The sequence below is a fragment of the Raphanus sativus genome, chromosome 2 (assembly GCF_000801105.2).
Source record: "Raphanus sativus cultivar WK10039 chromosome 2, ASM80110v3, whole genome shotgun sequence".
Taxonomy (NCBI): Eukaryota; Viridiplantae; Streptophyta; class Magnoliopsida; order Brassicales; family Brassicaceae; genus Raphanus; species Raphanus sativus.
This window is the reverse complement of record NC_079512.1, coordinates 22,984,955-23,052,882: the sequence shown is the minus strand read 5'-3', so window position 1 is coordinate 23,052,882 and position 67,928 is coordinate 22,984,955. Positions and strand designations below refer to the sequence as shown.

Genomic DNA, 67,928 nt, shown 5'->3' with positions numbered 1-67,928 from the left:
TCATTTCAACGTCCGCAGATGCTGTGTCTCATGTTGCACCCTCAGAGAAGGTAGCTGAGAAACCTGCTGCCAAGCCTTCTCCTCCTGCTGAGGCGCCCAAAGTTGCGGAGAAGCCCAAGGCACCATCAACCCCACCGCCGACTAAACAGTCAGCGAAAGAGCCGCAGCTTCCTCCTAAGGATAGGGAAAGAAGGGTATATAAACTTGCGTCATTTAGTCTCTGCTTCTATAATATGTCTGTGACAGAAAAGCTATTTACATTCACATGGTTTGATGATTTGGCATCGTAACAACATTGCAGGTTCCTATGACAAGACTACGCAAGCGTGTGGCGACTAGGTTGAAAGACTCTCAAAACACTTTTGCGTTGCTTACAACTTTCAATGAAGTTGACATGTAAGTTACAGCTAAAACCTTCATGTTGATATATCTTATGATTATTCAATTACTACCCCAAGTTTTAAAGTTCACCAACATTCTCGTAGGACTAATCTGATGAAGCTCCGATCTCAATACAAGGACGCTTTTTTTGAAAAGCACGGAGTGAAGTTGGGGCTTATGTCTGGTTTCATTAAAGTACGGTTTTAAATACTTTAAAGGTTTACTTAACTAATTAACATATCATAACTCTACCTATAATTTAATCCTCTTTAACCGTTTGTTTCAGGCTGCTGTTAGTGCCCTCCAGCACCAACCAGTGGTAAATGCAGTGATCGATGGAGATGATATCATTTACAGAGACTACGTAGATATCAGTATTGCTGTTGGTACCTCTAAGGTTTGTTTCTTCAGTTCTCTTCATATGCACCCAAACTTTGCATGATGATGCCATCATAGGGTTTTGAGGTAGTAGTGAATAGTGATTGATCTTTATTTTTTTCTGTGTCAAGGGTCTTGTGGTTCCAGTCATCAGAGGTGCTGACCAGATGAACTTTGCGGACATAGAGAAAACAATAAACTCTCTTGCTAAGAAGGCTAATGAAGGAACCATATCAATCGACGAGATGGCTGGAGGATCATTCACAGTATCTAATGGTGGTGTCTATGGAAGTCTCATAAGCACTCCTATCATCAACCCTCCTCAGGTTCGGTTTGACTCCTCAAGATACTAAAAACTGTACAAAGGAATGGTTCTTTTTGTTTTGTTCCCTTGCTAACGCAAAACAAATCTTTCATGTGTAGTCTGCTATTCTTGGAATGCATTCAATCGTGCAACGTCCAATGGTTGTGGGTGGAAGCGTAGTACCAAGGCCAATGATGTACGTCGCACTGACCTATGATCATAGGCTAATTGATGGAAGAGAGGCTGTGTATTTCTTGCGCCGTATCAAGGATGTTGTGGAAGATCCCCAGAGGCTTCTTCTGGACATATGAATAAAGATCTGAGACCAGAAGAGATGGCAAGTCTCTTTGTCTTTTTTTTTTTACCAGTTTCGGTTCAGGTAACCATGCAATCTGTGAAAGATACTTCGAAGAAAAAAAACAAACTTTTCTTTTTTTGGAGTTTCTTAATAGTTCCAAGAGATTTTACCGGGCAGGGAAAGCATCGGTGTATTGAGTTTTATTATTCATATATATACAGTTTAAACTAAATGTTTCTTTGAATAATGCCACTGGTTTTTATTGGGTCAAACATTTTCATTTCCATTTTTACTGTGATTCTAAGAAATTTAGGTTAAACACCAGTCTTTTTCTTTGCTGATGGCTCGAGATACCATGATCTCTGGCTACCAATGCTGTTTAAAGGACATGAACTGTCTTCCCTTAGGATCGCGTAGGATTGTAGGAGACACCTGAGATAGTATCGGTGCTTAAGAGCTTGACGGTTTGGAGGAAATGTCAAGAATATGGTGTTTGGAAGATGTCTTCCATATATTGAAACCACTTCTGCAACGGACCAGAATCGGAATCTGGGACTCCGATAATGGAGTATAGGATCCATACTGGAGGGTAAGGAGAGGCGAATAAGAGCCGAAGAGAATTCGAAGAGTTAGAATCCTCTAGAAGTGATTGTGAAGGGGGTTGCATCTTCTTTCTTGAAGATGAGAGCACTTGTCGGAGAGTTTGCTCTATTTCTCATTCTCCTACTTCTTCCTTTTTTGTTCTTTTTATTATTTTAGTGGTATAGCTTTTTTGAGAGACCATGCAATGAGGATGCCTTTAGCCCTAAGATCTACAATGGTGATGTGAATATCGTAGTGAAAAGAAAACTGACTCATACAAATATAACAATACGTTAACAAAATTCCATTCACTTGTAGCTTGCTCAACCAATCAAAATTAGCAATTGCGATATCAGTTGGTCGAATAATGGTATATGTACATGTTTTATTTATTGTTATGATAATTAACGGTTGTCACCAAGCCTTTTTATCATTACAAAAGGTTGACATGTTTTGACTTTTTCTCCCATATGTAAAATATGTATCTGACTTTGATGCATGAGGTCATTTTGACATCGACGTAGAGTCATCCTTTCATTACCGATTCACCATCAACCTTTTGGACATTAAGTGGAACACTTCGACCTACTTTTCTTTAGATAGTTATTTGCTTGTACGTTGTTTGATTAAGATAGTTAGGCATCAAATGTGTGATTACGTTCCCGTTATATCTTTTGATTTAAAAAGAAACAAGATAGCAAAAATGTTTTATGCCCGAATTTATCTTGAATTTTCAAAATAGACTTACATATAGGTACGGATCGTTTTTATAATATGAGAGTTATTTGAGCTCTTAACATTCGATTAATGTTTTTAGGGTTAGTGTTGCAATGGAGTAGTCCATTTAACAGATTCTCTAATTTACCTAAAATGTGATATCATTTAAAATGGTCAAAATAATTAAATAATACATTTGAGAGAATAGATTCATAGTCTATACCTATAGGACAACTCCTTTTCAAATGGGAACCATTAGACCATCACCACTTGGTATAAATATCAACACTTAAAGAAAACATGATATTAAATCGGATTAACAAGTTTGAGTTGGAAGTTTTATAATTTGAGAAGATTGGTTTAAGAATTATATATACTTGTTTAACTAAAAGACAAGTTATAAAACACCAAACTACCTTTTCCGAAATGCATAAATAATAAAATAAGAAAAAGCTAACTTGGGACGACTTCTGTATTTGAGATATTAAATCATCGTGAAGAAGTTGGTCAAGTAATACCAACTTTTGCGTAGTGTGCAGAAAGTAAACGCCAACTTTGGTTATAGTCTTATAGACCCCAAGAAAAGTCTCATGCTTTCATATTTGAATGACCTTTGTGGTTTTGGTAGAGACTTTTCTTAGACCAAACTAAAATAAGTGAAAAATAAAATAATGAGTGGACTTTGTATAAAGTCAATCTCATTGTGTAGAGTGGTTTCCGTACTTAACTTCCTTACCAGAAAGGCATATCAACCGACCACGACTTTCACCAAATATCCTTCCAATGTAACAATTAACCACACAAACATACTTGTCGAATAGTACAACGGACTTTAAAAGGTGTTAAGCAGCCAAAGTTCAAAATTTATCAAACTCATATTTATCCGTTTATGTAGCCAAATGATAGATATTTTATTATCATTGTAAACAACCGGAAATGTCTCTAAACAGATGTTAGAAAATTAGTCTGTTGGGACTTGATCCACCAGACACCCAAATTATCAAAAAGAAAATGTTTAACTATCTCAAGTTTACAAGTAAATGATCATATGATACTTTCTACAAACCTTTAGTTACAAACTTACAAGTAGTGCGAGCTTACAAATTGTTAATGACTAACTATAAATTGTAATTTTAGTAGTCTGAAATGATCATCTAGCTAACACTGATTTAAATAGAATCTAACTTGACCAATGACCATGTAAGGAGAGCTCAATATGTTGGAACCAAATTATGCAACAAATAATCGATAAGCGATGATAACAAGTCATAAGTGCGACATAATCACCTATTATTGTTATCGTCAACCCTTGGATACATAACAATTTTCCCTTAATGTCAACAAAACTCAAAACGGTATCGATTGTGATAAAGAAACAAGAACTTGTAGAATTGTAACGTGACGTGACAAAAGAGATGATTCTTATTATTAATATCAAGAACTTGTACAAAACTATCTTCAAGATGCTCATCATAATATAGAATTAAATCATCCTCTTCAAAGAGGTTACCAAAGTAAAAATAAAAAATGTTGTTCTCATCAGTGGAAGAATATTCCAAGAACAAGATGTCCTGTTGATCCAAGATCCAATTCCAAGATCCTTCAACTTCCTCTTCCTCCAATGACGTTGCTTCGACGCAACTCACATCGTCTTCGTCACGTTTCTCCATCTCTGTGTCACCTCTAACTTCAATCCAACCATCCTCCACCGCAATCCACTCCGGCTCGCCGGAAAAATTCTCATCTCCGACGAGTTTCTTGATTCGATCAGCCGGTGAAGACGTGTCTTCGTGATCCTCTTGGATTAACCGACTTCTCGAGGTTTCGCATGAATCCCAGAAACCTTGATCCAACACAGTACTGGGGGAAGTAGTATTCAGACAGTTACTAGATTGAGTTTGAGTTTGGTCTTCTTCCTCAAGAAACGGGTGTCGGAGCAATTCTTCAACAGCCCACCTCTGTTTCGGGTCTCTCCTCAGACAATTCCTCAAAAAGTCTTTACCTTTCTCCGACAAACACCCCGGAATCTCCGGCGACTCGCCGGCGAAACCAATCTTATAAACCGCAGCGACGACGTCGTTTACCTCCGGCCAAGGACTTAACCCCGTAGCCATCTCTATCACCATACACCCCAGAGCCCACACATCAGCCGGAAAACTCTGCTCTTCACCACGCGCCACCTCCGGCGACATAAACGCCGGTGTACCGGAAAACTCCAAACTCCCGTTTCCCGCCATTTTAGCGCAGCCCAAATCGGCGATCTTCGCGGTTTCTTCTCCGATCATGACATTCCGGCTCTTCAAATCGCAATGAACAACCCCTCGTTCGTGAAGATACATCAAACCTTTCAGTATCTGACGCGTGTAGGTTCTTATCGCCGGCTCCTGCAACTTCCCGCCGGAGTTCTTGATCAAATCGTGAATACTCCCGCCGGGAACATACTCCATGAGGAGATTATAAGTCAGTGTGTCGTTCTCCGTCGTTGTGTTGAAGCCAATGTACTTGACTACGTATGGAGAGCTCAGACTCGACAGAATCGATTCTTCTCTCTGCAGAAACGCCGATGAAGAAAACTCGGCGGATTTGACGGCGAAGAACTCGCCGGAGTTTGTGATTGCTAGTGAGACAGTGGCGGTTGAGCCTCGGCCTATGATTGGTCCTCTTGTCCAGTTTTGTTCCTCCATTGGAACAGAGCAAGCAAAAACAGAGGAGATAGATAGAGAAAGTAAACTTGTAGAGAGAGAGAGGTTTTAAATGTTTAAGCAAAGAGTTATGATGTGATTGTTTATATATATACACACACATGACACAACACAAGTCTTTTATGTGTGTGATGTAAATGACTTTGGCATGGGGTTATGGTGTGTCTTAATTCAAAGTTATGACACATTCTTTAAAACTTTTATTCGTATCCTCCAATTATTAAGCACAAAAACTTTACCTTATCTTTCACTTTTAATTTTAGATTTATTTTGTTATCTTTAGATCTGATACAGCCGTTTAGGTTCGAATTCAAAGATGCCATTCGTTAAAAAGGGAATAAAATATGACTTGATCATTGGTTAAGTTATTCCATTAAGGAACCATCACGACTTAATCATGTTCTTGGATGTTATTAGCAGACGTTTTATAATAAAGATCCAAATCACATTACAGTTACGTCGGCACATAATTCAAGCACAAAGGTAAAAAAAAAATGAAATGGATAATTGCCCATCAATTTTCAGTCGGTTATCTATCAGGTATACCATTAAATACATATTTAATCTTGTAAAGTTTGTGATAAGAAACTATGATTGATAAGTTTGGTAAATATATGGTATTGTGAAAAGTAACAAAAGGGTAACAATAACCTTAAGAGATGTGATGGGCATAGTTTGTATGTACTCTAATTTCAAGTGATTTGTGACATTTGTTTGCATAATAGACTATGCTTTGTATTTTTAGGAACTAATTTTTAATATATTTAAACAATATTCATCCATTAAAAACTCTTTATGGCAGATTCATGATATATCTTTTAATATATTTAAACAATATTCATCTCATTAAAATACTCTTTATGGTAGATTCATGATATATATAGATGACCCTTTTCATTAAAAACAATATTCATTTCATTAAAATACTATTTATGGTAGGTTATTATTATTTAGATAATCTCTTTCGGTTATGCTGTACTTAATAAAGAATAGAAAAGCATGCTCTGGCTGTTTGATATAAAGATATCTGAAATATACATGCCTGTCATTTTTTATACATGTTGATATCTCTTTTTTTTTAATGAATTACATGTTGATATCTCTTCGTACATTATAATATCTTTTAGTCTCATTATTCATCTGGTTATTTGATTTCTAAAAGAATACCCTGCTGATAGAAATTCCAGTAAATCCCTATAGTGTACTCTATAACTTCTATTATCACTAATGTTGACATTATAAAAAATGGGTGGATTGAACGGGCCTTGTGGTCAAGTGGCAGTGGACGGGCATGGGACGCCAACACGTTTCAGGTTCGATCATCCTGCTATGCGAAACTAAGTCACATTGTTCTGTTCACCTAACGCGGATATGAGTCTATGTTTTAGGACCCATTTGAATGCCCAGGAGAAGGAGTCCATCCGCGGGCTTGCGACTCCCCCGGGAATTAGGTCTGGTTCTAATAGTGATCCGGGTTTAACCCTTTTAGTTAAAAAAAAATGGGTGGAGCTCTTACTTTTTGTTGCTCTTTTATTTTTATTTGTTTCTCAAACATTTTGTGTGGCAGAGCCAATTGGGCGAAAGGGGATGCTTATTATGTGAATATAACAGGTTGCGAGAGTTGATTGGATGATGACAGCTCTGATGGCACGATGTCAGAGTGGCCAGCGCCGTAACTTTGATCCACCAATAAGGCGAAAATTAAAACAATTTTCTTTTGTTTAGAAAACAAGAAGTTGTGGTTCAAAAAGGAAAAAAAGGTCCCAAGTAGGGCTGGGATTTCGGGTATTCGGGTCGGTTCCGGGTAGGATCCGTTCGGGTCCGGGTATTCGGTTATAAGAAAATTGTATCCAATGGTTACTTTGAAGACTTTCGATTCGGTTTCGGATCGGTTCCCACCGGTTCCGGGTCGGTTCGATTATTTGATGAAAGTAACCATATTTTATCCGAAATAATTGGGTACCTAATTTTCGGTTTAAAAAAGTACCGAAATCAGACCCGAACCAATTGGGTCCTAACCGGTTCGGATAAAATGTATCCGAAATAAGATTTGTAACCAAAAGAAAACCGAAATTTAAACCGAACTCATCAAATGTCAAAGCACAATAACAAGAAACAAAAAGTAAAAACTGCAACAAAGCAAAACACACCAGAAACAAAACACACCAGAAACATAAGTACTTCCAAGTCAAACAAGAACAACAACTCAAAAACAGAAACATAAGTAGTAGTAGTACTCGAGTCTCGACTCTGACTCGTCACTCAACATAGGCCTGCAACTCTGACGAGTCTCCACACTTCCAGAATCCACTCTTTATTCGATATTGCATCCGGCTTCAAACTCTATGAAAACAAAACCATAATCCTATAAATGTTTTTCAAACATCAAGATCATACTGTAAAGAGATGAAAAGACGTGAATGATACCTCTCATAAGATCATCTTGTTGCTCCACATCTGAAAGTAGCTGCTCTATTGTATGAATGCCTTTCTCATTGATATGAATCTCAGATTTCAACCACTGTTCTGTGCACACCAACACCTCCACCATAAAGTGTGTCAAGCAGCTCCTATATGCGTCTAAGACTCGCCCACTAGTGCTAAATGCACTTTCTGATGCTACAGAAGATGCTTGAACCGCGAGAACATCAGCAGCTATCTGAGACAAGACCGGGAACTTCACACTGTTTCTTCTCCACCATGATAAAACATCAAACTCTGTTCCAAGTCCACTAACACCCTTTGAAACCTCTACTTTCTCTCTCAAATAAACTTCTAACTCATTACTAGAATCTTGTGTACTTGTTTCTTGTAGAAGCTCAGCGTATAGATTATCCATTCTCTCATATCCGATACCACTGCCTATAACTTGACTCTGTAAAACTGCACCTGATCCGCCACTGTCTTGAGTTTGAGTTTGAGAAGATGATCCTCCCTGAGACTGTGAACCACCTGATCCTCCACTACTAGTTCTGTATCGAAGACAGTACTCTTCATATAGGCGCCTCAGGATGTCCATAATTGATTCAGAAAGCAGAGTATACTCGATGCTTTCTTTTCCATAAAGCTTCTCAAAGCAGAGGTTAGCAAAGTGCATCTTATTAGATGGATCAAAAACAGTAGCAACGATCAAAAGCTTGTTCATCTTACAGCTCTTTGACTTACTGCTCTCAGTCTCAGTTCCTTCCCAAAGCGGATTCCAGTACTTCCTTAGCTTCCCCATCATCGCCAAAGCTTTGAGTCGCAATGTTTCATCAGGACCTGGTGCAGAGCTTAGCTTACTGACATTCCTTGTGATGGTGACAATCTCTGTGTAGATCTTGTGCGACGTAATGCTCTTTGTAGCCGAAAGCATCAAAGTTGAATTGTAGAAGATCACTAAAAAATGTACCAACCTCTCAGCTTCTTCCCAATCTTTTCTAGTCGCTGGTCCAAGCCTTTTTTTTCCATTTTCAAGCTCCAAGAAGTAGTCATTGTACGGTTTGTCTTCAGCCTCCATCTTCTCGAATGCTGCCCTGAATTTGATTGCTTGGTCTAGCATGAGATACGTCGAGTTCCATCTTGTCTTTACATCTAAGGGAAGGCTTCCTCTGCTCATCTTTCCTGTATCAACCCGAAACTCGAAAGACTTGAGTCTATTGGTTGAAGACCTCACATACTGAATCCCATTCCGAATGGCAGTCAAGCTATCATCCACCTCATTTAACCCTTCCTTCACAATCAGGTTCAGAATATGCGTTGCACACCTAACGTGCAAGAACTCACCATTCAAAACCAGTGCATCTTCACCATGGTTCATGAACTCTTCCTTGAACTTCGTCATGGCTGATGTGTTAGCTGTGGCATTGTCAACTGTGATGCAGAACACTCTTTTTATCTCCCACTCTGCTAAACAATCAACAAGCACTCTTGCAATGGTAGACCCTCTATGATCGTCAACGTTCTTGAATCCTATTATCATCTTTCTAAGCTTCCAACTTGAGTCAATAAAGTGAGCAGTAATTACCATATAGCTAACCGCAGTGTAGGGAGCAGTCCAGATATCAGTTGTGAGAGAGAGTCTTTGGTTGTTCTGTCCAAGAACTTTCTTCATCTCTGCCTTCCTCGCCTTATACATTGCCACAATCTCCTTTGTGCATGTCTTCCTACATACAGGCGGATCTAACTGGACTTTCTTGCAGAAGTGCTTCCACGCTACGCTTTCCACAAATGCTAATGGTAACTCGGCTAAGACGATCATCTCATTCGTAGCATCTTTGAAGACTTGGTCAGACACCTTAAACAAACACATGTTGCCTTCTTCATCGGGAGATATCTTTGACTGGTTCTTGGATTTATTTGCAGCCTTCCACGCAAAGTATGCCCTACAACCATTTTTGTGCTTCCTGAGATTAGAGGTTCCAGACTTCGTTGGACAGCTGAACTCCTTCTTACAGTAGCGGCATCTGCATCTGTCATAGTTGTCTGGTAGCCTGTTGAAATGGTCCCAGACATCAGACCTCGTCTTTTTCCTTGACCCTTCACCAGAACCAACATCTTCATCTCTTCCGTTCCTTTTTCCTGAACCCGGTGTTTCTACATCTTCATCTGAAGAAAGATCTTCATTCATTGGTTGATGATTGGCTTCGTCTTGTTGATGAGTTGGAGAAGAATCCATCTACATAGTCATAGATAGTAAAAATCAATATAGCTTAAGGCCTTAAGCGATAACATAAATAATTGAAATCAAAGTATCAAACTTTCATAATCAAACAATCAAAATCGATGCTCGCAGCTCACCTCTGAATGAATTCTGGAAGATGCAGACGATGGAGATAGAAGAGAATCGACTAATGGCTCCAGCTTGAATGTTTTTGATAACACTAGTTGCTCTATTTGTATTGAGAGTCAGAGACCTTCACACTTCTCGATTGCTATATGGAGAAGATGAATCGAAAAGGTAGGGTTCATAACTTCGAATTTTGGGAATTGGGGATTGTCTCGATTCTGGTTACACGCGTGTAACGGCTATGTCGGGGAGACTTAACTTCGGATGATATCGGGTATCCGATTTGGCTCGGGTAAAACCCGGATCCGACCCGTTACCCGTGGTTTTTAATATTATTATCCATCGGTTAAATTTGACTGTACCGAAGGTAAACCGAACCGGTCAAAATCGGATCGGATCCGGTTCGGATACTCGGTTCCGGTTAAAAGTCGCAGCCCTAGTCCCAAGAAAAAAACAAGATGTTAAAATTAGAGCATGCGTCACGTGCCGGGATCTCAAGCTAATTACGGGACTAGCGTAAGAGTTTAGCCTAGGGAGAATTGGTAAAATAACCAAAATACATTAAAATTATCTTTTAGAGAGAATAAAGAGAGATAGAATATAAATAGAAAATTCTTAATTTGGACTTTTTTGGTTAGGGTGCAATTTCTCTTTAGTTTATTGTTGTGGGAAATTAAAACTTTTTAGTTAATCCATGTCTCAATTTTTCTTTTTAAAAACTAATAACAAAGGCGAAACTGGAAAACAAAGTTTAAAAGTCTCATAGTAATTTTTTTTTCAATTATACATAAATACATTCTTCACATATGAAATAGATTATGTGCCGCTTCATTATGTGAACTTTCTTTAATTGGAATGCAAGCTGGGGCTATGCAAGAAGATTTATAATGAAAGAAAGAAAGAAAGAAGGTGTTGCATGAATTGATTCGCATCTCTACTTTGCTTAGAGAATACTGAATACAGTTGGATTCAGATCAGTTTTTATTTAAATTCGTATACTAAGATTAAATATTTGAATTCTAGCTAAGAGATCTTTATTAATCATTGCAACTTTTTTTTTGTTTTTGTGGGTAATGGACGGCTATAACAAAGTAACGCGGCTTCATACATGTGACTGAGAGCGTGAGGAAAAATAAAAGCTTTTCTGAAAACGTGAAGGTGAAAAATGAAGAAGTAAAATCACGCTATGCTTTAAATTGCATTATTAGCAAGTGTTTCTTGTTCATGAATACACGTTCGATTGTTTGTGTTATCTTACATATTCTGTTAATCTCAACTTCTATTTGTAGTTTGGTGCGCATGCTTTTTCCGTTGCAATGTTTTTGGAAACGTAAAAAAGGGTCAAAGTATTACTAATTTCGTATATCTAACACTAACGTTAACTGAAACTTCACAATTTCACGTTATAATGGCGCTGTAAGCTTGTAAAGAGTTTGGTTATGTTCTAAACAAACGATTATTGCATTTCTATCAGAAACAAACAAAATTAATTTACGTTAGCTTTCAAACGAATGGGTATACTTAGTATCATGCACTTAAGAAAGTGACAAATTTTGTATATACTATATATAGCAGTTTATATAGGGACGATTATTTGTGACATTTTAGCAAAAGTGAACTATGTTGGGAGTATCATGTGTTTACAGCCATATAATTACAAATTAATCACGGAAAATATGAGAACAAACTTGTTTAATAATGGAAAAATGAGTATTATTTCCCACCAAACATCAACTCTAATTAGCGCCACGAATCTGAATATACTTGATGTAATGACTGTTTTCTAAACTATTTATTTCTAGTTTACACTCGATTTTACTTCACAAAAAAAAATCCACCGATTCTTTAGCATTCATGAGAAGTACACTGATATTTTCGGTAGATAAATACAAAAAGCAGAAAACATAACTGTTAACAATTGAAAGAATACCTTCAACAAAGCACCAACCAATGAAATTTAACAAGATTTTTCTAAAAAGAGAGATTCGAACCCCAAGAAAGGAGGCTTTCCCTAATATTTTGCCTTTTCAATAGAGAATAGGGGCCATGAAAGATTCATCCAATAAGGGTAAGCTTCAAGTAATGAATACACTATCACATTGACAACAGTCACAAATATTTTATAAAACTTTCGTTGCAGAGTTTCTTTCCTACGTCAACAAAAGTGAGAAACTCACTCTTGACTTCATCCCTACTTCCAAGCATCTAAGAGATTGGCTTTTACACCAAGGCATCGCTTTTATGACCTTTATGCTTCTAGATAGATGCTCACTGACCATTTCACCTGGAACCAGTCCAAGCCCCGATTATCGATCAGACCCTATTGACATTGTCATCCTAGTAGTAACAAAAAGTCTTATATGACGGTCAACGAACTTACAAGGTATCAGCTAACATGGCACGTATTTTGGCTCTTAGCTCATCTGAAACTTGAGTTGGTTCGTTTTGTGGGTGCATGATTTTATCATCTTCAAGAGAAGCTTTTCGATCAGGCTGATCTGACTTTGAAGCACTCTCCTCCTTTTCCACTCTTTTCTCATCCTTCTTTATACGTTTACTAGACTTCTGTCGATGACCATGCTCACCGTCTGAAGAGTCCTCGTGCTTGCGCCTACTGGATCTGTGTCGGTGGTGTCTGTGATGCTCATCATCAGATGAATCAATATGCTTATCATGATGCTTCCTGGATTTGTGACGATGGCTACGCTTGTCCTTAGAATAATCAGCATCTTTGTTATGCTTACTAGATCTGTGTCGGTGCTCACGATCAGTGTCGGACGAATCATATAGCTCATGCCTGTCTGAAGATTTGCGGTGTGCGTGCCTATGACGGGAACGGCTGTGATACTCATCATCCGATGAACTCTCATGCTTGTGCTTGTCCCGTGAATGTCTGTCCTTGGAAGAGTGTCGTGTCTTATGCTTATACCTATCATGTCGTTTTCTACTTGAATGTTTCTTCCCAGTCTTGGTATCTTCAGTGACTTCCTCCATGCTGCTCTCCTTATCGTCTTCTTCTATTTCATCATTTTCATCTTTCTGTGATCTGGAGCGGTAATTTCTCTTTGATCGTCTTTCACTGTTACCATCATCTGCTTGTTTCGTCTCAGCTTCTGATAGACGTGGGCTACTTTCTTTGGCAGCATCAGAACCTGATCCAAGACCCAACGGTTCGACTGATACGCTTCGCGATGGTTCAGCTTGTTGCGATGCCTGGGCACCGGGCTTTAACATGGCCACAAAAATTTTTGCACGTTTCAATCTTTCTGCCTTCAACTTCTGCTCCTTCGTCAAGCCTGCTTCAGAAGAATCAGCTTCACTAGCAGCTGCCGAGCCAGAATTCAGTTGACCCATAGATTTGGCCAAATCAGGGGGCTTAGATGAAGTATTACTTCCATCATTTCCGAGGCTCTGAGAAGTCTCATCCAAGGGTTTACCTGATAGGATCCCTAACTGGGGATTCCTTATGCCTCTTCTGGCAGCTTCGAGAATAGCAGCAGCAGTGTTCACATCTACATTGACCCTCATCTGCCGTTCGACGGGCTTGAATGGTTCCTTCTGTAACTCAGTCTTTGGTTTGTCACTAACCATTTTTTGTTTCTCTCTCTTTGCAGAATCATCCTGTATGACACTCCCCACAGCAAGTTTGTCACCTTTTACCGCACTGTCCATCTTCTCTTGCTTCATGTCTTCCTTGGTAAAATCGCCTTTGTTACATGATCTTAACTGCAAAAGAAATCAGCCGTTGTGTATATTATTAGTGAAAGTTATAAGCAAAAGGTTTCAAAGCACATGAAGACACATAAAATCTGCAGCAGGAACTTGAAATAGAAGTGTACCTCTTCAGCCTCTTGGAGAACCTTCCGATAATATGCATGGTATAAGCTAGCTGGACGTAAGAATGGAAACATCCCGTATTTAACATCCTGTGCAGCAAGAGTAGCCTCAAGTTCTTTCCCATTCTTTTGGATGAAGTCAACTATCTTATCAATCGCTCTTTTCATCTCAATAGGCGGCTCCACAATTTGCTGTTCAATCTTGGGTTGTGCCAGCATTGTCGAAGATTTCAACTTTTCAGAAGCCAAAGGTTTTTCTGTAAAATCATCTTCTGCATTTATCTGCTTCCTCTCAACAACATTAACTGCGCTGACAGAAGGGTTTCTTTTTATAAAAGGTGCTTGATCATTGGACGGAAGAGAATGCTTAGAGGCTACACCTCTCACTGTGGCAATCTTTGCAGCTTCTTTTGACCCTTCCGGTCCACTGGAATCAGCTTCAGCAGATTCGTTTGTGTCACAGTCCCTTGTTGACTCTTCTTTGGTATCTTCATCTTCTACAGTCCCATAAACCGAACCAAGCAAAGACAAAGCTCCACCATCCTTCCCACCTTCAATATTCTTATCTTCTACGGTAGATTTTCCTGTCAAAAGCTCTTGATGTTCAACAAGAAACCTAAAGTAAGGGTGAAGATGATGATCTGGCATCAAGAACCCAAATGTTGGGTTGCCTCCTTGTTTGACTCTCAAGACAATTTCAGATTGCCCACCATGGTTGCTTACAAAACTCGAAGTTCTTGCCATGATCTGATGTAATTTCTCAGTTGGGGGCTGAAAAGAGAGAAAAATGTACAGGAACAAACAGTTAGTAATGTGAAATCTCATGATGCTTGGTTTCGAAGGAATGAACCTTTGACAACACACATGTATATACATATTGAAATCTCACTTAAGCATGGAGAACCACAAATTGCAAATATCAGAACTGTATAGAGATGCATCATCTGATGTGCACTCATTTTTAGGTTATTGGTAAGTCATGAATTTCTATCATCTTAACCCCACCTGCACTGCCCCTTGTCATGGCAGCGAAAGGAAAAAAGGTGACTGTGAATGACAACCTTAGACAACTCCATCTCTCCTCCGAGAATCTGAAACTTAGACATTTTAGAATAACATATGCACCTTTCAGATGTCTACATGGCCATACCATATCAGTTTAGTACCAAATAAGTGACCAAAGCCCGCATATTTCTAAAGGGAACAATCTGCCAAAACAGTAACTTACCAGGTGTTGAAGTAAATAATCAGGCACTGGGAAAGGCGGGTTAAACCCAGATTCCATATCTGCAGTTTTCTGGTCACCGAAATCACTGGAGCTTCCATATGAATAGGGGACAGCACGAAAACCATCGGCATTTGCACTTGCGGAACCATCATTGATATCTGTGGTGCAAAAGTAAGAAAAAAAATGATCAATTCTGCATACCAACTGCAGTAGAGAGAAGAAAAGGGAATAAAAAGATAAACTAAAAGTACTATTGGAGAAAAAATATTCCCTAAAACAGAGTCTTTTAGTTTCATGTTATATGTAGTAATCAGAAGAACTAGCAAACATCAATGTGCAACCTAGGACTTACTTACACACTCACCGAACTAAGATGCCGACTTAGTTAGGGAAACCAAGCCAGCATTGAACTCTAAGAAATTAGTAAACCACAGTGCTTAGTATCAGCGATGGAGTACAAAGATAAGCATATAAAATGATGTCCAAATACCTCTCTAACATAACGTACAAGATTCTGATGGGATGTGAAACAGTAGCTTCAGAAGCCATATTCTGATGCACAAAAGAGGGATCTAACTAACGCAGTTACCTAACACAAAACAAACTACTGGTGCATAACCAGATACGTAGACGTAGCAACGTGTAAATCTCTTATACCCACACTCGACACGACTAGGTTACTCAATCTTTCAATATACAGGCTAATCAAAATCCAATCCTGAAAAGGCAAAACAAATCAAGTAACCAGCTGATACTAATCGTTATCATCCTCTAGAACGTTTACCACCATCTATAACATAGCACCTCGACCTCGAGTTTCAACTAAATCAACTATAGATAAAACGGAGAGATTCCTGCGAAAGTTCGCAATCCTTACCACTCTCATCGTGCGACGGAGGCGGAGAATCCGCCGGTAAATCAAGATAGCGCTCGTGATCGAGATCAGCATCCAAATCAGGATCGTCAGAGATCGGACGGCGGCGCTTGGGACGCGGAGGAGGGAGGGAAGAGAGGAGGTGGCGAACATCGTAGCGGTCAATGAAAAGGCTGTTCCAGTCAACGAGCGCCGTCGAGGAGTTGACGAAGGTTGCCATCGAATCATCGTCGAAGAAGAGAGCGTGACGGCCAACGATCTCCAGATCCATTGATGATGATTGATGATTTTGAGAAGAGCTTAGGGCAGACTATTATTGTTTGATTGACCCAAAAGAGGATTGGATTAAATTCGTGATGACTTGAAAAGAGAAACTGCTCATTGAATGACGTCGTTTTATCGACTTTTTGATTGCCGTTTGAGAAGTAGGAAAACGTTTGGTTCAAGATAACGACGTGCATTCTTATGAATATGGAAAATCAAAACGGCTCGCATCTAATATATTAATTTAGAGTTCTATTTTGTATCTACCATTCAAAAGTCTATGGTAGACCATTTATTAGAAACTTAACTAAACATCCTATATTTACTCATAATATGATATTTTCTAATAAAAATAATATACTTTTAAACAATAACATTCCTAAGAAAGGCAAATATATTTTCATTAAGAAATTGTTATTTAATTGATTATCATGTTTAATCTAGGATTTGATAGGACTTATTGTGGAAAGTAAATCGCTTTTCTCTAAAGCGTAGCATTTTTTAGTTTACACTAAAATTCTATAGCACTAAGTGATATCAAATGAAAGTTCAGTCTCACCTTATATAGAGTTCAGTTTATTATGAGTTAATATTTGTATATTAATATACTAATGAGCAATGAACATGCTATTCAATATTTTAAAAACAATTGATTGGGTTATTTGTGATTAACGTACATTAAAACATCTCGGTATTCAAATTATAAATCAAAAGGGGTATGACTCATTTAATCCTACTTTTTATCTATCATACAAAGTCCATGATTAGATCATTCATTAGAAACATAACTAAACATCTTAGATTTACTCATATATGATATTTTCCCAACAAATACAATATACATCTAAACAATAAATATTCTAAGAAAGGACAAATATATTTTTTTTTAAACTAAGGACAAATATATTTCCACTAGGCAACTACTGTTTAGTTGTTTATCATATTTAATCTAGACCATATTTTATATATATATATATATATATCAGTAATTAATTTTGAAATTAAATAGTATAGCTCAATTCTTTATAAAATTATCAAATTAAATTCTTATATAAAACAGAATAAATAATATTTTATTGGTTGTAACATTTTATGTTTAATATTTTGTAGTAAAAATAAAAAATAGACTGAAATGAAATATATTAAATAGAATATTATTTTAGAGTATGATACAATAATTTAATTTAGACACATACAAACATTCCAAGAATAAAAATTAGTTAGAGTTTAAAATTAAACTACTAATATGATGTCACATAAAACTAATATTTAAAATTAAATTATTAATATGATGTTGCATATTTAAATAAATAAACAAGAATACTACATTAATATACAATTTTACAGTTTCAACAAAAACAAATTTCAACAAATATAAAATTTTCAAAATAATATTATATACATAAAAATTGATATTAAATATATATTTTTATAACTCATTTTATATTTTAAATCTTATAAAATATAAATATGTCCGCACAGACGTGCGGGTTTCAAATCTAGTTCGACCTTATAACTAGCTAAGTGTTATATTTTGCCCATAATCTTTAACTTCTGTCTCCCTCTCCGTTGCATAGACAACAATCTATCTGGTTCTAATCTTTTTTATGTATATTGTCAAACTTGAACGGGTCGTAGTTATAGATTCACCTATCAAATTAATACATGCAAAGAAACAGTTTTGAATGTGACACAAGCGAAAACGATTATGGATCATCTCATCATCATCATCATCCAATTTTGATGAAGAAAGAAGAAAGTGTCAGTTGTATTTTAAGGATGCAACTGAAAACACGTTGTAGCCTTACCAATAAACACGGACGTTTGGTCAGCTGCAATAAAATTTGTTGGATAAAATAATACTAGAAGGGTAGTCTATAATAAAATGACCCCTTTGTGTAAAGTGATAATGCAAGTAGCTAGTAATATGAAATCTCTTGTTTAAAACAGCTAATATGAAATCTCTTGTTTAAAACAGCATCACACCATTGTTTCACGAGTTTCAATAACGAATACTACAGCTAAATTTTTATGTATTTTTTTCTCTCTTTTTGGAGAAAAAGTTTGCGCGTGCCTTAAAACATAATGCAACAGAAAGATATCGTAGATAAACAGTAGAGTATCGTATTTATCAAAAAACAGTAGAGTATCGTATAGGTCAGGAAATAACCAATAGGCAACAAGGGAATGCTGTTGACCTTAATTTGTGACTTTTTTAATTTGTGACTTAACAAATAACGTTGACATATCTCCACGGCTTTCTTACCGATAAACAAACACTAAATCTAATATTTGCAGACGTCTTTGACCATTTAATATATTCAAGAATTTTCTTTTGAAGTACGATGTATTCACACAATTCACAAGTTCGCTTTATACAATGACCAAATAATTGTTTCGAAGTCTATATCGTAATATTGCATATTTATAACAAACTAAGTTTGTTACAAAAAGAAAAGGTTCTATAATTTTTTAGCAACAAAAAAATATAGTTATATATATTAATAATTTAAATGGTTAATATCAAGACCGAGCCTGAGTAATTCAGTTTATAATTTTTTTTCCATTAACTATTAGTTATTAGAAAAAAAATCAAAACTGTGTACGTACGTATTTAAACTCATAATCTTAAACATGCATACATAAAATTACCAATAAATTATTGATGTTTTTATACTAACTATTTAGCCACTTAAAATGTTAAACCAATTTTGAACATGTTTGACTAGCTTCTAGTCATGCTCAACCCTGGTTAGTGGACATACGTTTGATTATTGCACATTCTGGGTTATTTCCAAGTGCTAAGTTTTAGCCTATTAAATATGTTTTTTTGAACTTTTTGACTTAACAACATGTAACATATTAGTTTCTGTAACGTTTCAGGTTCGATCTCCTTAATATATTTACATTTCACTTAACATAAATATATGTTTATACTTTATAACTTATTTAAATGTCCTAGAAAACCAGTCCATCTGCGGGCTTTGCAACTCCCCTAGATTCATCTAAAGTTAAAATAATTTAATCAAGAGAAAACAGTAAATCAAAATTTACATGACAAATCTGACTGATATGGACAGAAGGCTGGTAGTGATGAAGAAAGGCACTTAACCTTCCTAAATTCGCTCTCATATTTCTCAAATTGAAAACTAATTTTTTGTCATTAACTATTAAGTGTTTTCTAAGTTTTCGACTTTCATAATTCATAATAATTATTCCTACAAATTACAATGTAAAAATGGCCTTCAATTGTATTAAAAATATATTGTCGTGGTTGATTGGGCGTATGAAGGTCGACTTGTAATATTCAAGTTAACGCAAGTGTCTATTAGAGGATGTATAGCTTCAATTTGCTTAATTTAGAAATATAAACCAGTGGCTCGTGGTTTTCACGACAAATGAAATAAAAAAACTTAAAAATCAATTAGCAAATAAACTAAAATGGACGCCTTTGCTTCTCCTTGCATCTCGCCCGAATCGTCTCAGACCGGCACATGAGGCGAAGCGATGGAAGTCATATAGTTCGTCGCGCATATAAACGTAAAGTGTCTTTCTTTACCCATCAATTTTTTTTTTTTTTTTGCAAAGCTTCTAGACTATTTTTCTCCTTATACTGTAAGCTGACACTATATTGTATATATTTATTTATTTTATTTTTTGACTAAAATAATTATTTTTGTAACTTTATTAAATCAGAAAGCCAATATAGGTAGAGAACAAATCATCAATACAATGAATTACAAAACTATAACATCTAAGACCAAATAATTTAAGCCAAATCAACAATATTCCAATGACTGTTCTTTCTCTTTTTATTAACATGCATTCAGTTTTAAACAAGAGAAATAAGAAATGATTATACACAACAAGTCCATCAGAATTATAGCAACATTGTACAAGTGCTGCATTTTACTACGTTATTATTAGCACGAGACCATGCCTTTGATTAATTCACATATTACACATTAGTTTTTACTCCAAGTAACCCCTCCTAATTTCAGTTAATATAAACGCGTATGTGTACCTCAACGTACGCATGTGCATGTACATGTCCATAAGAGAAAAAACGAAGATATGATAATCAAATGATCGCTTAAACCTTTCTTTACCTTTTTCACCACATTTTACGCGTCAACTCCTCTAGATCACAACTATAAACCCTAAGTCCAACTTCTTCCCAATTTCTCACAACAAAATTTCTCCCTCTCCGGCCCTCTAAATCTCTTCTCTCTCTACATTTCACATAAACAGTAAAAATAAGAAGAACTATCTCTCGAGCCTAATAAAATTCACCGAACACACTTACATCAAGAGGAAATGGCACAATTCATGAAGCTTCTCGTAACAATTGCATTAACAATGGCAATCACAGTCGCCATCATCAGCACCACGACCACCAGCACTAATACCGTGACGACCGCAAAATTTGCTCTCGAAGATCCTCTTAAGGACCATACACCACCAGGAGCGGTTAAGGTAAGAACGAGTCGGTTCTTGGCAGAAAAAGTCGACAACGGTCAAGGACCTAAAGCCCGTAACCCAAATGCAGCTGACCATTGCAACAAGGAGCCAGAGATCTGCAGCAGCAGCTATTACAGCACGGGAGCAAACTCTACAATGGTTTGTTGCAACAACAAGTGTATGGATTTATCAACCGACGACAAAAACTGCGGTGCGTGTAAGAACAAATGCAAGTTCGGGCAAACATGTTGTCGCGGTCAGTGCGTTTACGTGGCTTACGATAAACGCCACTGTGGTGAGTGTAACCATCGTTGCGAACTAGGCGAGCTCTGCGTCTACGGTCTTTGTAACTACGCGTGATGATTCAATCATTCATTCGCGTCACGCTCACGTAAAAAACTGATTGAAGTATAAAATTATACGGATACGATTTATTTACATGGACGCTGATTAAAAAGGTCGGTCCAGTTAATTATTTACTTAATAATTAATAAAGTGTTTGTGTGTATTTTTGGATTCCCATAATGTTTTGAGGGTATATAAAAAGATCATTTCCCTACTTTAATGTCGACGAATAAATTAAAATGGAACATCCTCGTTTCCAGTCCTGCTGCTGTTTTTATTAAGTTTTATATAAGAGTGTGTATTAATTATAATACATCAAATATGAATAAAGTTTTATACATATAAATATATAAATACAAATTAATAAAGTCTCTTTTACCATCCCGAGACCTACATGCATATACAAATAACCGTTTATGATTTAGAGCATATGTAAAGGAAAACTTATGACCTCAAATATAAAGTTTTATATGCTTCAAAGACAATTTCAAAATATTAAATGTTAAGGTTTAAGCAATAGAATCTCAGATACCAAGTTCCACTGTTAAAAAAAAATATTTAAGATTTAATTTTTTTTATTCTTACAGTTATATATCTTCCAAATATTATAGTTATCTATCATCTTTTACATTTTATATTTCATAAATATTATACATATATCTTTTTCTGTTTCAAAAAGATGAAAATTTTAAAAGAAAAAATATTTTTAAAATATATATGCTTGATATTTTCTATGCAATTTTGTCCATAACAATAATACATTTTGAACTCTAAAAAATTGATTGTACCTTTTAAAATACTATTGGTTTAAAAGCATAGAAAATAGTTAATCGCAAACATATATAATCAAATTTCAATATGTTTTAACATGTAAATTTAAGATATTACAGCAATACTAATATTCAAATAAATATGATCTTAAGGTTTTAAAATCACCAAAACTTTGTACATAATTTTCATGTTTATATTGGCATTCATGAATGACGTTATCAATGATGTTTTATTACCTATTTCGTATTTTGTAAAAACAGTTTGTCATTTTAGTTTATTTTATCAGTTGTAAAGAGTACAATTGTAAAATAGAAAATATTTAAGGTTTGATACAAAGATGTGCTTTTGGAGAGTTACACCTCCCAACCTTAAATTTGAAACTTTGTCAAGCTTTAAAATAAAACTTTTTATAGATATTCATATAAAGTTAAAAACAAATACGTCACAATAATTTTTTTAAATATAATTTGGCTGAGAAATTTAAAAGGTACTGTATTTAGGTAGGCTGAATAGTCAAATAGATGACACATAATTGTAAAAGTCAATAAATTGACTAACTTTTGAACCGACTCCAGAAACGGCGGCTCTGGTAGATACAGATACGGGTCAACCCGGAAAGCGACAGTCGGGTCAGAGTACCCCAAGGCCAAAAGTTGAGGAAAGTGAGAGGGAGATCTAAAAGCCCGTGGACACTAAACCCCACATGTCCCAATCAATCACAACACAAAACATTTGATTCTCGGTTCTCATGTCTGGTTCGTTCACTCATCTACCATCTTCGTTGATAAAACCCACATCGAAAAATCCATCCTTTTTGTGAAATTTGTTTTCTTTTCCGGCGAAACTCCGGGAGGAAATCAATTAAAATTCATCACGGGGTATATACGGGATAAAGTCACGGCCTTTGAGCTCTCATGTCCAACGGAAGTGTTGTTTAATCATAGCCATTCCTTCCGATCTCCTCTTCCTTGCCGGAGGTGGCTCCACTGTCACCATTCACCTCCTTTCCCCCTCGTTAGTTAGGTTTTTTTAGTTAGTTAAATCTCGGGAGGGCTTTGTCTTTTTTTTTTTCTTTTTTCTTTTTGATTGAGAATGCTGTTGAAGATCAAAAGGGTTCCAACACTTGTGTCGAATCACCAGAAAGAATAGACGGCAGAAGAAGAAGAAGAAGATGTGGTCGGAGTTGTCTTAGCAAGTGTTGTATCAATGGTAACTACTACATTGTTAAGTGCTGAAAGTTTGAACTTTTGTTTAGACAAATCTCTTAGCTTTGTTTGGTTTCAGGTGCAAGGCTTCCTTTGTATACCATGCAAACATGTGGAGAAGCCCCGTGGAAGAGAATGTAACGCTCCTCGAAATCTTTACTTCTGTGGGAGGTAATGTTGTTATTGCAGAAACCTCAACTTGATGTTTTCTAGTGGGAAGATCGGTTTCAAAGAGTAGGACTATTTCGTTACGATGTTACAGCCTGTGAAATCAAAGGTATAACTATCTCTTTACTTCATGATTCATTCACTGAGCTGAAGATTGTCTTCACATTGTTCATTTGCTGAGCTGAATGATAGGTTATACCGGAAAGCACGGTTTCATTGCGCAGCGAAACGAAAGGCGTCATCTCAAGAAAAGGCCAAGAGAGTTCCTTGTTGATCAAGTTCTTCAACCGTTCGATGGAAACAAATTCAACTTCTCTTTTTTTCAAAAAAAAAAAAAAAAAAACAAATTCAACTTCACTAAAGTTTGTCAAGAAGAGTTGCTTTTCCAGTTTGAAGCTACCGATGACTAAGCTGATGACTCTCCAAGCGTCGTTGCAATCAATATAAGAGACTTTTGCTTTGAGGGGGGGTCTCTTTTCTTTTCTTGCTAGCTAGTTATCTAAACATTGAACTCACAATAAATCAAGAAGTTAGCTCGAAGCTTACACAAGTGAATCCAGCGGTGTTGTGGGAGATGAGTGGTCAGTCACATGGTATTAAAGAGGAAAGAAGATTACGAAGGAGCTTGGGAGGAGAAGGCATGGAGTCTTCTAAGCTGAAGTCTCTTTATCAGAGGAGAGGTTCAAAGAAGAAGTTCACACCATAATCTTTCAAGCAATCGTGTTGTTGTGGTGGAAAAGAAGGGCAGAGTTCGATTGATGGTAGTGGAATTGTTTCCAAGAAGAAGAGGCTGTATGAATGAAACTGAGAGCTTCTTCTAGAAATAAGCAATCACTAAACTAATCTTGCACGTTTACTGTTCTGTCCGTTACTGATGTTTTTTTTTGTTTACTTTCTTCCATTATTGGCTTCTTATTTGGTCGTGTGATGAATATATATATGCGTTGGTGATATTTTGTTGTTCTTTTTTCTGGTTTTGTTTATGCATTTAGCTTCACACTGAATTTTGTTAATGCACATCTTCACCCCCTCTCTCTCTCTGTTTAAACATTTCATAGTCCGTTGACCTAGAAGCTCACTTTCGTGACACTCTAGGTGAATAAGAAGGTTTCAGATCCTTTGTTTGTTTGTTTGTTTTTTTTTTTTAATTTTTATTTGGAGGATCTACGCAGAGAGGCAAGTAAGAGCAGTTTCCTCGTCCGCAACTCCATAACTCTCTAAGCTGCTTACCTTTACTACCGTAAGTGATTCTACTCCCCTCTCTCTCTGTTTATACAATTCATAATCTATAGGAAGAATGTGACATGATAAGTCACAGACCTCTTTACCGTCATCTTTAGTTTTCCTTTTCTATTTAGAATTTCATCTTTCCTTTTTCTACGATAGTTTACACCGTCTTTGATTTACTATATATGTAGCCTTAGGGCAATGCTTTAAACATACAATATCAATAAACGTCTTCTTAAAACATGTTACTTCATTCTCAAGCAACTAAAGTTCTCTCAAGAGCTTTACATCTGAATTCAGTCTTTCGAGTTGATCTTTCTAAACTTGTGATCATCTCCTACGCTTGTCTTTACTCGTTCTTCGAATCCATAGTAGGATTCCTAACTTGGGATTTATCTATCCGGGTTTTCCGTCTCAGTGATATCAGAGCATAAACTCCTCCGGACCAAGCTATGGATACTAGGTCAACCACCGCACTAAAAACGACATGTGCAAACAAATTGATGACTTACGTTCATCACAAACGCAACAAACAGAGGAACTAGGAGGTAAAATTCCAGCACTCAAGGCACTAATCGAGAAGCACTTCTCTTACATCAGCAGAGCTCTGGGTCCTCGTCACCACAACTTATCGATTTATGGAAAAGAATTACTTGCAGTCGTCGACGCTATGCAAACATGGAATGCATATCTTGCTCACGCAAAATTCATTATCCGCACCGACCAAAAAAGTTTAAAGTTCTTATTAGAACAGAAGATCACAACACCCTTTCAACATATGTGGCTATCAAAATTAATGGGATACACTTTCGAGGTACTAGTACAAGCAGGACAAAGAAAACATCACAGTTGATGCTCTCCAGAGTAACAGGTTCAGAAATTCTTCACCTTGCTCTATCTCAGATTCACAATGGATTCTATGATAAACTCAAACAATTATGGAACACGGATCCGAATCTTCTCCAAATAATACAAGACCTGCAATCCCAGACTTCGAAACACTCAGCCTATTCATTCATCAATGGTGAACTACGGAGAAAAGGTAAACTTGTGGTTAGAGACGATGCTGATACTAAACTTCATATTTTTCGTTGGTTACACGACTCTGCAATTGGCGGCCATTCTGGCAAGGGATTCTACATTGCAAAGGATCAAATTTTTATTCTTTTGGCCAAAGATGAGTTTGGAGACGCAGAACTATGTTCGGAATTGTTCCACTTGCCAGTGAAACAAGTATGATTTGGCGGCAAAACCGGGTTTGCTTCAACCCCTACCAGTCCCTGCAGGATTTTGGGAATTAGTTAGTCTCGACTTCATTGAAGGCTTACCACCATCTTCTGGGAAGCACTGTATATTGGTTGTCATCGATAGACTTAGCAAAAACGCTCACTTCTTAGCTTTATCACATCCTTATACCGCTATGAACGTTGCAAAACTCTACCTCGACCAGGTCTTTCGCCTCCACGGTATGCCCAAAGATATAACAAGTGATAGAGATCCGACGTTTTTAAGTGAAGTGTGGGGCGAATTGTTTCGTGTTCATGGTGTCGACCTCAACTTCTCTACGGCTTATCATCCCAAACTGACGGCCAAACTGAAGTCACTAATAAGACTCTTGAGACATACCTTCGCTGCATGACCTCCAACTCACCTCGTTCATGGAGTTCATGGCTTCCTTTAGCCGAATGGTGGTATAATACCACTTATCTCCCCGCCATACACAACACTCCATACGAGATCATTTACGGACAACCACCTCCGGTTCACATGCCATATTTACCAGGCGAGAGTTCATCTAGTACCGTCGACCGCACTCTACAAAAACGTGAAGCAGTCATTGACCTTATGAAGTTTCACCTCCTTTGCGCCCAGAATAGAATGAAACAGTATGATGATTCCCGTCGCTCATATCGAGAATTCAAAGTAGGCGATCACGTTTACCTGAAACTCCAACCTTACAGACAACACTCACTCAAAGGCCGTAACATTCCGCATAAACTTTCACCAAGATTCTACGGTCCTTTCTTAATTATTGATCGGGTGGGATCTCGTGCATACAAGCTCGACTTACCTCCAACGGCTGCAATACACAACATATTCCACGTGAGCCAGCTCAAAATGTGTCCTAACCCTACGGACTCTCTTCCAACGCTACCACAATACCTCAACGACGTCGGCACTAGCAAAGAGCCATAGCGTATCATTGAAACAAAAATGGTGAATCGTCAAAACAAAGCTGTCACAAAAGTCTTGATCCAATGGAAGGGGTTTACTCCAGAACAAGCAACTTGGGAGTATTATCAAGATTTCATTGCTCGGTTTCCAGATTTTCATCCTTGAGGCCAAGAATGTTCTCAAGAGGGGAGTATTGTGACAGGATAAGTCACAGACCTCTTCACCGTCATCTTTAGTTTTCCTTTTCTATTTAGAATTTCATCTTTCCTTTTTCTACGATAGTTTACACCGTCTTTGATTTACTATATATGTAGCCTTAGGGCAATGCTTTAAACATACAATATCAATAAACGTCTTCTTAAAACCTGTTACTTCATTCTCAAGCAACTAAAGTTCTCTCAAGAACTTTACATCTGAATTCAGTCTTTCGAGTTGATCTTTCTAAACTTGTGATCATCTCCTACGCCTGTCTTTACCCGTTCTTCGAATCCCAGTAAGATTCCTAGCTTGGGATTTATCTATCCGGGTTTCCCGTCTCAAAGAAAGACTATGATTCTGTTTTGAAGTCATCTAATTTAAAGTCGTTGAGAATGTTTGGCTATTTTACGAACACACGATGAAGGTGTTCGATAAAATGCCACTATGGAGATCTTTATTGAAAAAAAATATTGAGTTTTTTGTTTGTTTGATCGGATCCTTGTTAAAATAATATCTGCACTAGTAGATCATGATTTAGATGAATAACTACTTACCTAATTACATCTCTGTAATCTCTTACATATGGGAATTGCTTGGTGTTCATGTATCTTTGATGAGCCTTTTAACAATGATCATATTAAATACTTTGTTCATTTGGAGATTCATCGAATGCTTTAAGGTCTAGATGTCTGCATCTAAAACGCAAAGTGAAAAAGCATTGATTTTTGTAGATGAAGAAATGAATACACCCACAAATGCAATGTATCTCTTATGTGACACAGAGCGGTAGATTGATGCACGTCATGATGACTAGAATCCACCATGTTGGCAAAGTCTATCACTTTGGTGCTAAGCGTCAGCTGGCTCAAAGCATTGGTCAGATTGCCAAGTTCAAGCGCAGGTTTAACGAGCAAGGCCAAGAATCCACCACAACACATGAGAACAACATTCAGAACCAGAACAAGTGAGAACTGTAATCCTTCAACTCTTTGTTATACTCTCTCTTTCCTCAAAAAAACCCAAGGTTTTAAACATCTTATTTACACAAGGCAACTATGTAACCTTGCTACTCATGATTGATTTTCACAGTTCTTGAATCTCTCTGTTTCAATCAATAATAAATCTTATCTTCTTTCTTTCTTGGCCGTCTGTGTTCTTTGAAAAATGGAACGTGTTTGTTATTATCTATGGTCCATAGACTATGGAGATTGAATCATTCACTACTCTTTTCTTTTTCATATGTCGATTCAAACTACCAATGTATTTAATAATATCTAAAACTCAGCACTGTAACAACATAGGTCTGATAAGAAAGTGACAATGTAATTCAGACAGGGTTAACATGACATAACTAATGTGGTCCATGTATCTAGTAAGTAGGGAAGTTTGGTGAGGTAAATTGAGTAGGGAAGCATCTTGTCTCGTTATTCTTCTCCTCCTCTTCAGCTTCCGTCGCTTTCTTCTCCTCCTCTTCACCATCATTTTTTTTGCTGAGAACATCAACAAGAAACCTCTATATAAATTCATAGAACACCGAATAATCATCAGATAAAAAATACATACATATCTTTTCAGATATATGAGTACATCTAGGAGGAAGCATTGAGTTTTGCTTTTCTTCTGATTATAGACATTATTATGCACAATAATTGGACTTTGAAAATAATTGGACTTTGAAAAGTACTCTGAAATTTAAAATCAAATAATCTCAAGTACTCTGAAATTTAAGAAAAAATCACACCCAAATCTTTTTTCTTTTATTTTTAACGCTAAATTTTCCCATAAAATATTATCATTTTGACAATTGAGTAAGATAAAAAAAACTGAAAAATTAAAATTCTCATCATCATCGTTCATTACATTAAGAAAGAAATAACCTTAAAATATGCTGAAGCTAAACTCCCCATGTGAATGGACACATCTCCTCCATCACTTGCTCCACCTTTCTCTACTTCTTCTCCTCCTCCTTGTCGTACCGTAGATTTTTTTCTTCTCCTCCTCTTGAGCTTCCTCCTCTTCAGCTTCCGTCGCTTTCTTCTCCTCTTCACCATCATTTTTTTTGCTGAGAACATCAACAAGAAACCTTTATATAAATTCATAGAACACTGAATAATCATCAGGTAAAAATACATACATATCTTTTCAGATATATGAGTACATCTAGGAGGAAGCATTGATTTTTGCTTTTCTTCTGATTGTAGACATTATTATGCACAATTTTAACAAAAAATTTTACATGATACTTTTATTTATTAAAGAACAACTTTATTCTACTCTTACCTCTATATCACAAGTCAAATAAATACAACTGTTACGCATCTACATTAAAAGCTTCTCCTATCTCTAAACACATCATATATTATTTTACATACACCTTTTAAATAATAAAATTGATTTATAAACAATTACATAATTAAAATTATGTGTTCCAAATAAATTTTTTAAAAAGAAACTCTCCCACACTTTGGAATCGCGGATCAAAATCCAGTTTGCATTTAAAAGAGAAAGAAAGAAAAAAGAAGCAAAACATAAGCAAATAAATGATAATTGATTTCTAATGAAAGTTCATTTTTTAAAAAATCACACATGAATTGAGATTGTGACTTTTGTTTTAATATATAAGATTATTATTATAAAATAGACGAAAATAAGATAATTTTTTTTATTTTTCATTATAAATGATAACTGAATATATATTAACATATAATAATAGATCATTGCTAATTAATAAATTAGTTGAAATATTTACATAAACTTTTTGAAAATTATGATATGTCTAAAATATTTTTCAACATATTTTTAAATTAAATATTTATATTTAAAATGAAAAGATATCATGATTAAAATATTTTATAATACTAGCTTTAATGAAATATATGTTAATTTGTATATATGTATTATATAGTTTGCTAATGTTAATCTATTTACCAATGTATTATATTTTGAACATAAATATTTAAGAAAATAAAATATAAAAATTTAACAATTTAATATATTTTATCATATTTTTTTTTCTTATAATGATTGATTATGATTATATAATAGATAAAATAGGATTAAATTTATATTTTAATTTAATAAAATATATTTATGTATAATAATAATTCATAACTAATTTCTAAATTACTAAAAATATTTACGTATAATGTGTGAAAATCAAGGTCTTGTTAAAATCTTTTAAAAGGATTTGTTAAAATATTTTAAATATTTACATATAATGTTTGAAAATTAAGATCTTGTTAAAATCTTTTAAAAGGATTTGTTAGAATTTTTAAAATATATATATTTATATTTAAAATGAAAAGATATCAAAAGATATTATGATTAAAGTAGTTAAAAGATTGTATATATTATTAGTCATAAAAAATACATTTAATAAAGACACAAAATAAAAAAATCTACTTTTATAAAAAATAGTAATATTAACAAAAAAAGAAAATAAAATATTTATTCTTTGCTATTCTGAATAAATAAGACAAAAAACTATACAATAATTTTAAATATTTTAATCAATTAATTTCAAAATCTTATATAAAACTTTTCAAATTTTATATATATTGAAACAAAAAAAAATTCTAGAACACCGTACAAAAAGAAATGAGATGAATATTTACTGGCAATATTTATGCGGTATGGTACAAAACTTGTCAACCGTATAAACACGTAACACGCACGTGGCGTCATAATCATAACTCCGTTGATGAGACACCATAATCATAGATTCATAGTGTAAGATTCGTACATCAGCTGGCAACTGAGGAATAGGTAAGAGAGTCCAGAAACCTCCCAACTCTCATAAGTGATCTGAAAAAGTCTTTCTAATGGTTTGATCTAATCTATAGCCACAGTTCAAAAGTGAAAGACCCTCTCTAAAGAAAAGAAAATGTTGAGAAATTATTTGAACCAGAGATTAATCTCCAAGCCTAATATAAGATCATCATGTCTTTACTCTCTTTATCTTAAGGTATGTTCTTAATTCTCCTATATATGTTTTGATGAAATAAATTATAAGTAATTAAATTATGGGGGTTTCCTCTAATATATGTAGAGAGGAAACGCGAGTGGAGGAAGGGAAGAAGGAAGAGATCCTCTCTCCACGGTGGAGGAGATCGAGAGACAAGGTATTGCAAGCCAGACGTCAGAGAAGGCTTACGACGGAGCAGCGGAGGCGGTCAACGTGCCTAGTGATTCTGAAGCGGATAAGGAGAAAGTGAAAAAGGAGTTTGAAAAGAGGGAAGAGGGTAGAGACTATCGCAAGAGGGGTGATGATGATGGTTTGCCTATCAACACAGCTAAAGGAGTATGATGATAAATGATAATATAGTCATGTACCTCCTCAGTGTTACAAAAAAAAAAAAAAGTCATGTACCTCTTTTGGGTACATCTCTCGAGTCATGAGTCGAACAATCATAGAACCAACTGTGTGGTTTTTGTTGTTGTTGTTATTGTTGTGTTATCAGTTTAGACAGCTACTATGAAATACCTCTGTGATCTATCATTAGCAGATTATTACTAATCAAGCCCAATGTTTTTGTTGTTGTTGTGTTGTGTTATCAGCTTAGACAGCTACTATGAAATACCTCTGTAGTCTATCATTAGTAGATTATTAGTTATTACTAATCAAGCCCAATATTTAGAATTAAACTGAGCTTTGCTGCTTTTTACATATGGTTTTAGATATGTTTTTTGGAACATTTATAAGTTATGTTTTTTATTGCAGAAAAATAGAAATGAAAATAGGTTTACCGATTAAAAAAAAAAGAAATCACTGACAAAACCTAATGAAACTCGACTTTTGAAAAACAAATATATATGGTCAATCTTTCAAGATTAATGAAGTACCACATACGAAAGAGGAAATCTAGTTTAATTTCATCGGTTAGGGCCGGTATGACAGATATTGTTAGCTAATGGGCCTAAATAAAGCCCAAAATTTATAGCTTGAGCTATTGTGAAACTCATTTCACGACTGTCGTGCTGCTAAAACCCTTGGCCAAAAGCGAAAGCTCAACGATTGTTCCGAGCTCTGTTCGCCGTCGAACGATCTGTTTCACCGGACTTCTCCCATCCATTTCTTCCAGGTATCCATCCATCTCTCTGTTAGCGATTCAAACCTGATTGCCTCTTATCCTATTTCATTTGATGCAACTCTTGTTATCGCTTTTGATGTAATCGATCTAATGAGGTTTCAATTCGTGATTCCGTCTATGCTTTGAAATTGAAGCTGCTTGCTTGATTTATATATATATGTTACTAAACGGTTATGTATTGTGGTTATTTTCTCATGGTTACAGAAAGTAAGGATGAGTGGTTTTAGAGCATTCAAAGCGCAAGTTCCCATTGAATGGAGCCAGAGCTTGTACATAACCTTAGTGAGAGGTCTCCCTGGAACGAGGAAGCTTCACAGGCGTACACTCGAGGCCATGGGACTCCGGAGATGCCACCGCACTGTTTTGCACTCCAACACTTCTTCCATTAGAGGAATGATTCAACAGGTTTTTTTTTTCTCATTTCTCACTGCCTCCCCCCCCCCCCAAGCATGATATTGTTTATTTAGTGATATACCAATCTTCTTCTTTTGCAGGTTAAAAGGATGGTTGTTGTTGAAACGGAGGAGATGTACACAGCTCGCAAGGAAGCGGAAGCTAACCATAAAGCTCTGCGTCCGCCACTTGTTGTCAGTCATTCAAGCCCTGCAACAGGCTCCTCCAACATGTCTTGAGGTTTTTTCAAGAAGATGGGTAAAGGCTATTCAAATTGTCACTTTGCTTAAGATCCACTTGTAATCTCTCCTTACTTTAAGATTCCGACAAGGTGTGAGGGAAGTCATAAGTAGTAGTCTAGACACAATAACTAACAAGTGTTGGTATTAGTGAATTGGTGCCTCTTAATGTTTCTGGTGTACACTGGATCCTTTATGTATGTTTGCTCTCATTTTATCAAATCTCAAACCCATAAGTTTGGTTACTTTCTTTTCTCTGTGTTTTCGAGAAATGTGGTTCTATTTTAGTCCTAGATCGGTTAGTAAGAATGTTAACTAGGCCGACAATTTTTGTTTTCTTTCTAGTATTACGATTAGGATAAAATAGTTTTCTACAAATTGATTTGCTCGTGGATTGGTTGCCGTCAGTAAATAAAATCTTCAAAGCTATATTTCAATTTGAATAATTGAGTATACACATTGAGAAAAGCTTCTTGATAGTTATGAAAAAGCTGCAGAGAACTTGTATTTTTGTTACAAATCTAATGTACAATCAAGAATCAAAACTGGAAGAAAGATACAAAACCTTTACTACGTAATAAAGAAAACTATAAACCCCAAAATGCGTCAGTCTATCTTTGAAGAACATCTGCAGGTGTCACCCAGAACATAAGACTACAATATCTTGACTGGTGAAGAAGCTTCTTGACTTGCTTACTCTCCCATTCAAAAACGCTCAGATTCAATGGCCCAAGACTTGGACTCCCATCGATGAAGTAAATGGAATCGTCTTTGACGAACCCTCCAGTTCCGGCTTCACCTGCTAAAACCGCTACACATCTACCTTGAGGGCTCAAGAACAATGCTTTTCCTCTCAGGCTTCTCACCGTAGTCCACTCTTTCGTCTCTGAGTTAAACTCGTAAATCTCGAAATACGTTGTGAAATCAAAATCTTCGCTAACGTCTAGCTTCTGTAGAACCACCCACAGTTTGCCGTTGTCCGACTCTGCAAAGTATTTCTTGCAAGGATCGTACCGAAACGGCGAGGCCGTGCATAAAGGGACAGCCTTTGGATCGTTAGGGTTAAGTTCACACTGATATATCACTCCAGTTCTGTCCATGGCTAAGAAGACACCATTACAGAACACAATGTCATCGATGTGATCAGCAGACTCTAACCCCGTCCATTGTTTATCTCCCCGTCTGCAGAACCCTAGTTTTCCTCCATCGGTGCTGTAGATTATGAGCACAACCCAGTCAGAGTCTAATAAACTTTTAGAAGCGACTGCCTTCTTTACAAACTCCTTTATTAGGGTTAGGGCTCCAGAGTGCGGAGAGATGGCTTGGAACTGAAGCAACCGCTGAACATCCTCAAAAGATATCAACGGTGGCAGAGAAACAACGGTGTTAGTAAATGGGTTGTGTAAACTTACCTCGAAGTGGAAAGAAACATTGAGGGTTAACAAGCACCCTCCTGTGCTTCCGCAAATCCATCTCTGATCGTTACCTGAAAAAACTAAATTATCCAGAGACAAAACCCTAAAGTGATCAGAGAATTGAGTTTCTTTATCGGCAGCAGAAGAGGGATGGGAAACAAAGAGTAAAGGGACAAACTTGCTACTGTACACGGCTGAAGAAGAATATCTCCAAGAAGAACAGACGGTGGCACAGCTAAGGATGTCTCTGGCATCGTTTAGGCTGTGGAACACAGTGTCCATAAGCTCTGGGAGTAGGTCCGACCAGGACGAAGAGGAGGAATAAGAAGAAGATAGAGCCATTATTATTTGATTTTGTCACGGTAGAAGCTTGAAAAAAAAGAAAAAGCTAGGTTTTTATGAAGTTAAGAGAAACTTGGGGGTCAAGCAAACGTACCAAACACGGTTAAAAGTAGCTTTTATAGGTAAAGCTACCGCCTCATTAAACAAAGCCCATCAGATATTTAGTGATCCAATAATAACATCACACCGTCTTATTGAAAACTGTTCATAAATATATATGACACGCTCTTATCTTATTGAAACTTAAGGCCACTAAACCCAGACCACAGACATGCCACTAGCATTAGTAACACCACCGGTTTGATGGAGCATTGCATCGATCTCATCTCCCTCTTCCATATCAAGCTGTAATAAAGGAGATTTTTTTAAGTTTTTAGGAAATGAAACAACTCGAAAAGGGGGAAAAGCTAGAGAGAGTGATCTGACCTCATCAGGAGTCTGTTCAGCACGGAGACGACGGCCATCAAACAAGAAAGCAATTGAGTTGAAATCCACAGACTGACGGTCACAGTAAGCGGTCATCAGCTTCTTCAGCTGAGTGGCCCTCTTGATCCTAAAGAAGACTTCATTTCCATCCTAAGTATCACCAATCCAGAGAGAAAGATTAATGATTGTCACTTCAAATCGTTACCAGTCAGTTACTATCTTAGAAAATCGTATGCTATAAACCAACATAAGGCTTTTTCATGACTATAATTTGCATAAACACAACATTCCAATGGATTCATGAACATATATAATCACAATCTCCACATCCAGACAAGAGTTTGGTATGTGTACAAATCACAAACAAGTTATTGATTGCTCCAATTAATAACAAGTCTCAGAGAACTCATACACAAAGCCACGCTTACAGCAGAATCTCTGCTACTGTAAAGAACTCACACACAAGCTTACATACTGTTTTAAGAAACTTTGTAGACAGACATATATGCCTGTTAAAATTCTCAATATGTTACTGATATAGAGCCCGATTCCAGTTCTACAACACTAAATTTCCTGATAAACTCAAAACCCTAGAAAACAAACCGAAGTTAACAGAGTGAGTGAACCTGGCCCTTGACTTTGAGATTGATGTGAGCCGATGGTCCTTGGTCTCCGGGCTTCTTGTCCTCTTCCTGAAAAGCAGACATCTTCCCTTTATCAGATTCTCCGGCCGGGGCGAGACGGTACAAAAAACAAACTCTGATCTGAGAGAAGAAAGAAGTTCTGAGAGAGATTCGGGAGAGAATAATAGAAAGAAAAAAAGGACTGAAACCCCACTTCTTTGGTCGCATCGGATTCTTGTTTCTCTATCGAACCGTTGATTAATATTGGTCGCCTTGACATCCGACGGCTGGCAGAACGTCGTGTCTGTAATTAAAATGTTGTCGTTTCGATCCAGAGAATTTGTAGTTGGGCTAAGTTACGCTTATGGGCTTACATGTGGCTTAGTTACTCTTCTAGTCAAAAAACGTGAAACAACTTGCCTTGAATCATAAATTTGTAAAAAAGCCACCAGGCCTGTTTATTTTGTTTTGCTAGGAAGCCCTGTTTATTTTGCTATGCAACTGCAATCTAACAACATGCGACTTTAATCACCATCATTTATCATAACACATTACAGTAGACAAACGAACGAACAACATTTAATTGTATAACGATTACAAGTTGTATTGACATATAAACAAACACTGGCATGTAGATGTTTATTCCGGTTAAAACATGCTTTCATTAAATACAATTATCAAAATTCATGTTCAAAAAGATTATCTTATCAATTTTACAAAATGTTGAAGAAAGTTTTAACCAAGTGTTCGTAGCTTGGTGGTAAAGGAGGTACAGCTGTACTGTCCGCCACCTGGGTTCGAGTCTTGGCCACAACGGATTTAACATCCATTCCGTTGGAGCGTTGGACTCTCTTCGGAGGATAGTTGGGAATGTGACTGCCCAGACACCAGAATTATCAAAAAAAAAAAAAAGTTTGGACAACAATAAACAAACTTCATGAAAACAGTGATATAACAACATTCCTAACTAGTGTATCTGCACATTACTCATTAGTTACAAAATTTGTTTCTATGTTGCTTTCTTATGCTTAACACTGTTTATGTAATATTATTGAAGCTTAAGAGTTAGAATTTTGAGTTTCATTATTGAGTATATTGTGTTAAAGATTGTATTTTCTCCTTCGAATACAGTATCATAAAGACCCAGCATAAATTGAAGCATGATATTTAAACAGTTTTACAAAATTATGTAAACCGTAGTATGTGAATGGTTATTTAGTCTATGTTTCGTGACGACTACCAACTGCAACCAGACACTACTATAATAGACATCTATATTTATTTTATTATATAGTAACATTTTTTTTTTGTCCTAGCGTAGACATCAAGGACAAGCAGCTAACATTCCTATCTAAAACTCAACTTGGTGGACAGACATCATACAAGTGACCTAACACATTGAATTCCATTTCTTGGCTGATAAGAAAAAATGATTATCTATATGTGCATATTTGTATTCATATTAGACTTTTATTACGTTCATATTTGGAGTATGGAGGTAATAGGTAGAAACAAGTCAATATGAAAGTGACATCTCTCTGTATAACATAATGTTTTTTTCATGTACATTGTGTTTCAATTTTCGTTTCCGTGTGAACCAGAGCTTACCGACTTCGAGCCTGGGCGAAAGATAACGTACGCTGGATGTCGATACACCCCACAAACATATATAGAATGGTAAAGTTAACTTTCATAATCCAAAATATTATATTTGTTATCTGTGTGTGTGTGTGTGTATATATCGGTGTATCTAGACCATCCTAATTTCGAATTGTAATAGCAACCATATGTACATTGGTATGGAGCATATGTGCATAGAATTGAACCAGCCTCTGGACTACGATCCCTTCGAATTGTTAAATTAATTTTATACAGTGACATGCAAATCATTCATGGTAAAATAAATAAATTAAAATCGAATGAACTATTGGCAGTTTGTCACTAACAGGTTAATACAATTTCGTATGAAGATTATTCAAAAACGTAAATGCATATTTCACGTCGGTATAGCTAAGTTATTTATTTTTCAATTAGTAATTACATCAAAAATTAATAGATAGCAGTAGTGTTCAACTTGTGTAGTACAACTAAACTACAAATATCGGTTTTTTCCTTGGACGGACACCAAATATATGGACCATTTAGCTTGATTCATTATTATCCAGTTTTTTTTTTTTTGAGAAAAAGCCTGAGGTGTTTGATTAGCTAACCTACATGGTTCATAATTTTTGCCACATATGACACATCTAAACGCGTTCATTATAGGCCAAGTTGCTTTTTTTTTTTTTTTTTTGATCAATATAGGCCAAGTTGCTAAATCTGATTTACTAGTTAGAAGTTGAATTTGAAAAAGACAAAATGTTACACGTTATTCTTATATCAAACTTGTAAATAAACAAATGAACTACTAGGCATTTATATATGTCATTTAAATTCTAAGAACAGTACCCTTCGATCACCGGATTTCATCTAAACCATTTATCGATATAATACATCCAAATGGGAGAAAGTGCAGAATAATTGGGAATTTTCTAAAAAGAGACGTTAGAAATCAGAGCTACAACGTTCAAATTTAGGAGATAGAACAATGTCACCATGTCCATGGCCCCCATTGTAATAGATTCTTCATTTCTCGATGAGAAAGTGTTCTTTAACACCATGAAGTGATTATATACTAGTAAAGGTCGATATTCCAACAACAAACGATAAATTTTACCAAGCTATTATAGCAGGTTAATGATAAGTTAATGCGTCACGTCATCCATTATTTATTTACTCATCCGACCAGTTTCGTCGCCTATATGAATTTTTAACTTTAACGGATATATTATAGCTGTTTTCAACAAGTTATTAATACTATCAAAAATGAAGGTATGGTTAATTTGCCTCGGTGACCAAATATTTAGTGAACATATTGACTGAATTACGTATAGCTCAACGGTTGTAATAATTTTTCTTTAACGCCAATGCAGTCATATCATTATTAAATTCAAATCAATTTTATAAAGATACAAATAAACTAGTGATCATTGGTTTAGTGTGGTTTGGTTTGGTTTTATCAGACTATGTAATCTAACGTGATTAAAGAAAGATTACAATCCATTTCTATAATCATACATAACGTTTTAAGTATAAAAAGCTGCATGATAATTTTTTTATTAAAAAAAACAGTAAAATTCTAATGCTAATTTGGCACGTACCCACCATCTGACTGCATTTGAAACAGCTCCCATTGAAACGGTCTCGCAATTTACTTCCACACGTCATTGAGTGCACGAGTTGAAAATAGTACAAAAAATCGCAATTTTTAACAGTTAGTAAAAAAACAAAAAGACCGTCCCCACTATTTCACGTGGGGTCCAGTGGCGGACCCAGTACAAAATTTTACCTGGGTCATATTTTTTTCTAAATATACTTTAGATCCAATTTACACAAGAGAAATTCAAAACTTAAAGAAAAACAGATATTTAAGGGTGCAAGGAGAGGTTTCGAAACATGGAAAGGGGGGATAATAGGCAAAGTATGTAACCAACTGAGCTATTAATTATTACACAAACAAGCTTAAAGATTAAAATCTTATATTTAACCTGTTGCAGATGCACCCCCTAACTCCTATATAGATCCGCCTCTGGTGGGGTCCCACCCACTCCCTCTCATAATCCACTATATAAACAGCAGCTCTAGCTCATCCGAAAACCAACATTTCCCAATCTCTGCAACAATATGTCTCTCTGCGTTCTATCTCTGCTCATGCTCTCATCATTCTCAGTCATTCCCTTCACACTTGCAGGTATATATTTTCATCGTCTCTCCTTACGAATGTATGAATCTGTTGAATTTATAATCCCCATCTTCGTTTTTGTCGTTTATTTACAGATTCTGGAATGATCGGAGTAAACTACGGCCGGATCGCGAACAATCTCCCGCCCCCGGAGAAGGTCGTCGAGCTTCTCAAATCCCAAGGGATCAACCGCGTCAAGCTTTACGACACCGACTCATCCGTCCTCGCCGCGCTCGCGAACTCCGGCATCAAAGTCGTCGTCTCCCTCCCCAACGAGCACCTCTCCGCCGCCGCCAAGGATCAGAGCTACACCGACGCCTGGGTCCAGGACAACGTCAAGAAACACACGCCGGCGACCGATATCGAAGCGATCGCCGTCGGGAACGAAGTGTTCGTCGATCCCGGGAACACGACGGCTTACCTAGTTCCCGCGATGAAGAACGTCCGGAGCTCGCTCGCTAAGTTCAACCTCGACGAGTCGATCAAGATCTCGTCGCCGCTCGCTCTGAGCGCGCTGGCGAATTCGTATCCTCCTTCGGCCGGTTCTTTTAAACCGGATTTAATCGAACCGGTGATTAAACCGATGTTAAATTTTCTCCGCGAAACGTCGTCGCATCTGATGGTGAATGCTTACCCCTTCTTCGCCTACGCTGCGAACGCCGATAAGATCTCGCTGGAGTACGCGCTGTTCAAAGAGAACGCCGGGAATGTGGATTCCGGCAACGGTTTGAAGTACGAGAATCTCTTGGACGCGCAGATCGACGCCGTTTTCGCGGCTATGTCCGCCGTGGGATTCAACGACGTTAAAGTCGTGGTGACGGAGACGGGATGGCCTTCCGCCGGAGACGAGAACGAGATCGGCGCCGGTTCGGCTAACGCGGCTGCTTATAACGGCGGTTTAGTGAAGAGAGTGTTGACGGGAAACGGCACGCCGTTAAAGCCTAAGGAGCCGCTCGACGTCTATCTGTTCGCTCTGTTCAACGAGAACCAGAAAACGGGGCCCACGTCCGAGAGAAACTACGGGCTGTTTTACCCGAACGAGAACAAAGTGTATGACGTTCCGTTCTCCGCTAAGTCAGCGCCGGTTGACGATAGCAAAGAGAATGTTCCGGTTAAGTCACCGTCGTCGACGCACGTGGGACAGACGTGGTGTGTGGCGAACGGGAAAACGTCGAAGGAGAAGCTACAGGAAGGTCTGGACTACGCTTGCGGCGAAGGAGGCGCTGATTGCCGTCCGATTCAAAAGGGTGCCACGTGTTACGATCCGGAATCGTTAGAGGCACACGCTTCTTATGCGTTCAACAGTTACTATCAGAAGAACGCACGTGGTGCTGGCACGTGCGATTTTGGTGGTGCAGCGTACGTGGTCTCGCAACCTCCTAGTACGTACTCTATCCTTTTCTCTAGAAAATTATCATTTCAATTAATAATTAATTTTCTCGTAATTAGTACTTAGGTTTTACGTGTATATTATTTCACACTTTTGCTCTTATCCGATTTTTTTTTGTATATTTTCCTGAAATTCTTGAAGGGATGGGTAAGGTAGTTGGATGATGGTTAGTTAGATGATCAAACTATGGAAGTTGGGATAGTTCAACAACATATGCTGTTTTTGATAAATTTTCCGCTATTAGATTTTACGTATATATACGCGAATAAAATTACATTGTGACGTCCAGACAGAAATATAAAAATTAAATTAGTTTGTTTTGTTCTTGCTTTTCGTGTTTGTAGAGTACGGGAAATGCGAGTTTCCAACAGGGCACTGAAATGGAAATTGAGGATCCGGAGGATTAATTTAGTTGCAGTTTCTCGTTATTTATTTTATATATTGTTTAGTCACTCGAGATTATATGATTATTTATTTTCGTAGATTTCTTATCATTTTATTGTATATTTGGTTGGTTTCGTCGGTATAACAATAGTCTCAGTATTTTATTTTTTTGTGTTAAATCTTTACGACGTTTATACATGACATCAAATTTCACGGAGTTGCGTGCCATTTAATTAATCGCGATAAAAAAAGACAATTAGCATTAAACTAATTCTTTTTTTTTTTTGAAACCTTTTTTCTATTAAAATGCATGAGAAGGAAAAGAAAACAGGTCTAGCCAAGACCTTAGTTATGGGCTTTCGCCCTTACATAATTTAAGCCCTTCTATAATATAAAGCCCGTAATAACACACAGCAAATGAAAACCCAAGCCCAGTAATCAAAAAGCCCTTGAGTAGTTGGAAGATGAATCAGTTTGTCGATGGTATCGAAGTAATGAGGAGCGATGAAGAGGAAGCGGTTCAGTTTGCAGATTGCATCCAGAACTGCATCATGAGGGAGCAAACCGCAGGGTTGGTTTCTCTAAAGCACTGAATTCGGTTTCTGATAGTTCTGTCCATAGTAGAAGCGATCTGGGAGTACGATTTGAGGACTTGGTTGTGCAAACGCGAGTTCCGTTCCAGCCAGAGAGAGTAGAGGGTTAACTGCCAGACTATGAGAGTGAGCTTCTTTTGCCAACACGAGCCCCCTAGTGCCTGCATGTCCGACAGAGTAGACGCCCATGAGTGAGAGGGAGCGATGCCAAGACGCCTCGCAAAGATGTCCCATAAGCCAAAAGCAAAAGAACATTCAAAGAACAAGTGATCACGCGACTCCACAAGCAGTGGAGAAGCACAGAGAAGACACTGCGGAGAGACCTGGAGGCCCCACGAGAGGAGACGATCCTTAGTTGGCAAGCGATCCAGTGTAATGAGCCATGTGAGGAAGCTATGCTTCGGAATACCTCCCCTATTCCAAACCACACTCTTCCACGGTACCAAATTCCCATGCTGTTTTAGTAGTTTATAAATTGCTCCCGTATTGTACTTTTTCCATTCGCTCCCATTAACTACCCAAACAGTCTTATCAGGAAGGTCAGATAGCTGAAGGGAGGAGAGATAAACCTGAAGTTGAACCTGTCTCTCTGATCTTGACGGGCGAATACTCCAGGATCCATCCGAGTAGAGGTCACGTAGCAAGGAGTTTAAGGGAACACCCATTGAGTTATGGCGTTGAGGCGCAAGGAAATCAGAGAGGCTACCAAATGGAGACCAGTTGTCAGTCCAGAATCGCACCGAGGTACCAGAGCCAACCTGAATCTTAATCCATTCGTAAGCAATATGCTTCAGCTTCAAAAGCCTATTAGTGAACCACGCGTAACGTTGCTTAGGTGTTGTAATCCAGTAGTTAGCAACATCTCCTTTTAGTATCTCTTGCACAAACCAAGCAACCCATATAGAACCTGCATTTGTGAATAAGAGCCATATGAGTTTTATAGAACAAGCAGTATTCCAAGCGACCAAATCCCTGCAGCCTAGACCTCCTTCCTCCTTTGATAGTGTAACTGTATCCCAAGCTACCCTAGCAGAGTGAGTGCCCTCCGTAGAACCATGCCATAGGAAGGTACTGCAGAGAGAGTTAATCTTCTTTATACACGCTTTCGGGAGCACAAAGGTTGATGACCAGAAATTTGTGATACCCGCAATAACTGTATTTAGCATCACTAAACGCCCTGCAAATGATAGTGCTCTAGAGCTCCAAGAGTTAATTTTTCCTTTTATATGCTGCAGAAGGGGAGAGCATAGCTGGAGGGAGAGCTTTTGAGAAGTGAGAGGGACGCCAAGATACCGTACAGGAAGGGAGCCCGAAGTAAGTCCTGTGGTTGAGGCAATAGCATCCACTTGATCCTGAGTCAGACCCGAAGAGACAAATGACGTTTTCTGAACGCTTACAGCCAGACCTGAGTGGAGAGAGAAGTCATGGAGGATCTGCAGGATGGCTTGAACCGAGGCTAGTGAACCGTCCGTGAAGATCAGTAGATCGTCCGCAAAACACAAGTGAGTGAGCTTGGAGGAGTGACATTTAGCATGGTACCCAAATCTACCCTCAGCTGCGCCTTTATTTAGGAGGTGAGAGAGGCAGTTCATAGCTATCACGAAGAGGTAGGGAGAGAGTGGATCACCTTGGCGAAGACCCCGCTTCCCTTTGAAGTGGCCCTGGATTGTGCCATTGTAACCAATAGTGAATGAGGGTGTACACACACAAGCACGCAACCAGTTCAAGTAGATAGAGGGAACTTCAAGGGCGCTGAGGCAGATGAATAAGAAGTCCCAGTTCAAGGTGTCAAATGCCTTAGCAATATCGACCTTGAGAGTAATGCGAGGCGGGCCCTTATTTTTGTGATAACCATCAACAAGATCAGTGGCAAGGATTGTGTTCTCCACCAACAATCTCCCTTGAATGAAAGCAGTCTGGTTGGGTAGGATAAGGTCCGAGAGAATAGGCTTCAGCTTGGCAACCAGTATTTTTGATATGGTCTTGTAAAGGGTAGTGCAGCAGGAGATGGGTCTGTAGTCAGCAACCGAGGAGGCACCTGGGTGTTTGGGAACCAGCGAGAGAATAGTGGAGTTGACAGTAGCAGGAAGGAACCCAGTAGTGAAGAAAGCAGTGATTGAAGCTGTTACTTCAGGACCTAGCACAGACCAGGAGGCTTTGAAAAACCCAGAGGTCAGCCCATCAGGCCCCGGCGCCTTATTAGGATTGAGCTTGAACAAGGTGGTGGTTATAGTGTCTGTTGAGGGAAGAATTGAGAGCCAGGTGCAGTGATCAGCAGAGCAACGAAAGCTGAGGAGCGATTGAAACCATGCAATGGAGGAGATAGTGGGTGGGGTAACATCAGGCGCCAAGATGGATTTGAAGTGGTTGATCGCTAAGTAGCCCATTTGCACTGGATCAAAGATAAGAACACCATTCGAGAGCATGAAAGAGCGAATAGAGTTGACTGCCGTGCGGACTTTCCAGATCCTGTGAAAATAAGAGGTATTGAGATCTCCTTCTCTGAGCCAGTTGATGCGAGACTTCTGACGAAAGTAAGCTTCCTCTATAGTACGCAGGAATTCCCACTTAGCCATTAGCTCTCGTTCCTTTTGAAACAGGGCTGGTGTGGGGTCTTGTAAAGCCTGTCCCTGCACAATTTTAAGCAAACTGTTAGCAATAGCAACTCTCTCTTGGATTTTGGAAAAATTCTCACGATTAATCTTTTTGAGCACTCTTTTTATCTGTTTTAGGTTCCAACATAGTTCTCCAAGAGTCAAGGCAGTGCCACCGGTCTGAGTCCAGAAGTCCATCACAATGGCGAGGAATTTAGGGTGTTTGGTAAGGTAGTTGAAAAATTTGAAAGGTTTAGTGCCAGATATAGGGAGAGGGACATCAAGGTCTAGAACGCATGGAGAATGGTCAGAGAAGTTTGGGGACAGGAAGGTAGCTGAACTATGGGGGAGTAAGGATATCCAAGATTGATTAACAAGGAGGCGGTCTAGTTTTTTGGCTATGGGAGCTGTTGGGGTTTTGTTGGTCCAGGTATTGAGCTCCCCATGAAATCTGAGGTCAAAAAGACCCGCTTGAGTGAGACAGTCTGCAAAGTCTATCATAGGGGGCGTAAGAGAGGCGATATGAGGAGAGGAGTGCTCTGAATGATGGAGTATTTGATTAAAATCACCCCCTACTGTCCAAGGTAGATCATCAGTAGAAAGAGACTGCTGTAAGTTAAGGAGGTCCACCCAAAGATCAGACCTCTCAGCGACAGTGTTACAGGCATAGACTGCAGTGAAGAGGATCTTTTGCGAGGGAGAGGTAGTTAGCTCACAAGTAAGGGACTGCTTTGTCTGAGATAACAGCCGAACCGAGATAGTGTGGCTCCAGATAATTACGATACGACCATCTTCATCAGAGTTGTGATTTGAGGCAAAATTCCAACCAGGGCAAAGTTTAGACATAACTACGGGGAGGTTTTGCTCCTTGATGTGCGTTTCCAAAAGGGCACCAAAAACAGGGCGATAAGAACTTAACCATTGGCTAAATGGTAAGTGTTTATCCGGATCGTTAATGCCACGGACGTTCCAAAAAAATAACTTTGTACTCATTGAGAAAGGGGAGGAGGCGCTCCACTTATGTGGGAGCTCCCAGGGACAGAAGTAGGTGGAGGAAGGTCAGGAGGGTTTGAGAGGTCAGGGTTAGTGGTGGCAATAAAAGAGGGTGAGTTTTTGTCCATGAAAGCCTCAGGGAGGGTGATGATGGGGGAGTTATGGTAAGCGGCATGTTTTCTGGATATGTAGGAGGAGGAAGAAATAGGGTCAGAGCGGGCAGGAAGGCTAACAACAGTGGTTGCAAGAGAGGCTAATCTGGTGAAAATTAAGGGAGGGGAGGCACTTTGTGGGGATGAGGGATGGCTAGGTGAGGGATGGCTAGGAGAGGAAGGGTGGAAAAAGGGAGGGGAGGGAGGAAGAGGGGGAGTAATAATAGGGAACTCAAAATCAACAGCAGAGAGATCAGTGTCTTCCTGAGGAACAGTAGGAGAGACCTCATGCCTATGAGAAACATCTTGATCAGGAAGATCAGGAATAGTATCTTGATCAAGGTCTGCAGGAGGATCCAGGGGCGGAGTAGGAACACCTGCATTCACTTCAATCTCCATACTTACATGAGGCGAGTAGCCTTGAAGATGAACAGAGGGAGTAGACGGTGGCGTAGTGTCTGTTGCTACCACTTCTTGAGGAGGAGCAGGCTGGTAGATACAGTTTTTCTCTATGTGACCAATGCGATTGCAATGGGTGCAGTGTGGAGGTGTCCAAGGGTAGTCAATCTCAACATCAATAATGTCACCATTTTGACGCACCAGTTCTCCACACGAAGGCAGTGGCTTTTGAAGATTGGCTTCCACCTTTACATGAGCAATATTGAGACTAGATATATTTTTTGTGTAATCATCTGTCTCAATAGGCTCTCCAACAAGCCCTGCAGCCAAGCTTAGACCCTCCTTGGTGCGAAGATCAAATGGAACACCACGGAGGTGCGCCCACAGTGGTATCGAAGTGATTTCAGGGTAGGATTCTTCTGGATTAGAGCCCCATTGCGATACGTAGAACATGGAGGTATCCACATACCACAACTTTTTCTCAAGCACTTTGGTTCTGATAAACTCATTTGGGACTCTAACGAGCATTGAATGCTTCAATGGCAGCAAATGGATCTCAAGCTTGGATCCCTTACCCCACATATAGTTGAGAACACTCTGAATGGGACCATAATCAGGCATCTTGCCAAGAAACGAGCCCACTACATACTCTTTATGAAGAGCTGCACCTCTCTCAAAGACAGCATCCGGAATATGCACTTGAGGTTTACCTGAAGCAGAGAGGGTAGTGGGAGCAAGTCTAGAGAGGGACCGGTCAGAGGGGAGTTTAACCTTTGAGGCATATGAAACAGGGGGATGAGGAAGTTTAGGCTTCGGGGATTTCTGGGAAGAGGCTTTTTGTGAGGGATTTACAGGAGGGGGATTAGAATTGGGAACAGAGGGAGGGGTGGATTTTGGAAGAGAGGGTTGAGGGAGAGTGGATTCTGATGGTTTTGAAGAGGAGGCAGAAGCTTTATTTGTAAGAATGGGGGAGTTTTTCTGAGGGAGAGTAGTAAGGCCAGGTTCAGAGTTTAAAGTAGCAGTGGAGTCTCCAGTTTGGGTAAGAGGAGTAGTTGTGGTTTCTTCCACAGGTTCACTCATGGCAACATCTATCACCACTGGAGAAGCAGGGGGAGAAGTAGTGGAAGATTTCTTCAAATTTTCAGTTGAAAATTCGAAAATAATTTTAGGGTCTACTGTAGTGGGAATAGTGCTATTTGGGGGAGAAGATGAAGTGGAGGGAGATAGTGGGGGGAATTCAGACGAAGATGGAGGAGGCTGGGGGAGGGATGGGTCAGGGGGGTCAGGAGGTTTGGGGGGAAGCCCACCAGAGGCGGACAACGACGGACTCAGAACGGAGGCGAGACGACTCGGAGAGAACCAGGGATTCTCGGGAGAAGACATTCCTTTTTTTTTTTTTTTTTTTTTTTTTTTTTTTTAAACTAATTCTTTAACGCTCGAGACTCGAATATGTGTTCGTTGGATCGATGTATATGGTTCATCTTACGTATTGTTTATTCAATCTACTAGACTACTACTACCTACATTTCTTAATGTAATCTTCAACCTGTAATTCTGTATAAGTGGTATATACAATGACATCACATCCACGAATAAAGAAAGATACACCAGCTAAAAAACATTGCAATATCAATCATTTGAGTACGGATTTTAAGTTTTTGGTGTAAATATCTACACCGCCTAAGATCTTTTTGGTCAAAGTACTGTTTAATTTTGTTATTCTCAGTTTCTAATTGTGTGTCCGTTAATTGTAAAATTTCTCGCAAATTGCATGCAAATTGAAATTTGTAGTTAATGAGTGTGCAAGGGAAGAAAGATGATACTATAGCTCATGATAGTTGTGAACGCGTAAGATTAATTAGACCGTTTTGAAAGAAAGAAAAGAAGAAGAAGACCATTTTAGCGGGATCAACCGGAACTCTAGGATGAACTTCTCAAACAGTGTTCATGATAGATGTCTTGCTGAGAATATGAGTTCATATATACATTAACAAACACATATGAGTTGAAGATCAAACTAATAATCAAAAAGAAATTGTGTAGATGTTGATTAATATAATATCAGTATGTGATTCTTATGTAATCTTTATCTCAAAACTGAACGAAGGAGAAATGTTTACATCCGAGTAGGAGGCAAATGTTTTAATTTCCAGTCTTCATGCATGCACTTTACGTAAACCACGGAGATCATGTTGGTTCTTGCACTTAGGAGAAATCTGACAAAGAGAGGACTAATAATAATCCGAGCCACGATATATATTAGGTCACTAGTTAAACTTGAAACTAAAACAAAATTGAAAATTTAAAACCCTAGCCTAAGAAAACTCAACTCTTTGGACAGCACCAAAAAGACAGAAGTTTTAGTAGCATAGCTGGTTTAACATTAAATTTTATTTTCTAACATTTTACCAGAAAAAACCAAAAGATTAAAATAAAGCTTTGGACATGGTCTCGAGAACTAAGAGTTTTAAACATTGAAATAAAAAAACATGCTCAAGAAACTAACTAGAAGAGTCCATTTCCATTTTTTTGGAATATAAAGAACATAATAAAAAAACTAAAATTACTGGTTTAGTTTAAAATGTTATAAAATCCGCAAGTTTTTGATGGAAAAAAATCCATAAATTTGGAAAAAACTGTACACCTTATCAGAAATACTAGGACAACGTATCAAGCAGAAATGCATTGATGTAAATTCGTAGATGACAAGGTGACTTTCTCTTCAAAACCAACTTCTTCACCGAAAAAAATAAACTCTTCAATCAAAAAAACAAATCAAATTTTCATACAAAATTTTGAATTTCTGATATATACATAAAAGTATTTTTTCATATAATTGTCTAAAACCTTTATCTATAAATAAAGGACAGTTTCGTTATGTCAAAATAAAATAAATTCATAAGTAGAAAACAATCTTGTTATGTCAAAATAAAATAAAACAAAATTCATGCTTTATTTTGCTCCTCACACTTTGAGTACTTTACAGTCTCCCGCGGGGGAGTGGCTATTGGATTGGGAAGATAATTTGGGCCTGGATCGTGGCCTCGTGGGTGATGATCCAGTTCTTGATAACCGGCTTCGAGAACCGGCTTCGAGAGCATTTGCGTCAATAATCCTAAGCGTGCCATAACTCTCACAACACTGTTCAAAAACCCTCTCTCTCTCTCATAAACTCTTGGACTCGCTTCTTCTCGATCTCCGCAGCTTCGGTTTCGTCAATGGTACGTACCTCTATCGCTTTCCTCTACAGATCCTAATCTGATCTTAAGTCTCGCGTGATCTGTTGGTTTTTAATCATCGGTTTATACTTAATTAATTCTCAGGCTTTACCGAACCAGCAAACCGTCGATTACCCTAGCTTCAAGCTCGTCATCGTTGGTGATGGAGGCACAGGTATCATCATCATCATCATCATCATCCTAGCTTTCAAAAAGTTACAGATAATTAGGTCAATTTCAGTAACGCGCGATTCCTAGAGCTCTTGATGAGTCTCCGCTTCGATAGCTTTCGGTGTTATCTTAGTCTTGATATTTAGAGACTGCTAGTATATCTCTTAGAGCTTTCATTTTGTTACTTAGCTCAGTATATGTTATTGATGCATCCATTAAGATTATTCAGAAACGGGATTTCTAGAGTCTCTGCTTCGATTAGTAGTGTTGATCTCGCCAGCTCAAACTCTGATTTTAGAGCGTGCTACTTACTTGTACGTAGTTCGTCTTTTCCTGGAGCTTGATTTTGTTACTTTAGCTAGGCGCTTAATGCATGTTTGTGATGCGTCCATGTGTTTCATTTATGAGAGATTGTTTACTATATAGTAGGAATGGCATCTTGCTATATTGTTAACTCTGAGGTTATTTGCACAGGAAAAACCACGTTTGTCAAGAGACATCTCACCGGAGAGTTTGAGAAGAAATATGAACGTAAGTACTTCTTGCACGGACGTTGAGTTGCTCTATTTGTGGGAGACGTTGTAACCGGTTCTGATTCTTTCTTGTTTTTTATGCGATTGCAGCCACTATTGGTGTTGAGGTTCACCCTTTAGATTTCTTCACTAACTGTGGCAAGATCCGGTTCTACTGTTGGGATACTGCTGGACAAGAGAAATTTGGTGGGTTAAGGGATGGATACTAGTAAGTCAATTTCTTAATCCCTTCTGATATGTGTATCAATAGTCGAGAATCTTCTAGTGTTGGTAGCTTGATTGTATACATTTTATCGGCTTGATTGTGAATATAAAAATGAGAAGTTATTATGATAATACTACTTTATTTAGTTATTCTGTTGCAATTGGTTTGTTTGCTACCTCATCATATTAGACTCTGCATTGGCCGTGATACAATGATGTGGTGTTTTTTTCTTGTTGCAGCATCCATGGTCAATGTGCCGTCATCATGTTTGATGTTACAGCACGTCTGACATACAAGAATGTTCCAACATGGCACCGTGATCTTTGCAGGTATGAACACACAGAAGCTAGACTTTTAATGTAACAAATTTCTAAACGGAGATGTGATGTTTCGATTTTATTTGGGTACAGGGTCTGTGAAAACATCCCGATTGTACTCTGTGGAAACAAAGTTGATGTGAAGAACAGGCAAGTGAAGGCGAAGCAGGTGACATTCCACAGGAAGAAGAATCTCCAGTACTACGAGATATCTGCCAAGAGCAACTACAACTTCGAGAAGCCATTCTTGTACCTTGCTAGGAAACTCGCTGGGTAAATAACAGTTTTTGACCCTGACTTGTACTTTCATGGGATATAAACTAAAAAGATGGATAAAGAGTTGAGTTTTAAATGTTTCAGGGACCCTAACCTTCACTTTGTGGAATCACCTGCCCTTGCTCCCCCAGAAGTACAGATTGACTTGGCTGCTCAGCAACAGTAAGCTTTCTAAACCTCACTTTTATTTTATTACATTGCTGAGTTTTTGCTGCTAGTTTTCTTGTTCACTAAGAGACTTCTATATAATTGAATTGTAGGCACGAGGCGGAGCTCGCAGCCGCAGCAAGTCAGCCACTCCCTGATGACGATGATGACACGTTCGAGTAGAGAGAGAGAGAGAGAGAGACACTATTATCATTTCTTGTTTTTTTTTTTCTCTAGTGGAGCTATTTCTATTTGTGTTTGTATTCTTCAAGATATGAAGTTTGAATATCTGAGGTTTGCGATGGCACTAGTCATTTTTCCATTCGGAGTCTTTCTGATACTAGTTGAAGCAAAAGCCAAGCTTTCTTATAAAAAAACACCTTTTTTGGTAACCCTTTTTCTTATTAAGAACACTAAGTTATTACTTGCTCTATTAACTCTACCAAACTTTGCCATTACACCAACAGAGGAAAGCAAACTACCAGATACATATTTAAACAAAATTTCATTTTGTCTTGTATCATTCTGTGATACCCACTGTCTGGTTTGTTCAGCTTAGTGCTAATATAACTCATCAATTAAGTTCTTCCATTCACTCATAAACGTCACATGTTTATATCTTAATCTTTTCACTTGCTAGACAGCCATGTTTGTTGCTTCCACCTCTAGTGAAGAATTCGTCGGTTTGATCATTGAGGATCCTCGAATTTGTTGGATACCTTTTTTTTTTCTGAAGGGACCATCCTATTTGTTTGATTTTTGGTTCATATATTTAAAATGTTGCATTTAAGAAGAAAAAATACATGCATTAGTTAGAAAAAAGCAGTGAACCTTATGTTTACTTAATAAATTTCTTATATATGTTGCATTTATGCGCACATACACGTACAATTACAATAAAGGAAAAGTATATTGAACTTACAAACTACACTGTAAAAACTAGTTTTAATTTATTATGTTGTTTTGATCAAAAAAAAAAATTATTATGTTGCATGTAGTTGAGATGTCCATTTGTTGGTATAACGTAACTCTGTAAAAAAAATTAATATAACGTTGGTGACCCGTTGAACATTTAAGATATACCAACTCTCTCTCTCTCTCTCTCAAATATATGAGCAGCAAGATTTTGAGACAAATGTTTGCCAAGTACTAAAAGGCATTTAGTAGGGAACACCAGACCAGTGATCCTTTAATGGAGAAAATGATCCAGCAAATAAACTTTTAAATATGGAAGAAGATATGGTGTATAACATATAAATACATATTTTAATAGATTAAATGCATGCAATAAAAAAAAATTGAAAGTTAAATATATGCTATTTAAATGGAAGCAAACGTCACAAATCCGACATTACAAACAACAATACGTAAAACTAAAAATAGATATAAACAAATATAAGAATGAAAGTTAACACATAACATAAAAAATAATTTATAATTGAACAGAAAATAAGTAAATATTGAGCAAAAAATAAGCAAATAAAATAAACTTACAAATCAAAATAAATTGAAAACTACACTTGTATTGTATAGACCACCAAAATGATGTATCACATTAATCTCTTTTTTTTTTGAAGAACGAAACAATTTCTCCGTTGCCGGGACTCGAACCCGGGTCTCTCGGGTGAGAGCCGAGTATCCTGACCAGCTAGACTACAACGGATTTCACATTAATCTCAATCTTCATCTTTTTGATAAAAAGATAACAATGACTAGTTTATGATGTTTATGAAAATGCCTTTGATAATGTGTATTTCCATGATTCTTATTGGCCAATGCTCCATAATAAGTTTTCCTTAGATTATTCACAATACTCTTAACATTCAGTACCTTAATTATTATCTTTAAATGAAACATCATCTCCTCCTAATTCATTTCACACATTCGAATTTTATAATTTATTATGATTTTTAAAAAACTTCAATAATATATCTCACTATTTTATTTTATATACTTGATTTCCTTTATGTTTTATTCTTATGGTTATATATTATTAAAAGAGCTATGGTGATTTATTTCAAAAAATATTGAAAACCATGTTTATATATCTAAAGTATGTAAATTAATCTCTATCTATAGTGTATAAAATGATATGTTTGTATATATAAAATTTAAAATTAAATTAAATTTACTATAGAAAAATAGTTTTAAATAATAAAGGTGAAAAAATCTAAAACTTTGAACAACCAATAATAACATAACATATGGTATTGGTGGTTCCAATTTTGTTTATTCAACATGTGGAAAGATTTTAACTATGTTTAATTTATCTAATTATATACATTTTTCAATGCTTTTATTGTAATGCTTTAATTACTGTTTATTCAAAAAATGTATCAATTACTGATTTTTTATTAAACAAATTCACTGTAGGTAGTTTTTTTTTTCAAAATCGAGACCATATATTTAGACCATTCTAATTTATTTAAATATTTTTTCTATATTGTAGTGTCTTCCCGAACTCATGCTCCCTTTCCATATCCCCTCTTTGTTTAGCTTCTTCTGCCGCTTCAAGGTACTGCTTTTTCTTCTCGGCTACCTCCGCACGCATGCTAGTCACCCTTGCGAAGTTGCTGTAGTTCAGATTGTCCTGGTAGTTGCTTACTTTCACTCCAAAGTTGTGAGCACTAGCTGTTCGACCATACTTGAACAGTTTGGTGAAATCTGGGCGGACTGGAGATTGCCTCTTAAACATCGGTATGTCCGGACGTGGATTACCAGCTAGAATTGCCTTCTGGTACTTGGCCAACAAAGAGGCGAATGTGGTACGACTCCACCATCAGCTTGTTTATTCAGAGACACCAGCCCAAATATGATATTATTGGTTAGGAAGACTTGCGCAAGTTACATGAGAAGCCAGAGGTGATACAAATGCAGAGGAAGCTACTCATCTAGTGTTTATTGCATAACAATAGTAATTTTTTATACTTTTCACCTAACTCTCGAAAATAAAATATAGATTACGGATATTTTAAGTTATAGTGTACAATAATTGTACGTTTGTGCTCTTTTATAAAGAATTAATTTATCTTTGGTTCGTCAAATTTAACGCCAATATACTTTTTTAATAACCATCTGGTTGAATTCACTTTTTAATTAATTGTTGATTATGTTGTAAAGCTGATTATTGAATTGCATTGTGGAATTGGCTTTATATAGTTAAATATATAGCCTGATATTAATCTAATTTGTGCAGTTCACAAATATTATATATGTGTATTTTCTCCATCTGTAATTTTTTCATATTCATTTTATATATGTTTAATTTTTTAGTTTGGTTGTATAATTAGCATTAGCTGTTAGTAAAATCATACTAATTGGAACACAATTTCGCCATGCCATTCTATGCATTGTATTGTTATGAATAGTTGGATATCTTGGAAAAAGTTGATGAATATGTTAGAGTTTGTAATTTGGTTAATGCTAAAGTTTTTGTAGGAAAAAAATGATGTATCGCATTAGTCTCAATCTTCATCATTTTTGATAAAAAAAGATAACAATGACTAGTTTATGATGTTTATGAAAGTGCCTTCTGATGATGTGTATTTACAAGATTCTAACAAATGTTCCATAATAAGTTTTCCTTAAATTATCCACAATACTCTTAATATTCAGTACCTTAATTTTTATCTTTAAATGGTAAATCATCTCCTCTTCTATCTCACAAACATTCAAATTTTATAATTTATCATGATTTTCTCACTATTTGTATTTTATATACTTGTTTTCCTTTATGTTTTATTTTTATGGTTATATATTATTAAAATAGCTATTTTTATTTATTTCAAGAAAATATTGGAAAACATTTTTATATGTAAAGTATGTAAGTTAATCTCTATATATAGTGTATAAATGATATATTTGTATATATAGATTTTAAAACTAATTTACTATAGAAAAATATTTTTAAATAATAAAGGTGAAAAAGAAATCTAAAATTTTGGACAACCAATAATAATATAACATGTGGTATTGATTGGTCCCAGTTTTGTTTATTCAACATGTTTAAAGATTTAACTATGTCTAATCTATCTAATTGTATAATTTATTCAATGCTTATATTATAATTATTCAATTACTGTTTATTCAAAAAAATGCAATTACTGATTTTTTATTAAACAAATTCACTGTAAGTAGTCTTTTTTTTTTCAAAATCAAGACCATATATTTAGACCATTCTAATTTATTTAAATATTCTTTCTATATTGTAGTGGAATTTATTGTAGGGTTTTTCTTTAAATTTTAAATTTCCTTAAATATTGAATATAAATAGAGTAAGGCTATTTCATTTCCTAAGCATAAAAGAAAATATTAATATCTATTTTGAAGAAAATATAGACGGAACTGAAGTATAATTACCTCGAGATACTATTATAAAAACATAAATGAATTGAAAATATTCTTAGACCTATCATAAAAAATGATCTTGAGTTGGTTCATAAACTACTTATTCACTTCAAAAGTTTTATAATATATGCAATTTTATTTTTCTCTGAATTAGTGTATATTGAGGTTTGACTCGTTTTTAATATACTCTTTATTTTGAATTCTTAAAAAATTTAAATAACTTTGTTTTTCTCTTTGTTAAAAATTTCCTCTTATATTCTTTATTTAGTACGACGAGGTTGCATATATTTATATTAATTTCAATGGGTAGATATATTTAGAGTATTTCTAACCCAAAACTTCATTTTAAGGGGAACAAAACCTCAAATAAGAATTTGAAGGTTGATTGTTCCAGCCATGAATCCTTAAAATTTTTTAAAAATTTATCTATTTGCATTATACTCCTTGATATTAACAAAAAATATTAATAATGATAAATTATGTATAAGATACCAAATTACTCAAGTAAGATATATAATATTTAAATGTTTATGTAATTTGTTTTTTTAATTTATGTTAAGTTTGTTTAATGTATTTTTATTTTGTGTGAGATTTATTTAATGTATTTTCTATTTGTGTAAGTTTTATTTTAATGTTATGTAATATTTATTCTATTTTATTTTATTTGGATGTACTTAAGTTATTTTAAATAAAGTTAGTAATTGTATTTGTGAAAGAAAATAAATATAAGGAATAAAAAAGATGAATAGTAGTTTTGAAATTTTGAATAGTGATAAAGTTGAGGATTTAAGGTTGGATTAGAATAGAATGACAAAAATCTGGTAATCTGAGGATATGAGGTTCGGTCGAAAATGTTATTATACCAAATTGGCTGCGGATAAAACTCAGCGTTTCAAAGTGGCCTATGTTAAAAGGATAAAAATGTAAATTAAAGCAGCTTTATCTTCAAGAAGTAAGTGGCGCTTCAAAAAGCTCAGTCACTCGCTCGCTCTTTCCTTCTTCAATCTCTAAGAAAGAGAGTCAGCGAGAATGGAGCTTTGCGTTATCAGCTCGACGACGACGATTAATCCTTTTCATTCTTGTCGTCTTGGTTCTTCTCGTCGTCCCTTCCAATCCGATAGCTTGCTCCTCTCTCGTGATGGTTGCTCATTCAACGGCAGGCTTCTGAAGAAACCAATCAAGAAGCCCTTGGAGCTATCCTGCGCCGCCAAGAAAATTGGCGGCGGTGGAGTAGCCCGGCGAGAAGCGGCTTCAACCAAGGCGCCTCCGGCGGTTGAACCAAGCGTAAAGGACGACAAGCTCCCCGCTGAACTTCAGGTTACTGAGACTAAAGCCCCCAATTCAAGTGTAAGAGACAGACTTCGAGTTTTATGTTTTTATGTATGTCATTGAGTTTTGTCTGAGTTTTTTTTGGGATGTAATGTTTCAATTTTGTAGGTGAAACTGAGTGTGGAAGTTCCAGCTATTGTCTGTGAAGATTGTTACCAGAGAGTCCTGACCGAGTTCATGAAAATGGCAAAGGTAAAATGTCTGAATCAAGACTAGAACTAAAGCCAGTTCCATGTAATGATATGATTGTTGTTATGAATGAAACTAAGGTTCCTGGGTTCCGTCCTGGAAAGAGAGTTCCAGAGAATATCATTGTTGGTTTCGTTGGGAGGCCATACGTTTTGAGAGCTACTGTTGAATCTATTCTGAAAAGAACACTTCCTCACGCCATGGAGTCGGTAAGTAACTCTTTTATTTATTTACTTCTCGATTTATGTTTAGTTTCCTTAGGTGTTTTGATGTTTGGCTTTGTATTAGGTGACTGGAAAGGCTTTAAAAGACTCTATACAGATAGTAAGCACCTTTCCGGAGATGGAGAAGGCTTATTCTCAGCTCAAGACTCTTAGGTTATGCAAAGAATCTGATACCCACAGTGTAAGCATTAATGTTTGGTATGCTAACTAAACTCTACATGTTTTGTCTCTTGTTCCTCTCAGTTACGAGGTGGTTGTTGATGTGGTGCCTGAGCTGAAATGGAGTACTGAGAATGGGTATAAAGATATGAAGGTCGTTGTTGAACTAGGAGATGAGATAGACGCAAAGAAAGCTTCCGAAAGACAACTAAGACAGAAGTACAAGTCCCTTGGTGCTTTGAAGATTGTCACTGACCGAGGTCTACAGGTGTAACTGAATGCATAAATTCACATGTCCTTATATTACTACTTGTTTATGAATCTTGTTTCCTTTAGTTCATGGTTAACACTGCAAGTATATGATATGGTTGCTACAAAATCTCACTCATTGCGTGCAGGTGGGAGATCTTGCAGTCATTGATATATCTGCTACAACCATAGACGAGGAAGGGACAACTGGTGAATCCATTCCAGATGCTGAAAGCAAAGGTTCAACAGAGCCATATCTCTTACTCCATTGAGACCTGTCTTTACCGTTTTTGCAAATGAATGCTGAGAGGTGTGGTGATGTTGTGCACAGGTTTTCATTTTGACACAGAAGAAGGGAACAGATTGCTTCCTGGATTCCTTGATTCTATCTTAGGAATCCGAGCTGGCGAGTCAAAGTCATTCTCGCTTGTGTTTCCTGAATCATGGAAGCAAGAAAGTCTCCGTGGTCAGCGTGCTCAGTTCACTGTGAGTTCTTCTTCATATATACAAGACATGGAAGATATCATACGTGGATAAGCTAAACCTTTGTCTGTTTTCTTCAGGTGGACTGTAAGGAACTATTCTACAGAGATTTACCAACTTTAGATGATTCACTTGCTGATAAATTGCTACCTGGATGCACCACTTTGAAAGAGGTAATGAAACAGGAGGAGTTAAGTTTCAACAAGTTTTCCACAAAAAAATAATGGTCGTCTTCTCTCACTGTAACTCTCTAATGAAACAGGTTGAAGAAACTCTGACTAAAAGATGCCAAGAGATGGAGGAGGAAGCCAAGGAGCAAGCAACAGACAACGCCATCCTTGAACAAATACGAAATGTCATTCATTTCCTTCCATAAAGCTTTTTTGAAGCAGTAACATTGTTGATCTGTGTGATTGAAAACATTGTCCTTTGCTTCTTGTTTTTTAGATGGTTGAAGTAGAGATTCCTCAATCTTTATTTGAGGAACAAGGAAGACAGTTTTATGGAGCTAGGCTTCTAGAGATTCAGGCAAGCGTTTCTCATGACTCTTGTTTGATTTCTATCTCTTTACTCTGTTATTGCTGTCACTCAGATTCTTAAGTGTTCAATGACATGGTGCTATAGGGAAACATGAAGCTCACAGAAGAACAATTGGCTTCTCTTTCAAGTCAAAAATCAGTAAATGAGTTTCTAGAAACTCAAAGAGAGAGCATTACTAACATTATCAAGCAGAATCTGGCTGTTGGAGATATCTTCAAGCGCGAAAACTTAGAGGTACTTTTTGTATATGCTTATTGTCTTGTTCGCTCACTAAGAGGGAGGAACACATCAAAGGTTAATAACAAAACATTATTGACAAAAAAACTTGAATGCAGTTCTCAACAGATGAACTAGTTAAAGAAGTGGAGAACTCGGTCACAGAATTCAAGAAACATAAACAAGAGTACGATGAGGAACGTGTGAAAGATCAGGTTAATGCTCTCTTGAATAAGTATTTATCATTTCCTTTGAACTATATAAGATAACTGAAAGAGAGAGAGTGTTCTGGTTGAATTGGTGGTTTAGGTACAAGAGATTTTGGAAGGAGCAAAAGTGCTGGAGTGGTTGAAAGAACGAGCTGAAATTCAATACATTACTACTAGTTGATTAGCACAGCTATTTTATGTATGATCGGCATGTTCTGTTTGTTTTTTCACGAGCATTTTTCTTTGGAATCCTCCTAAATGAGAGAAACGGTTATAATTTGACTAGTTGAAAGATTTTTCATTTTTAATTATTTTAATCAAATTTAAAATAAAATGTAAGTTTAGAACTAATTAATATCATATATCAAATTATTTAAATGATATTACAGATATTAAATTTATGGTAATTAATTGTCAAATTATATAAAGTATAATAATGTTTGATTAATTCAATTTATATATATATATATATATATATATATATATATATAAAATAATTAATATAATACAATTTGTAGAAATTGATATAATAATTTCATATTCCTATATAGAACATTATATTCGTATATAAAGTATTATAATAATTACTAAAGTCTAATAATGTTTATATATATTTTATAAGTCATTTATTGATTGAAATCCCATTTCGCACAGATTCAGCAAAGGCACACTCTTTGTCTATCTCAACATCTTCAGAACAGATCTCATCTCCACTCATTGACTCAGCTTTAACCATCAAATATTAATTAATTGCATCCAAAACAATTTCATTCAAGATAAGACACACACACAAGACACAAACAGATATTATTTTAAATTAAAAACACACACAGACACTACTACTAAGGACACAAAGATGCTAGCTTAAGACACACGTAACATACTATTTGGATGCTTAGACACACATAACACACACAAGACATTCTACTTGGAGGTTGATCCTGATCCACTGGCACCACTGTCGTCATCAGTCTCCTCACATGCCCAAGAGTTGGGGGCGTTGTCAGATTCGGATTGGTAGTTCGGAAACTTGGTGATTTTTCTCTGCTTCCAATCAATGTAACCAGAACACATTTTTACTTCCTTACCCAAACGCAGCTCCATCACCCCTGCTATCTCTGCATTCTCTCTGAGCACACGCTCTCTCTCCGTATCCCCTCTTCCTTTAGCTTCTTCTGCCTCACGAAGGAGCTCATTTCTCCACGTGACTACTTCCGCAAGCATGCCTCTCATCCTTCCCAAGCAATTGGACAGATTATATTGAACTGAATATGTGAGAAATTTGATTTAAAAAATGTTTTTCATTTTAATATAGTGAAATAAGGTGATGTTATGATTGAAAGAATTCAAAGATGGATTTTTGGTTCATTGATTATATGATTTGTATTACTATCTATAAAGAGATAATATTTGGCAAAAAATATGTAAAAAATAAGGAAAATATTAGCAAAATTTAATTAAAAGAATGAAATAATAACGAGAAATTAAGAAGAGGTTGAAGAAAACGCATATAATCCGGATGTGCTAACAACCGAGCACGAGTTCATTCAGTTTCTCAGAAACCACCAGGTCGACTGGCAGGAAGAAACCAGTCCACTTTTTTCATTTTTGAACACAGCTTTCCCTTCAAACCCGATCTGACAAAACCAAATGTACCAAGAATCGAAGTTGAGTTTAGTAAATTTATCAGAAATCACCAACCAGATTACGACGAGAGCAACCAGCAGAGGTTAGAAATATGGTTTGCAGAGGCGGAAGAAATGGCCAATCAGGCTGAAAAGCAGCTAGAGCGGCAAAAGAGATAGGTGACTATGACACCTATTCTGATGAAAAGACTAATCAAGCCGCCTGGACAGCTCTCAGTGAATCTCTGTCTGACGAGAAAAGCATTCTAACTAGTTATCTCAATTGGTGGCGCAGGGAGGTGAAGGAGCTTTTCCCACCTGAAAAACGTGACTGAGTCATCGATCCAGTGTGTGTGTGTTTTAGGGTTTGCTTCATTGTCTCGTCGTAATGTTTTAGGGGTCGTTGTTTTTAAGTGTTTTTTTTAATAAACGGTGTGTGCTTAGTTTTCAAAGGTCTTAAGTGTCTTGTTGTGTGTCTTAAGTTTATTGGGTTTGCTTTATTATATAAAACTAGTGGTATTCCGGCGCTACGCGCCGGGTTTGTATGTTTTTTTTCCTAAATGAATTTATAATTCATTCTATGGTTTTAGTAAACAAAATATGTTTTTAAATATGAAAATAAAAACATGTCGAAAGAGAATGATATTTTTTATCTATTTAAAGCTAATTAATCAAAGTAAAATAACATAAGTGGTTGTGACTAATATATTCAATAAAAGTAGCATAAAAATCTGATAGTCGTAACAAAGTTAATTTAGTTGAATTTAAACATAATTTAAATTGATGTTTTATTTAGAGAACATTTTTATACTGTTAAGTATCACTAGATCCGATGTCCGCGCTACGCGCGGAAAATGGTTGATGTTCAATTGACACTATTGAATTTTATTTTATGTGAACATTGTGTATTAAACGATGGGATCATTTAGGATCAAATACTTTTCAAAAACAATCTAACGATATAATTTTTTTAAATCTAAATAAATCCAAGTACGAAGTTTTGTGGGAATGAAAAACCAAAGGAAAAAGAGACCAAATATCTGAAGAACAATAACCTCTAAGGAGTCATAAATGATGCAAGAAAGAGACCAAGTATCTGAAGAACAGAAGCTGAAGCTGTAGTGTTACATATACATAATTGTGGCAAAATTCATAAAGTGTAAATTTCTGTATATATAATTTTGGTAATTAGTTTTAAAAGATGATGTGTTCTGAGTTTTTTTTTTGTTGAAAAAGTCGTTTTTGCTTACTTATTACTAAGTATTCTGTAATATATATCTTAAAAGGTACATATATGTATTGATAATTACTTTTTTATCAAGTAATTTTGAAAGTATATATTTTCTAGATCATAAATGTATTAACTGTCGAAGTCGATAGAACAAACGTAACTGGCAATTGCGAAAAAAACATTCTTAATTAAGGAGTTATGATAACATAATATGGATAATGTTAAGGAGAAAAATTTCAGTTTAGAAATCTGTGTCACGACATGTGGGACAACATAGGTTATGGTGAAACCACTCGACGATGCATAGATGATGATATATGTGGTTACACCTCAGTGAGTTTACAACCCTCGTCCCATTGAATCTGCCATAGCAGATGGAGCACACTTTCTCAGCATCCTCCGGAATGGGTTCTCTCACTTATGCTCGTAGATCGATCAAAGCTTCGACGAGGTCTATCCTGTTGGTTGTTCTAAGGTTAAAATCTCTTATAAATAGAACAGCACGAACATGTGTGCCTAGATATAGAATCAAACATAAGAAGCCGATAACAATAATTCGATAAGAAATAAAAACCACGTTATCTGAAAAATTAGTTATGAGTTTTCAAAATAAATATATTACTTGTTATTTATTAAAATATGATTTTCTTTTTTCTTGTTAAAAGCTTAACTGATTTTCTTTTGTTAAATAATGTATCCTTTAATTATATATTAAAAATTGGATGTGTCACTGCATCATTTCTTGTGATTTTTTGGAGTTGGATGACCGACCATAAGAAATCTGTGAGATTTTTCTTTTTCTTTTTCATTTTTGTTAGTAGAAAAAAACTTGTAAAATAATTCACATATTTTTTTTCAATTTTAATATGCTTTAGTGGATTATTTTATGTTTTTACTAAATTTAGTTTTACAGTAGATTATTGTAAAAATTTTGTTTGAGTTAAAATGTATAATTAATTATAATATTATTTATGTAATATTAGATAATTAATTAATATATTTGACCAAGATAATAAGATATACATGTTTGATATAACTTTTTATATTTATTATATTTGAAAATAAAGTAAACCATCGTTTTATATAAATGATTATGATTTTTGAAATAAATGTCACTGATTAGTTGGCAAAAAATGTTACTGATTACTTTTCGTAATATAACTTTTAAATTTTATTTTCTTAAAATTCATTGTTTTGATTATAAATTTACTAAATTTTACAATAGATTATTGTTAAAAATTATTTGAGTTAAATGTATAATTAATTATAGTATTATATATGTAATATTAGATATTTTATTAATATATTTCACAAAAATAATAAAATTAATATTCATGTGTTGCTTGAATTGTTTGTATTCATTATAATGGAAAGTCACATAAACTATGTTATCTGAGTAAAGAACTTTAATTTTCAAAATAAATGTTATTGATTCATTTTCCTAATTATTTTTTCTAATTTTTTTTATAATCACTGTTTTAGTTATAAGTTAATTTGTGGATGCTCTTTTCTATCATTTTGTTAAATTATATGGTAAATTTCCTAATTTTTGTTTGCTTCATCGTTAAGTTATGGTACATGAAAAAATAAAAATGTACATTACTTTTGTTCTTATTTTTTTGGGAAAATTTTATTTTCTTCTCTAACTTCATAATATTGTGAATTATATTATGTGTTTTAGTTATTTTTGCAAATACACTGATTTTATAAATTTTATTTAGTTGACATCGTGCAATAATTATAAAATTAATATTTTTGTGCAATAAGGTACTTCAATGTGAATGTCCATCTCCAAGCATTCACGTTGCAGGATTGTATCTGTCCTTGATCTTTAGAACCCCTTCAACAGCCTGTAGAGTAAGGCGTTTAGTTTGATTCCTCCAAAGTATCCAATGGATATAACCAAGAGAATGACAAAGACAAATGCTTCACCTCAAAGTATTCAAGTTTTTGGGAGTGATGTCCTAGGCTTCTACCACGTTGAACTTGGCTTCCACATTTCATCATCAGAAGCTGATTAAAAAGGTTAGTTCCATTCTGCAGAAGGGAGACGCAAATATTTTGATACGAAACGATAAATTAAGTTCTGAATAAATAAAAAGAGTAACAAACAAAAACAAAAACAATAAACAAAACCAAAATCATTGTGAAACAGAGACCGTGATTTGTTCACCGGAAAGCATGGCGGTTGAGCATCATCATTCTCCAATCTCGTTTTGCTTGAATCTGCTTGCAAGCTCTTCCTTCATACGGTCGCCGTCGATCTGAAGAGTTCATCGGTTCGGTAGCTGTGAAAACAGTGGAAAGCTTCAGATGAAAAGACACAATACCTTGTTGAAACACCTTCTACAAAGCTTCAACTTATCTGATTCTGTTTATCTTCACTAAAGTAAAATCCAAAAAACACAGACACTTGACTTGCAAGGAGACTCTGTCTAAAAGATTTTAATCAAACAGAGATTGTTTCGTTTCTAAATCAAGGATCTAAGCATAACTAACTTACAGAGAAAAACCCCTCAAATCAAAAGAAATTAGATTGATCCTCTAAAGGAAAAGCAAAGATAAACCTACTATCCGCAACGGAAGAAAATTCGGACAAAGCTGAAAAACAAATCCGAGAAACGGAACAATCATACACCAAAAAGAAAAAAAGTGTTTCTCACTTGGATTCAAACCGGAAGATTATTTTCTCTTTTTTTTTTGGGCAACGATTATTTTCTCATCTCTCTCCATGAAAGTTCATTCTGCAAAAGAGAGACCCAAAGATTTTGACACGAATATAAATTAAGTTCTGAATAAACAAAAGCAGTAACAAACGAAAACAGAATCAATAAACAAAACCAATATCATCCAAAGCTTTCTATATCAGTATACAACCAAAATCATCTAACATAAAAACAAAAACAAAAACAAAACCAAAACTAAATCAAAATCATCTAAATTCAAGATTTCTAAATTAATAAAATATATCCAAATCATCTTACATCAACAAACAAAAACCAAATCAACAAACGTAACCAAAATCATCCACTGTGGTAGAGAGAATATAGAACGAAGTTGGATCGGAAAAAAACTGTGATCATATGTTTTATATGAAAAATCAGAAGGAGAAATCCTAAGAGAATCCATAAATGAGAATAAAGGGTGAAACGAAGTGGAGGTTGTCTTGAATGCTCGTCGATCAGATCGTGAAACGGAACAGAGAAGAGGAAGAGCAAAGGTTTCATGGTCAAGTTACAAAAAAAAAAGTTTCATGGTCGATCTATGAAATCAGGGATTGAAGAAAGGGGAAACGCTAGCTCGAAACGGCGATGGTATCTGTGCTTCGTTTCTTTGACTAATGGGCTTAGACAATAACACGCAACGGACGTAAAAAACAAATAAAGCCCAACCGAAAGCAAACATGTCTGACGTGGAAAAAAAAATCTTCCCATTGGTTGATTAAATCAGCTGACGTGGATAGCTTCTTTGGTGCTTATATTTGCCTTTTAGTATTGTATGATGTGGAAAATATATAAAATGAAGGTCATTGAAATTAATTTATTTAATAAAGTAATCTGAATTTAAACGTGTGTAATGAAGTTTTATTCATACTAGAGTCTTTTTCCGCGCTACGCGCGGATAATTGGTTTGGATATAGTAATATGTAATTTTAGGGTAATTATTTGATAGACAATTTTTAAGTTTTGTCTCAAAATAAGTTTTTCAAAAAAGTGATCAAAATAGATTTCATTAAAAATAACAAAAAACTCTTATAATCTAGATATATAAATAAAAATAAATTAAAAAACATAATCTTTTTTTCTAGGTTTGAATTATATGTTTTTCAAATTTGAACTTTTATAAAAAAAATTGCAAAAAATCATTTTTTTATTTTTCAAATTTATTTTTGAAATTTGAAAATACTTTTGAAACTATTTTTAAATTTTTTTTTTTTTAAAAATTGAATATTAATTTTTAATTTTTTTAAATTCAAAATTTAAATACCACTCCTTGAACTCCACTACTTAACTGTAAACTCTAAATTAAAATTAGTTAACCCATAGAAAATAAGTATATATTTATTTTTAATGAAATATTTTGATCATTTTATCTCTGGAAGCTATATTTGACAAAAAAAAATTATTTTTGAGGCTATCATAGAATTTTCTTTTACTTAGAGTGATGTTTTATTCTTTTTTAAAAAAAGTTACAATTGCATATGTCATTGACTATTCCTTAAGAAAAGAAAAAAACTTTCAGTTTTTTCCAAATTTATGATTTTTAGGTTTTTTCCCAAAATCTTTGGATTTTTTACTTTGGTACGACATAATCTTATATTCTTTTTGCTTCTATTAAATAATTTTGAAAATTAAAAAAAAAACAATTCTCTCAAATAGTCGTTTTTAAGTTTTTGTTACAAAATAGTATTCAAAAAATAAAATGATCAAAATAGTTTTTTTTTTCAATTTTTTTTTCTTTTAAATTTGGAATCCATACCCAAAATCGACCTCTTAACTCTAAATCCTAAGTATAGATTAGTTAATCCAAATTGTATAAACGCATATTTTATCCTTTAATAAAACTATTTTAGTTATTTTCTTCTTTGAGTGCTATTTTTGTGAAGATAAACTAAAAAAAATTATCCAAGAAAATTTCTAGTTAAAAAATTTATGTTGAAGTTTAAGATATTGATTGTTTTAATTATTTTATTTGTTAATTTAAATTTTGTTATGGGCTTTCATTTTTGTTCTAAAAATCATTCTCATAAAACGTATTGTGAAAAATAAAATTTGCGGAACTCTGAACAGCACATTTATAATAGTTGGCTTGGCCTAAATCAAACTAACAACAATTACATATTTGCTTCTTTGCTATCCGTTGCAGTCTCTCTGATTCTTTCAAACTGTGTTTCCAACTCACAGTTCCTGATTTTGATGCAGCTATATGAGTACACAAACCATAGATGAGTTACATGAGAATATCATGACACAAAGGATTAGATTAACATCTATTTACCAACGAAAAATCGTTCATTAAACCTGTATTGTTAAATATCTGAACAAAAAAAAAAACCTGTATTGTTAAATATCCTAAAGTAAGGACCTATGAGTTTCCACAATTAGACAATCATCCTAATCAGTTGATTCGGGTAAGCGTTTGAAAGCTGAAGCTTTTCTTTTAAAAATACTGCAGTTAGAGCTTGTGTTAAAGCAAAGGTGGGTGTGTACACACTTTCTACTCAAGGCCTGAAAAAAGAAGTGAGACGTCACGACTTTACTATTGCAACTCCGCCGTGCATCACCGCCAAACAGGGTCATACTCCATAGAAGGAAGATGACCAATGAATATATGTTCAGTAGCATGTGAATAACTGTAAACTCTATGTACTCGGCAAAGCTAAAGAATTTCAACGTTACGATAATTTATTTACAAACAACTCAATGGTAACATCCTAAAAAAAGATATTTCTCATACATTATCATATCTATAACAATAATATTGCACAGTAGAGTACTGTGATTAAAGAAATCTTATTTCACAAAGCTACAGATTTAATGGAACATACCAGTTTATAGTTTTTAACAGCTTCCGGAGTTAGACTACATGGAAAAGAAACTGCATCCGGAGATATTATTCTTTTCCCCCATATCTACACATTCCTGCTTTTCAGAAAAATGAATTTGATATATGAGTTACACAGAGAGAGGATAAAATAGACATGAAAAAAAAAGAATCTAAACTTACACTTCTATTTGCTTGGATCTGAGAATTTGTATGTCTACAGTAATGTTTCTTCTTAGCAGGAGTAAAATTTTCCTCGTCTCGAAGTTCATTAACATCAAACTCGTTTCCAGACTCTGGATCTTTCACTACCCGACCCAAATGACCCACTGGCCGACCCGTTTCCATCATTTCCTCTCCTCCTCTACTTTCCAGCATAATCATCGTCATCATTTTCATACTCGTCATCCCATGCTCCTCCTTGCAATTTATGTACTTGCGGTTCATGTGAACCAAATCCTTGAAAATGTCTCAATAATTATTGAACACTATTGCGATGCTCGAAGTGGTTACAGCCACCAAACTCATCAGTAAGTCCATTTCTTCGAAGTTTGTTCTAGCTGTACCACTAACATGGTGGAGAGATACTTCAGTTCATTTCGCCATTCATTGTTTTCATTCTCCTCAACCAGCGTCCATATACACTGCAAAAAGAAAAAAGAGTTTTGAACATTTTGAAAGGATGCAAACATTGCTAATTTCATTTAAAGTATGAATTTACTATAGTACCTGAGCGAAGCGGAACAATTAAGGAATGATGGCAACAACAATGTAGAGTTCTTTGTAAATATTTCTGATTGTTTGCACATGCTAAACCAAAACGTTAGGATTTTCTGAGGAGGAAACACAAACTGTAAAACAAACTAATTAAGTAGAAAAAGCTAAATTTACTCAAACAATGATCATGCTTATAAATATTAAGTTACCTTACCAGTTTGGTTTCCCCACGTAAATAGTAATGAGGGGGTTGCAATCTTAGGGGATATTGTCTATTTGTTAGTTCAGAAGTTGCTATTGGGT

General features: G+C 36.0%; 10 protein-coding genes, 2 long non-coding RNA genes, 1 other non-coding gene and 2 pseudogenes across 26 annotated transcripts in view; 8 read left to right on the top strand and 7 right to left on the bottom strand.

The window, feature by feature from the left end:
• The window catches only part of LOC108833344 (dihydrolipoyllysine-residue succinyltransferase component of 2-oxoglutarate dehydrogenase complex 1, mitochondrial), a 3,436-nt gene extending 1,801 nt beyond the window's left edge, over positions 1-1,635 (top strand). For both annotated transcript variants that reach the window (XM_057002666.1, XM_057002665.1), the window contains exons 10-15: positions 1-194; positions 302-396; positions 486-576; positions 668-778; positions 891-1,085; positions 1,183-1,635. The exon at positions 1-194 is cut by the window's left edge and continues 49 nt beyond it. In XM_057002666.1, the coding sequence (XP_056858646.1) occupies positions 1-194; positions 302-396; positions 486-576; positions 668-778; positions 891-1,085; positions 1,183-1,374 (878 nt within the window). In that variant the 3' untranslated portion in view covers positions 1,375-1,635. The remainder of the gene's footprint in view (positions 195-301; positions 397-485; positions 577-667; positions 779-890; positions 1,086-1,182) is intronic.
• A 2,372-nt stretch (positions 1,636-4,007) lies between these two features.
• LOC108837951 (mitogen-activated protein kinase kinase kinase 18-like) lies at positions 4,008-5,510 on the bottom strand (annotated as a pseudogene).
• A 6,513-nt stretch (positions 5,511-12,023) lies between these two features.
• On the bottom strand, positions 12,024-16,448 carry LOC108842702 (uncharacterized). Of its 4 annotated transcripts, none has more exons than XM_018615692.2 (5): positions 16,072-16,448; positions 15,195-15,352; positions 13,970-14,737; positions 12,511-13,856; positions 12,024-12,414 (listed from the first exon to the last, which is right to left on the bottom strand). In XM_018615692.2, the coding sequence occupies exons 1-5, from the start codon at positions 16,337-16,339 to the stop codon at positions 12,411-12,413; spliced, it is 2,544 nt and encodes an 847-aa protein (XP_018471194.2). In that variant the 5' UTR covers positions 16,340-16,448; the 3' UTR covers positions 12,024-12,410. The 4 variants fall into 4 exon arrangements, with proteins under 4 accessions (XP_018471194.2, XP_056858644.1, XP_018471198.2 ...); XM_057002664.1 differs by lacking the exon at positions 16,072-16,448 and adding an exon at positions 14,972-15,057 and having other exon boundaries at positions 15,195-15,336; XM_018615696.2 differs by lacking the exon at positions 16,072-16,448 and having other exon boundaries at positions 14,856-15,338.
• Positions 16,449-20,565: 4,117 nt separating this feature from the next.
• Positions 20,566-21,304, top strand: LOC108841632 (stigma-specific STIG1-like protein 2). Its single transcript, XM_018614384.2, has one exon. The coding sequence runs from the start codon at positions 20,650-20,652 to the stop codon at positions 21,151-21,153; it is 504 nt and encodes a 167-aa protein (XP_018469886.1). The 5' UTR covers positions 20,566-20,649; the 3' UTR covers positions 21,154-21,304.
• Positions 21,305-27,021: 5,717 nt separating this feature from the next.
• LOC108840973 (uncharacterized) lies at positions 27,022-28,020 on the top strand (annotated as a pseudogene).
• Positions 28,021-30,618: 2,598 nt separating this feature from the next.
• Positions 30,619-31,421, top strand: LOC108840599 (uncharacterized). Its single transcript, XM_018613435.2, has 2 exons — positions 30,619-30,846; positions 30,931-31,421. The coding sequence occupies exons 1-2, from the start codon at positions 30,766-30,768 to the stop codon at positions 31,186-31,188; spliced, it is 339 nt and encodes a 112-aa protein (XP_018468937.1). The 5' UTR covers positions 30,619-30,765; the 3' UTR covers positions 31,189-31,421.
• A 393-nt stretch (positions 31,422-31,814) lies between these two features.
• LOC108839859 (uncharacterized) lies at positions 31,815-32,854 on the top strand. Its single transcript, XM_018612635.2, has 3 exons — positions 31,815-31,963; positions 32,177-32,377; positions 32,467-32,854. Exons 2-3 carry the CDS (start codon positions 32,186-32,188, stop codon positions 32,602-32,604), a joined length of 330 nt encoding a protein of 109 aa, XP_018468137.1. The 5' UTR covers positions 31,815-31,963; positions 32,177-32,185; the 3' UTR covers positions 32,605-32,854.
• Positions 32,855-33,063: 209 nt separating this feature from the next.
• LOC108842221 (putative F-box protein At5g55150) lies at positions 33,064-34,596 on the bottom strand. 6 transcript variants are annotated; one of them, XM_057002662.1, is made up of 3 exons: positions 34,456-34,596; positions 34,198-34,306; positions 33,064-34,099 (listed from the first exon to the last, which is right to left on the bottom strand). In XM_057002662.1, exons 2-3 carry the CDS (start codon positions 34,271-34,273, stop codon positions 33,216-33,218), a joined length of 960 nt encoding a protein of 319 aa, XP_056858642.1. In that variant the 5' UTR covers positions 34,274-34,306; positions 34,456-34,596; the 3' UTR covers positions 33,064-33,215. The 6 variants fall into 6 exon arrangements, with proteins under 6 accessions (XP_056858642.1, XP_018470572.1, XP_056858643.1 ...); XM_018615070.2 differs by lacking the exon at positions 34,456-34,596 and having other exon boundaries at positions 33,064-33,944; positions 34,017-34,099; positions 34,198-34,357; XM_057002663.1 differs by lacking the exon at positions 34,456-34,596 and having other exon boundaries at positions 33,064-33,932; positions 34,017-34,099; positions 34,198-34,357.
• LOC108842222 (small ubiquitin-related modifier 1-like) lies at positions 34,460-35,634 on the bottom strand. Its single transcript, XM_018615072.1, has 3 exons — positions 35,414-35,634; positions 34,788-34,937; positions 34,460-34,706 (listed from the first exon to the last, which is right to left on the bottom strand). Exons 1-3 carry the CDS (start codon positions 35,492-35,494, stop codon positions 34,614-34,616), a joined length of 324 nt encoding a protein of 107 aa, XP_018470574.1. The 5' UTR covers positions 35,495-35,634; the 3' UTR covers positions 34,460-34,613.
• A 3,406-nt stretch (positions 35,635-39,040) lies between these two features.
• Positions 39,041-41,129, top strand: LOC108842220 (glucan endo-1,3-beta-glucosidase 13). Its single transcript, XM_018615066.2, has 3 exons — positions 39,041-39,200; positions 39,287-40,573; positions 40,926-41,129. The coding sequence occupies exons 1-3, from the start codon at positions 39,134-39,136 to the stop codon at positions 40,958-40,960; spliced, it is 1,389 nt and encodes a 462-aa protein (XP_018470568.1). The 5' UTR covers positions 39,041-39,133; the 3' UTR covers positions 40,961-41,129.
• A 7,636-nt stretch (positions 41,130-48,765) lies between these two features.
• Positions 48,766-50,955, top strand: LOC108824651 (GTP-binding nuclear protein Ran-3). Its single transcript, XM_018598066.2, has 8 exons — positions 48,766-48,917; positions 49,020-49,089; positions 49,560-49,616; positions 49,709-49,826; positions 50,063-50,152; positions 50,234-50,413; positions 50,501-50,578; positions 50,677-50,955. The coding sequence occupies exons 1-8, from the start codon at positions 48,915-48,917 to the stop codon at positions 50,744-50,746; spliced, it is 666 nt and encodes a 221-aa protein (XP_018453568.1). The 5' UTR covers positions 48,766-48,914; the 3' UTR covers positions 50,747-50,955.
• A 1,198-nt stretch (positions 50,956-52,153) lies between these two features.
• On the bottom strand, positions 52,154-52,226 carry TRNAE-CUC (transfer RNA glutamic acid (anticodon CUC)). The gene has a single exon. It is a non-coding gene; the product is annotated as a tRNA-Glu (tRNA).
• A 3,639-nt stretch (positions 52,227-55,865) lies between these two features.
• On the top strand, positions 55,866-58,816 carry LOC108822110 (trigger factor-like protein TIG, Chloroplastic). The gene is made up of 13 exons (XM_018595133.2): positions 55,866-56,257; positions 56,348-56,431; positions 56,509-56,637; positions 56,717-56,805; positions 56,896-57,079; positions 57,210-57,300; positions 57,392-57,546; positions 57,624-57,716; positions 57,806-57,898; positions 57,991-58,071; positions 58,168-58,317; positions 58,419-58,514; positions 58,609-58,816. The coding sequence occupies exons 1-13, from the start codon at positions 55,940-55,942 to the stop codon at positions 58,687-58,689; spliced, it is 1,644 nt and encodes a 547-aa protein (XP_018450635.1). The 5' UTR covers positions 55,866-55,939; the 3' UTR covers positions 58,690-58,816.
• A 4,247-nt stretch (positions 58,817-63,063) lies between these two features.
• Positions 63,064-64,709, bottom strand: LOC130507901 (uncharacterized). The gene is made up of 4 exons (XR_008942530.1): positions 64,028-64,709; positions 63,524-63,652; positions 63,297-63,401; positions 63,064-63,214 (listed from the first exon to the last, which is right to left on the bottom strand). It is a non-coding gene; the product is annotated as an uncharacterized LOC130507901 (long non-coding RNA).
• Positions 64,710-66,084: 1,375 nt separating this feature from the next.
• LOC108841110 (uncharacterized) overlaps positions 66,085-67,928 on the bottom strand; it is a 3,238-nt gene continuing 1,394 nt past the window's right edge. For 2 of the 5 annotated variants that reach the window (XR_008942885.1, XR_008942887.1), the window contains 4 exons: positions 67,638-67,928; positions 67,092-67,552; positions 66,913-67,006; positions 66,085-66,286 (listed from right to left, as the gene is read on the bottom strand). The exon at positions 67,638-67,928 is cut by the window's right edge and continues 20 nt beyond it. This is a non-coding gene — a long non-coding RNA (uncharacterized LOC108841110). Of the gene's footprint in view, positions 66,287-66,749; positions 67,007-67,091; positions 67,553-67,637 lie in introns of those variants that run through there. The other 3 variants (XR_008942888.1, XR_001948057.2, XR_008942886.1) reach the window with 3 other exon arrangements.

Coding starts and splice junctions, on each gene's coding strand:
- LOC108842221 (XM_018615068.2), bottom strand. CDS start 34,301: ATGGACACTGTGTTCCACAGCCTAAACGATGCCAGAGACATCCTTAGC.
- LOC108839859 (XM_018612635.2), top strand. CDS start 32,186: ATGAGTGGTTTTAGAGCATTCAAAGCGCAAGTTCCCATTGAATGGAGC. Junction 32,378..32,466: donor TTAGAGGAATGATTCAACAG/GTTTTTTTTTTC, acceptor CTTCTTTTGCAG/GTTAAAAGGATGGTTGTTGT.
- LOC108822110 (XM_018595133.2), top strand. CDS start 55,940: ATGGAGCTTTGCGTTATCAGCTCGACGACGACGATTAATCCTTTTCAT. Junction 56,258..56,347: donor CTAAAGCCCCCAATTCAAGT/GTAAGAGACAGA, acceptor TCAATTTTGTAG/GTGAAACTGAGTGTGGAAGT. Junction 57,717..57,805: donor GATGCACCACTTTGAAAGAG/GTAATGAAACAG, acceptor CTAATGAAACAG/GTTGAAGAAACTCTGACTAA.
- LOC108842220 (XM_018615066.2), top strand. CDS start 39,134: ATGTCTCTCTGCGTTCTATCTCTGCTCATGCTCTCATCATTCTCAGTC. Junction 39,201..39,286: donor CATTCCCTTCACACTTGCAG/GTATATATTTTC, acceptor GTTTATTTACAG/ATTCTGGAATGATCGGAGTA. Junction 40,574..40,925: donor CGTGGTCTCGCAACCTCCTA/GTACGTACTCTA, acceptor TCGTGTTTGTAG/AGTACGGGAAATGCGAGTTT.
- LOC108824651 (XM_018598066.2), top strand. Junction 49,617..49,708: donor GTTTGAGAAGAAATATGAAC/GTAAGTACTTCT, acceptor ATGCGATTGCAG/CCACTATTGGTGTTGAGGTT. Junction 50,414..50,500: donor CTTGCTAGGAAACTCGCTGG/GTAAATAACAGT, acceptor TAAATGTTTCAG/GGACCCTAACCTTCACTTTG.
- LOC108840599 (XM_018613435.2), top strand. CDS start 30,766: ATGTTGAGAAATTATTTGAACCAGAGATTAATCTCCAAGCCTAATATA. Junction 30,847..30,930: donor TTTACTCTCTTTATCTTAAG/GTATGTTCTTAA, acceptor TAATATATGTAG/AGAGGAAACGCGAGTGGAGG.
- LOC108842702 (XM_018615692.2), bottom strand. CDS start 16,339: ATGGATCTGGAGATCGTTGGCCGTCACGCTCTCTTCTTCGACGATGAT. Junction 14,738..15,194: donor ATTATTTACTTCAACACCTG/GTAAGTTACTGT, acceptor CTCTCTTTTCAG/CCCCCAACTGAGAAATTACA. Junction 13,857..13,969: donor TTCTCCAAGAGGCTGAAGAG/GTACACTTCTAT, acceptor TTTCTTTTGCAG/TTAAGATCATGTAACAAAGG.
- LOC108842222 (XM_018615072.1), bottom strand. CDS start 35,494: ATGTCTGCTTTTCAGGAAGAGGACAAGAAGCCCGGAGACCAAGGACCA. Junction 34,938..35,413: donor ATCTCAAAGTCAAGGGCCAG/GTTCACTCACTC, acceptor GGTGATACTTAG/GATGGAAATGAAGTCTTCTT. Junction 34,707..34,787: donor CTGAACAGACTCCTGATGAG/GTCAGATCACTC, acceptor CCTTTATTACAG/CTTGATATGGAAGAGGGAGA.
- LOC108841632 (XM_018614384.2), top strand. CDS start 20,650: ATGGCACAATTCATGAAGCTTCTCGTAACAATTGCATTAACAATGGCA.